The 72089-nt window shown below is 36.6% G+C and overlaps 5 protein-coding genes and 1 long non-coding RNA gene across 9 annotated transcripts in view; 2 read left to right on the forward strand and 4 right to left on the reverse strand.

Moving 5' to 3' along the window:
- Window positions 1–80: 80 nt before the first annotated feature.
- LOC131944897 (uncharacterized) lies at window positions 81–930 on the forward strand (the record flags this gene model as incomplete). Its single annotated transcript, XM_059305777.1, is given in 1 exon segment — window positions 81–930. A coding segment is annotated over 1 exon segment (585 nt), but the record flags the coding sequence as incomplete, so codon positions are not given.
- Window positions 931–1616: 686 nt separating this feature from the next.
- On the reverse strand, window positions 1617–11214 carry LOC131944896 (uncharacterized). 4 transcript variants are annotated; one of them, XM_059305774.1, is made up of 8 exons: window positions 11132–11214; window positions 10146–10260; window positions 8398–8434; window positions 6875–6960; window positions 5608–5854; window positions 4166–4285; window positions 2688–2756; window positions 1617–1922 (listed from the first exon to the last, which is right to left on the reverse strand). In XM_059305774.1, exons 3-8 carry the CDS (start codon window positions 8420–8422, stop codon window positions 1816–1818), a joined length of 654 nt encoding a protein of 217 aa, XP_059161757.1. In that variant the 5' UTR covers window positions 8423–8434; window positions 10146–10260; window positions 11132–11214; the 3' UTR covers window positions 1617–1815. The 4 variants fall into 4 exon arrangements, with proteins under 4 accessions (XP_059161757.1, XP_059161756.1, XP_059161755.1 ...); XM_059305773.1 differs by having other exon boundaries at window positions 11036–11214; XM_059305772.1 differs by lacking the exons at window positions 10146–10260; window positions 11132–11214 and having other exon boundaries at window positions 8398–8577.
- Window positions 11215–11440: 226 nt separating this feature from the next.
- On the forward strand, window positions 11441–17791 carry LOC131944895 (3-beta-hydroxysteroid-Delta(8),Delta(7)-isomerase). The gene is made up of 3 exons (XM_059305771.1): window positions 11441–11908; window positions 14917–14953; window positions 15709–17791. The coding sequence occupies exons 1-3, from the start codon at window positions 11608–11610 to the stop codon at window positions 16094–16096; spliced, it is 726 nt and encodes a 241-aa protein (XP_059161754.1). The 5' UTR covers window positions 11441–11607; the 3' UTR covers window positions 16097–17791.
- Window positions 17792–18287: 496 nt separating this feature from the next.
- Window positions 18288–23308, reverse strand: LOC131944898 (uncharacterized). The gene is made up of 2 exons (XR_009387088.1): window positions 23116–23308; window positions 18288–18538 (listed from the first exon to the last, which is right to left on the reverse strand). It is a non-coding gene; the product is annotated as an uncharacterized LOC131944898 (long non-coding RNA).
- Window positions 23309–39722: 16414 nt separating this feature from the next.
- LOC131944887 (peroxidase-like) lies at window positions 39723–58037 on the reverse strand. The gene is made up of 17 exons (XM_059305765.1): window positions 57577–58037; window positions 55371–55501; window positions 54747–54867; window positions 53808–53978; window positions 53694–53750; window positions 52839–52902; window positions 51678–51784; window positions 47553–47648; window positions 47137–47235; window positions 45435–45584; window positions 44759–44915; window positions 44056–44130; window positions 43418–43521; window positions 41923–42130; window positions 40886–41061; window positions 40326–40425; window positions 39723–39807 (listed from the first exon to the last, which is right to left on the reverse strand). The coding sequence occupies exons 1-17, from the start codon at window positions 57647–57649 to the stop codon at window positions 39741–39743; spliced, it is 1956 nt and encodes a 651-aa protein (XP_059161748.1). The 5' UTR covers window positions 57650–58037; the 3' UTR covers window positions 39723–39740.
- Window positions 58038–59929: 1892 nt separating this feature from the next.
- The window catches only part of LOC131944888 (peroxidase), a 24959-nt gene continuing 12799 nt past the window's right edge, over window positions 59930–72089 (reverse strand). Inside the window, exons 10-16 of the mRNA XM_059305766.1 lie at window positions 72076–72089; window positions 70922–70996; window positions 70312–70415; window positions 69467–69674; window positions 68092–68267; window positions 64932–65031; window positions 59930–60229 (exon numbers count right to left, since the gene is read on the reverse strand). The exon at window positions 72076–72089 is cut by the window's right edge and continues 140 nt beyond it. Coding sequence (XP_059161749.1) covers window positions 60163–60229; window positions 64932–65031; window positions 68092–68267; window positions 69467–69674; window positions 70312–70415; window positions 70922–70996; window positions 72076–72089 — 744 coding nt within the window. The 3' untranslated portion in view covers window positions 59930–60162. The remainder of the gene's footprint in view (window positions 60230–64931; window positions 65032–68091; window positions 68268–69466; window positions 69675–70311; window positions 70416–70921; window positions 70997–72075) is intronic.

Below are 72089 nucleotides of genomic sequence, written 5' to 3' on the forward strand. Positions count from 1 at the left end.
CTAAACTTTATCGGATTTAAAAAAAACAACTTTTGATATTGCCTTAACAAAAGCCCCAAACAACTGTTCCATCTATTCCTAGATACCGGTCAAGGAAGTCACGTGGTAGCCTGTCCATGCTGAGCATCAGCCTGGAGACCATCCAGGAGGAGAGCGGCGACGCGTCACAGCCCAACAGCCCGTCCCCCCACGGGTCGAGCGGTCAGCAGCCGGAGCCGGCGCACCCTTCTGCGCGCACCTCCTGCTTCACCTTCCACATCGACACCGACACTTCCGGGGACGTCAGCGTGGGTTCGACCTTTCACCTCGGCCCAGCGCGGGGCGTCAATGACGTCACAAGCATAACCGTGAACAAGACGTCGTCGTCTCTTGACTTAAACCCCGCCGTCCATCTGAACAATGCGCTGAATATAACCACATCGTCCGTTTCCCATGACGACAGTTGCCATAGCAACGCGACGACTCGTTGTGTTCCGGGTGAAAACCTGACTTCCGGGGTGGATGGCGACAGCACCATCGTTCTCGTCGATGACGTCAACAACAACAGCGTCACCACTGACGCGGACAAGATCACCGAGAACATCAACGCGTCACGGTTGATTGAACACATTGAAATTAATGACTGCCTGAGCTGCAAACCTCCGCTCTACCTCGAAGTCACGTAAAACTTTGGTTAATAAAAACAATACACGGAGAAACATTTTACCTATGTATAGGGGCCTAAAGATGACATTTACAATTAAGGAATAAATATTGTTAATATGTTAAATTTTACTATTAATCACATAATATTGAAGTTAAATTTGGCAAACAGAATGTATATTTCTGAAGTTATATTTAACTAGTACCTACACTGGATACAAGAAGACTATATTGTACAGCCTCTGATTCTTGACATAACTTGTTATAAATAAAATGTCCTTACAGCACAATCGTAGTTATGTTATTGTAAAGCTATAAAGTTGTCTTAATTTATTTGTGAAATGTTTTAAAAAGTTGCATCTGAGAACATTTGAAAGCTTTTTTTTGCATAAAGTATTTTTGTAATTAACATGGCCTTTTTGTATCAATGACAACTCGCTATTGATCTATTTATCTGTCTGTCTGTATGTATGTATAAATAAATATAGATGTATAGGCCCAGGCATATATATATATATATATATATATATATATATATATATATATATATATATATATATATATATATATATATATATATATATAAGGGAAAGATAGGGTTGGTGCCAAGGAAGGTCAGTTACAATTTGGGTACTGTTGCTGCAATAAACCATCTACAACTGCATCCTTTTATAATGAGTACCCAAACTGGACATGCTAAGTACAGTCAACAGACTGAACAACAAAATCACCTGATGACTTCATAGAAACATATAAACCCTACTTCATCTTCTTTCTTGATCATTAGGGCTAAAAAATTACAGTAGTATTTACTTTTTTCACACAAATCTAAATTAATTCTGCGATCATGACACAACAACAACATAGAAGGTGCCCAGCCAACTTTTACTTCCTTGAATGAAAGCCAACCATGTAAGTATATTTAGGTTTAAAAAACAACAAAAACATAAATAGAATATTAGATAGTGTATGAATAAAATAATGCATTTATTTACAATGTATAAATAAGATAACAAATGTGTTTTATTTACGGCCTGGAATATTTGTAACGTTTCATCCGTTTCAGAACAAAAAAAAATAACTTCCAGTTTCTGATCACTAAACTTAACAATCAACTTTCCCGTCTGCATAACAAATTGTGGTCGTCCCTGTAGTTGGATTTGGTAAATAAATTTAAATGACGCTCTGAGTTTTGTCCTGTGGCGGAAGCTCCACTGCCACCAGCTCTACAGAGTTTGTGTTAACAAGGGAGATCCTTCTGTGGTGTCCTCCCGGGTTCCCTGCGATAACGACAACGTTCAGAATAAATCAAGGTAAAAATGCAAGGTGCAACAGATTCAGAAGTGAGGAATACACACATATGTTATATTTAAATATCATCATCATCGATTTCCATTTGTGCCCAAAACACATGGGGCAGATAAAGTAGAGTTCATCTGTTTCAGAGATCTTGGCGTATGAATGGGATAGTGTGATAAGTAATATGACCAGCCGCCTTTGCTTTTTCCTAACGTGAGTTAGGTACCTCAACAGAGCTGGGTGGATTCAAGCGCGCTCTACTGACTTGAACATGGATTCGAACTTGAGACTTTCAGGTTAGCAGTCCAGTTCTCTACCACTATGCCATGCCGCTCCATATATATATAATATATATATATATATATATATATATATATATATATATATATATATATATATATATATATATATATATATATATATATATATATATATATATATATATATATATATATATATATATAAAACAGGCAAACTCTCCTTAACCTACCCCATGGACATTCAGGTTCAAAGTGGTACTTTAAATATATCTATCTATATATTTATATCTTTATATATCTCTCTATCTATATATTGTTGAAACTGTTATTAATTTTTCAAGAACTAGCTCTTTCAAATACAAAATTTAAACACTGTCCATATTTAACAATTTGAATATAGTAGTGCAACTAAAAATAAAAATTATTAACAAGATGTCTTGCTATGCTCTAAATATAAGAGAGAGTAAAAATGACAGTGATGCATACCAAATATAAGCTGTCTTAGTTCTTTTACAGATTCCTCACTCATGGTCACTTGCACATCCTCAATGATAACTGTTTCACCAAGGCAACAGTAAAATTTAATAGTTTGACAATAGATAAACAATGATAGAAATACTACATGGGTTAATTTAAACTGTCATAGATAAAACTAAATTGATAAAAAATCATTTTATTTTAAAATCGTACTTATAAATAACATGCTTTAAAATTTTCTAATAAAATGGACCATTTAACATAAAAAACTGAAATTTTACCAAAGTTAAAACACGTTCACCAGTGAAAGAGATGTATCAACACTACTAAGCGTTTTAAGTCTTCTTATTACTACATTGTTTTGTGTCCAAGAATGAATAGGCCTACACTTTTTATATTTTTTTTATTGGTTATTAAATCTAATAGATGGGTGAAACCTTTAAATTTTTTATAGTTAAAATTAACTATCCAAAGCAAGATTAAGAATCTTCAACACAAATGGTAAGGCGGTATTGTTTTATGACTTAGAGACCTGAAGAGTTACCAAGTCAAATACTGACAGAATACAGCCATTTACCAATAGATGTCAAAAAGATGGACAGACAAAGTAACCATGAAGTCATATGGCCTGCCAAGGAAATCCTGGAGGAGGGCGGTAGAAGATGATGTAACGGCTGACTTGGGCCCAAATATATAGAGCCGCTCAAAACCAAGTCTGATGGAGATGTGTGGCTACAGCCCTTTCCTCCCGCAGGTGCCACAAAAGAATGTGAAATAAGTGACCAGTGGCTAACCACAAAGCAACAGCCGATTGACAGGGATATTTAAATCCCTGAGAATGGAAGAGGTTGAGATTGCAAAGCAAAAGTTGGACTGGAACTTCAGTGGAAAAGAAATATATGCCAAATAGAGCAATCCTGGAAAAGGAAAAGCAAGGGCTGCTGGATTTATGTGGGCTCAACTAAAGATAACAACCGAAAATAGAGCCAGTGGAGAGGTGTAGCAGCACTTTGCTCCTCAGACTACATAGGAATACGTTAAGTAAGTCAAATAAGTGAATGGTTTAAGGTCCTTAATACATAAAACTATTAATCAAGCAATCAATTATCAAGTGATCTTGAAAGTGTCATTGGTGCACGATAGTTCTCTATTTTTCACTTTTCAATTATTTTTTTCTATCTTTCCCTGGTTTTAGTTGGTCTGAAACAGGCAGCCCAGTCCATTCCTTGATTTACTCAATAAAGTTTTTTAACTCAGTCTCCCTAGTCTTTTCTACCTTCGAATATGCACTGCATGATTGTATCTGATATGCTTTGAATCATGTCGAAGGTCCATACCTTATGATTTTCTTTACAATATCTATTACTACCTTTAAAAACATTTTTATTTAAAAGGTTGATTTAAATATTAAATTATTTGACAATATATTTTATTCTCTACTAAATTTTTTTTTTAAAAAAGGTCAAGAATTTGCTTTAATATGTTACCTGGCCTGCAGTAATAATAATGGACAAAGCAGACAAAACAAGATGCAAGGAAGAAAATGGACGCTGATGCAGCTCCGAAGTGTGTGGACCCAAATGACTGACACTCTTTCCCTACTGTGGCTGAAAAAAAACAACAAAAAAAAAAAACAAATACCTCAATACTCAAATATGGCTCAATACTCCATAGTCTGAAAATCCCATAAAAATACGAACATTACTATATAAGGCTCCATAGTCTAATTGACCATTGGGTGACTGTGCATAGGAAATCCAAGCACAAAGCCAGGGCCCTAAGTTGCGAAGAGTCAGATGTTGCCCGTGTATCCGGCACCCTCTCTCCACAGAGCTGATGTACTTAAGGGACAGGCAATACTCATACAATGTTGGAGTTATTGTATGTCCTCCATTGTTCACATATTAAAGAAGAAGAAGATTTGGACATATCATGAAGATACTTGGTTCCATCACACTGGCTCTTCTTGTTGAGAAAGTTGACCACACACCTGGATATTACACCAAAATCTCTGACTAGTTTTTCAGGGTGAAGGAACAGGCTGTCTCCTTGACCCTCATTTGGCAAATAAGGTATCATAAAAATTTAAATATTTTATTTAAACAAGTTAATTAAAAAGTCTAGTGACATTTAAGCGCAATTTCCTTATGTTATCTAAAAATAGCTCTGTCCTAGCATAAATCAAGAGCAGGGTTAGTAAGACCATTGGTTAAAATACATGTTTTATTTACAATAAAGTTACATGACTAAAAACCATTGCGCGCCTAGCTACTGAACGTGATGACGCAGCCATTGAACGTGATGGCGCAGCTATTGAATGTGATGACGCGTGTGGTGTGGTTGGAAAAAATGCCTACTAATTCGGTCAAAATTTTAATTAATTCAAAAAAATTGTTGTGACCAAACGAAAGGATATTTTTGAAAACTTTCTTCGGCAATATTGTTCTAAATTATGGCAGGAATCGATTGGTACATGTTTCAAGTCGCTAAGTTGTCTGCATTTTTTCGAGGTTTTTTGGCTTTTCCGGGAAATCCATGAAAGAAACCCGGAATTTTTATGGCCCATGCTCATCCTCGTAACTTGCTTAACATAATTGCTTTTGGAACTAGTCCTCGATATTGCTTCGTTGAGGAGGAGATACGACTTAAAGCTGCGGACACACATTCATACATTCATTCATCCATCCATCCATCCATTCATCCATCCAGAAATGACGGGTTAATAAACGCAATTCTCCAGAATGGAAATTGCGCTAAAAAATAAAATCAATTACAAACAGGAAATTGATATGGTAAATGTCAGCATATAAAAAAAAAAAAAAACTAAGCCTATAATACTTCAAAACTACAATTAAATTCTTTTTAAAAAAAAATGACCTGAAAGTGAGGCATAATCTATACTCAACTATTCCTAAATAAAAATACCCACCTGCAATAGTTGCCATGGTTAAACATGAAGTCTTGGTGGAAATTACAGAAGATGCTGCCAGAGAACAGTTGAGACAGCAGCTAGCATGCAATGGATTGTACAGGAATACTACTCGACTACTGAACTGGCATAATTTTTTAGATGGCAAGTAAACAATTGTATCTGTGCTTTCCAGTGTCTCCATAAATGTGCCATTCATGAGGGGGCAAATTTTAACCCAATTCCAAGTAAACTGAGCACAGGGTTCCTGAAATACAGTACCACTTAAATAACTGTAATATATAGGGGGAATATGTATGTATGTATGTATGTATATATATATATATATATATATATATATATATATATATATATATATATATATATATATATATATATATATATATATATATATATATATATATATATATATATATATATATATATATATATATATATATATCAGAAGAAAGGCTGACTTAATATTTTTTAGAGGATTTCATAAATGTGTTACCAATCATGTATTTTTAGATGCATGACCTGGTTTTCTAAAACTAAGGTGTTTGGATGTACATAAAGCAGGCACTATATTTATTGGATCATAACTTTTGGGGTGCTGGTTTGTTCACAGAACCACCCAGATCTCCCAAGACATATATATATATATACATATATATATACATATACATATATATACATATATACATATATATACATATATACATATATATATATATATATATATATATATATATATATATATATATATATATATATATATATATATATATATATATATATATATATATATACATATACATATATATACATATATATACATATATATACATATATATACATATATACATATATATATATATATATATACATATATATATATACATATATATATATACATATATATATATACATATATATATACATATATATATATACATATATACATATATACATATATACATATATATATACATATATATATACATATATATATATATATATATATATATATATATATATATATATATATATATATATATATATATATATATATATATATATATATATATATATATATAGTATAGATAGTATCACTTGCTTCTCCCAAATTTGATGTCCACCCACATCTGACCCTGATGCCCTCAGCCCTTTCTTTGCACACAAACACAGACACACAAGAACCCAAATGATTATGATACAATACAAATCAAAACAGTATCCTTGATAGAAATTTTAATTTAAAATTTTTTCATATTTTTTTACTTACTTCAAACACACACTTTACAGCTTGAAGACTACGTTTCAACACTACCCTCTCAACAAATATACCATTGCTCCTATTCATTAACTGACCTAAAAAAAAACATGTTATCCATCAATTCAGCATCTAAACCTTAGAGTGAGGGAAGGATAGGTTGTGGTAGACTTAGGGCTAAACATAGAATTAGGTGATAGGTTTGAAACAGGATTTGTAAGGTGAGAGATGAAAACCAAAATAACCAAAATACTTTTTTCTAATCCAAATGCTATAATTTAAAAAAAATGGCAGAAAATTTCCTGCCTTTGCCATGGTGATGGCGGTCATCTTGGATTTTGTTTTTAAATAATGAGTCACCTTTTTCCACATTACTACTAGCCTCAAGCTAATTTTAGGTACCTAAAAAGGATAGATCTAAATTATTAATTAACCACAAAAGTACTAAAGTTCTCATAAAAGTAGCTACTCTCTGCCCTAGAAATCACTTAGTGGTAATCTATCATTTTAGGTACGTAAAATCGGCCAAGACTAGATCTAGTAATGTGAAAAAAAGGTGACTCATTAAATCATTAAATTTTAATAATTATTTCACATTTTTAGGAGGATTTAATAATTTTGAAAGTTACAAAAATGGGTAATCTATCGTTTTGGGTAAGTAAAATCGCCTGTGACTTGTAATAGTAATGTGAAAAACAGGTGACTCCTTAAATTTTAATAATTATTTCACATTTTGAGGAGGATTTATGTTTTTTAAATTACTATTTTGTTTCCTTGTTTCATTTATGTACCTGTTTTTAAACAATTGAATTAAAACTTTTCAGTAATAAATGAAGACTAGCAATGTTTCCAACAGATGCAACCATGCTCATTTACTATAGCAGCCATCTTGTTTAAGTTTTATTTTTATAAGAGATTCAGGGGGAAGCCACGCTTATTTACAAATGGCTGCTGTTTATATAGCAAATCTACTCGCAGACAGTGCTGTTTAAAGTTAATTTCTAGCCTATATTCAGTATATTGATATATTTAGCCATTGATTTAGGTTTATTAATCATTTATCTATAATATTTGACACAAACATATCACAATACACTCATACACCTCTATTAAGCCTTGACAATGAGGTAACGTTTTCGTACATTAATAGCCGCGGGCGATTTTACGTACCCAAAACGATAGATTACCCAAAAATGTTTCAAAGTATTCAAACTTTCAATTCATTCATGTAGAATTTTGTAGATCTACCTGTTTTTTAACAATTGTATTAAAACTTTTCAGTAATAAATAAAGACTAGCGATGTTTTGATCAGATGCAACAAAAAAATGTAAAGGTAAAGCTAGTTTGACTAAACTAAAAAGTAAAGGGGTAAAGCAGCGGTAAAGCTAGTCCAGTCACCCACCCACCACCAGTCACTACTTTCTATTAACTATTAAATAATTAATAATAATATTATTATTACTTAGTTAAGTAATAAAATTATTTTAAAAATAAGTACTTAGTACTTACTACTTGAGTACTACTTAGTACTTACAGTTACTGCTTTTGGTAAAGTACATTTGAAAGCAGAACTGAACAAATATCCAAGATATCAGCATTATAGGACATATTGAAGGATTTTTAAATTTACATACAATAATTATCAATTTTATTAATAATCTTATTATTTTTCTAATAAACTTGCACTAAATCTTTTTTTCTAAAAAAGTAAACATTATAAACAGGAAACGGAAAGGACCAAGTCTTTTTTCATGAATTAAAAGTTTCTCTTTTTTAAAAGAGTACAATGCCATAGATTGGCATATACCCAGAGCCGGCGTTAGGGGGTGGCAAACGGGGCGGTCGCCATAGGCCCCGCGCTTGAAGGGGTCCCGCGCTTCAGCAATGTCATTGTTATCTGAATTAGTTCGTAAACTTTAAAAAATTGTTGCTGAATTCAATTGGGAAAAACTAAATGGTCGAATGCCGACGTTGTTGATTGTTATAACTGAGGCCGCGGTTGATGTTGGTGAGTCCCACCTGAACTGGGACAGGCCGTAATTCGATACAAAAATAGTGTCACACCTCCCCTTTGTGTAGGGTACGGTCGCCTGGCATTTGACCTGAGCTGACTGGAGATGGCGGTCGAGAATCAGCCCACAACGTAAAGAGATACCCTATTGTATGCGGACCCATGAAGACGTCCTTTTAGTGAGCAGACGGGATGTCTGTAGTAGACAGTTAGTGCCCTGATGAACTCTAGTCCTGACTTTCTTGTTGTAGATGTCGTATAATGTCGTATATGTACAGTGTTTCTTCCAGACTTTTTTCTCCGGGGGGGGGGGGGGGGGGAAAGGGGGGGGGGAGGGGGGGGGGAGGGGGTGGGGTGGGGGGGGGGGTCACTTGAAAATTTGGGGGGGGGGCGGTAGATTTTCTTCGGGGGGGGGGGGGGAGGGCACTTGAAATTTTGAGGGGGGGGTAGATTTTCTTCGGGGGGGGGGGGCGGACACTGTTAAAAGTATATATTTTCTATATAAATTATATAAATTTCATTGCCCCCCTCCCCCCGAAGAGATGCCTGGAAGAAACTCTATATGTAGGCCGGTATAACAAAATTAACATTCAGTTGCGTGCAGAGGGGTGGGAGGAGGACGACCAGGGGGGGGGGGGCGCCTTAGGATTTATATCAGGCGGCATTAAACAGAGTGATTTATTATTATTTTTTGGAAGAAAGTTAAAACTGTTGTTATGTTGTGTCACCTTAAGGATTCACCCGTTCAATAATTAAGACAATAATGTTTTTGGTTTTAAAATATTGTATGAATTCTAAACAAATTTTGAAGTCTAAACTGTTTTGATACATCAGGCCGAGTTCGCTGTATTGTAAACTTTATTTTCCTAATTATTCGGCACGTGATTAAATTTTCTTAAGTGATTTGGTATGAATTACATAACTGTCAAAAGTGATTTAATATCTTGGCAAAGGAAAAAAAACTACGAACATTGGGTTAATACATGGAAGAGATGAAAATCTGTTATTATAGTGGAAAGTTTGACATTAGCTTATAAACTCCAAAACATTTGTGTTATTTTGTGCACATCACATTATATAGGCCTTTATACACACACACACACACACACACATACATACATATATATATATATATATATATATATATATATATATATATATATATATATATATATATATATATATATATATATATATAATGGAAAGGCCCCGCGCGGATGGTTGGCCCTAGGCCCCGCGTATTCCTAACGCCGGCTCTGCATATACCTTACCTATAATTTATTATTATTCTATTCATTTTGTATGGGTTAGGGCAGTTAGCGGTCTTCGTTATCCTAGACATGAGGTACATTTTTTCTTTCAGCCATTTTGCTCTGTCACCTGAAACTTCGGTGGGGGGGGGGGGGCACACTGTTAAAGTATATTTTCTATATAAAATGTTTTTTTCTATTTCGTTCTGAGAAGGGGTGGGGCGGTGGGCGTTCTTCGAGGGCAGTGGCCCTCTCTCCCAAAAGAGATGCCAGAAAGAAACTCGACGAATGGACGGGTCTGACTTTTAACAACTGTGGTTGTGAGTTTTAGAAAGAGTGACAATACCCTTTTACATTTTAAATAGGTAATGTTAGAAGCTGAATTTTGACGCTTTGAGTTTTTAAAGTCAGACTATTTTTGTAAACTGTATTGATTGATACCCTCAATGCTTATCGAGCTCAGTATTTTTTTTGAAATCGCTGTTTAAAAATAAGCAACAACAGAAATTGCTATTTTTAAGTGGGGGGGGGGGGGGATATGCTGAACTCAGTTCTTTTATCGCGAGGTCTGGCATTTTTGTGACTGTATGCCCATTTAAAGATGACACATATGGGGTTTGTCCAGTGTTTCTTCCAGACTTTTTTTCTCCGGGGGGGGGGGCACTTGAAAATTTCGGGGTGGGGGGGGGGGGATAAGACTTTCTTGGGGGGGGGGCGGACAATGTTAAAAGTATATATTATATTTTCTATATAAATTATATAAATTTCATTTCGTTCGGGGGGGGGGGCGGTAAAAAATTTTCAGGGGGGGGGTGTACCCCCCCCCCCCCCCCCCCCCCCCCCCCCCCCGAAGAGATGCCTGGAAGAAACTGAGTCTGTCTAATTAATGTTCTATACTGAATTTTATAGACCTATGTTCACGATCCCCTTTTAAATTTTATCTACACTAGGCCCATAAGTAGCATTTGTTGTTGTGGGGGATGGATGGGTTAAAAAACGTCATTTACGGACGATGATCCCCTCGATCTGCTAATCTAGATCTAGAACTCTAGATCTAGATTCTAGATCTAGATCTAGAGTCTAGATGGGATTTTTAGATCTATAAGTGAATGGTATTCTCTAAACTAGCCCAATAAAACTTTTCTAAAGAAAGAGCGTCGCTTGTTTGAAATTCACTTGCCTGCTTGTCATAAATTTGAAATTTAGATAACGCGTCTTAATTAAAGAATTATTTTTTTTAAATAATAAAACATTATGTCTTGTTTAATTATATATTTTAGAAATAATAATTCTAATGTTGCAATTCTCAATTTTAGTATACGACACACAAAAATCTGCAATCATTTATTTGACTGTAGTGTTATCTGGCCATAACAGTAGGCTGTAGGCCAGTAGGCTATCGCATGTTCTTCGTCAGCATATTACAACTGCACTAAGACGAGTGGATAATTTTAAAGTGCAGAAAGGCTACACTGGTTTCAACATGTCTTCTGAAAGTTTAAAAGTTGAACATCCTTATTTGCCCAAGGAGTTAAAATTGGATCACTATGTTAAAAACAGCAAAGACACCATCGAAATTTTAGCTACTTTATCAGGTGTAGCAGCAGTAATTCTCGTTGTTTCATGGTACATCACCGGTTTTCGGACGGAACCTTTTTGCCTCAAGCGCCGGTTAACGCTCTGTTGGTTTATGCTTTGTGGATTTATTCACACTGGACTTGAAGGGTACTTCGCAATATACCATAAAACACTTGCTGGACACTCTACTATTCTAGGAGAAGCATGTAACTATAATTTTCTATCATTCAACATCTAGATCTAGACTAGAAATAGAATCCTCTAGACTAGACTGTCTAGACTCTAGATCAGGGGTTCCCAACCCCGTGCCCGCGGGCGCCATGGCGCCGCCAAACGATTCGTATGTGCCCGCCTCTCACTATTCGACAGAGACAGAATTTTTTTTCATAAACATTATAGAAAGTTTGAAGGGAGGGGGGTGAAAATCGAAAGGTTGAGGGGGGTTTGGTGCAAATCGAAAGTTTGAGGGGGGGGGTGCAAATTGAAAGTTTTGTCCCCGGGTGACGGGAAGGGTCGCTACGCCTCACTTATCTTGCTATTTCAGTAACAACACCTGCCTGCTTCCATCCCCTCTACAAGGTCTAAAGTCTAAGGGGACAGGTAACTATTGCAGGCTCCCAAGAGTGTAGTTAATCAGTTCCACCTGCTATTCTAACCTCTTCCACCTTGCTCTACATACTCTAGATCATCGCTAAATCAGGGGTTCCCAACGCCACGGCGCCCGCCGAACGATTCATATGTGCCCGCCTCTCACTATTCGACAGAGACAGAATTTTTTTCATAAACATTATTGAAAGGTTGAAGGGGATGGAAATCGAAAGTTCGAGGGGGGGGGGGGGGGTGCAAATTTTTTTGTCCCCGGGTGACGGGAAGGGTCGCTCCGGAAGGAGTTTGTCGATTTAAAATAGGTGGTGCCTGCCAACCTACCGATATTTTAGAATGTGCTCTAGAGTAAAAAAAGGTTGGAAACCCCTGCTCTAGATCTAGAGATCTAATCCAGAATCTAGAATTATTCTGGAATCTAAGTCTAGCTAGATCAGACTAGATCTAGATCTCGATTATAATTATAAGGCTAGATTCTAGATCTTAATTTCTAGATCTAGTCCTACTTAACTTAGGCCTTTAGGGCCTACTTACTTAATACTTGCTACTTTAGTTAGCCTCTAACTTTAATAAATCTAGACAAGATTCTAGATCTACAATCTACAAGAGCATCATTACTTTAGACTTAAGTTTAGAGATGACACCTTGTTAAAATATTTTTTAGCATAGGCCTAATTAAATTTACGAAGTGACTACTCGGAAGATTTTTCTCCCCACTGTCTCCACTTAGTCGGCAAAAGATAGCTCTGCGCATGCGAACTGACCTATGGCTAGGATAAGGACTAGAATTTGGGTTAGGTATAGGTTAGGGTTGGCGTTAGGGTTCTGCGGTTGTAAACACACGTATGCGCAGTACCATCGAAAACATCACCGCGATGGAAAGTCGTAGTTTCTCTCCATTGCACAGGCATATCTTTTTCCGGCTAGCATCGGCCTTAAATTTATTCTCTTCTGGTTTCACCTTATTTGGCTGCTTGTGACTGTAGGAGGATGGCCCTGAGTCCACCAAGTTCACCAAGCTCTGATTGATCTAGATCTATATTCGATGGGTAGGCCCCTACCTGACTTAAATCAGAGAAAGTAAAGACGACTGTGCATAGTGCTGACCACACCATAACTTCATGTGCCGACATCAAGAAACAAATGAACTCAACTTCATCCTCCAAATGGATTGAGTAGGCAAACTCAGAAGTGGGGTGGGAGTTGGTATGCTGTTATTGGTCCTTAAACTATAGGCTTAAAAACATAGCTATTATTTATTAGGCCTACATTTAGTGAGTTACAGACCCATTTTAATTAGGAACAAAGAAAATTTTTTTTTGTTCAGTTTAAATATTTCAAAATAATAAAGAATCAGCCTAAAGATGGTAGTGCTTGTTGCAGTCAACGTAGAGTTAGTATAATGCAACACGTTTATACTAATATTATAGCCTAGCATTAGGCCTCCTCAGAAGTCTATATATTACGGTTGACAAAAATTGACTGAAATGCGCATTGTTTGTTTCGCTACCTTGTGACAAGTGCAAACATAAACAAGCAAAAAATAGAATTATGTACCATACCTCCATATATCGACAAACCACTGAACTTATTTTTTATAAAAGAATTGGAGATTGTTCAGTTATATAATTTTTATATCTAACCAATGTTGAATCAACATGCAATTTGAGCCAGCCATTAGGTGTTGGTGGAGACTTCCCTAAACTCTTCCATTTCTTTTTAGTCTCGCAATAAAACTGTAGGCCTAATTAAGATTAAGTGAAGACTATCCTACAGATGGAGCAAAAATTAAAAAAAACCCCAGATATAGCTGGGCCAAAGATTGTTTCCGCATATGGCCTAAGACTATCTCACTGATATTTAGGTCTAAATATCTAGAAACCATCACATCCCTTCCCCCACAGAATAGTTACCTGGTTATGAAAGGACGATATTCTTAATTAGGCCTACAGTTTTTGTGGTAAAGAAAACCTTGAACAGTATAAAAACTTCAAATTTGAAAAACAATTAATAAACAGTATAAACTTAATGTGTTTTAGCTTTTTAACAAGCTCATCCCTTGACCATCACCCCAGTACAATACTATTGCAGAATGAAAAATTAATAAGATTATCATCCCATCCACCCACTGTTATATATATGTGCCTGGTCAATTAAGTTTGGCCTAATTTTTGTTGTGGCAAAACAGGCCCTAATATCTAATTGATAATACTTTACTTATCAGTGTCTGTCTATTGGCTCTTCAGGGTTATGTTGTTATTTAGTATTGTTAATTGTAAGCTTATCTCAATATTAAGTAAAGATTCCTTTTGAACCATGGGGCTAATTAAGTAGGGTTCATCTGTTTCTTTGACCCCAGCTGATATTTATATTCAGATGCTATATAAATGTATTTTTAATACCAATACCATTTCAGTAAAAAGAGAAATACTGATCCAAAATGACTTACTAGGCTCAATCAATTCAACGCGAGAAATATTTAAATAGGCAGTGGGCTTTGTGCTTGGTGTAAAATTTGATCTAGCTTTTTTTTTTACTGTTAGTTTTTACGTGTTTATGAATCAATTTGTTAAACATTATGTGAAGAGCAACTTGTTTTATTTCTCCTCAGGGAAAGAATACAGTCGTTCTGACAGTAGATATCTGAGGTAGGTCTCAGTACTAACCGCGGGATCTCGTATTTTCAATTTTATCTAGAACATAAAATAAGTTGAAATCTAAAACCATTTATTAAACAATAGCAGTAGTGTTTATGCCTGAGATGGAATACTTATGGCATTCTGTTGTTAATTGCTCAAGTTGTTATCCTGAATAAAGGAAAATGGTAGCTCCCATGAGGTTTATGTCAAGGGCAATACAAATTCATTCAAATTGAAGAGACACTTGTTAGAGGGCTTTTGGACAAAGTGTAGGGGGTTGGATCAAGGGGGTTAGATGAAAAACCTGTTAATTTAATCCACTGGGCGCTTGGCTATTTTCTCAGGGACGGGGGAGGGTGGGACAAAACCCACACTATTAAAACTGTATATTTACTATATAAATTCCATTTCGTGGGGGGGGGGGGGGGGGTAGACTTTCTGGAAGAAACTCTGATTGCCAGTGTTATAGGAACCATATCTCTGTGTTTTAGTGAGTCTTTTCAGTGTTGTGTTTAGCTACAGAAATACCTTCATTTTTTTTTTTTAAATTTGAATTTTAGATGTTGGCTGACCTTGTCATACAATCATTTACTACCTACTAGGATAAGACTAATGTGATAAAACAGTTATTATATGAACTTGTTATTTAATCTATTTAGTAGTGGACTGTTTGTTGCAATATATTTTTGATGTTTGTTTGATTCTATCAATAAATAAAGCTTTTATTTTTTTAAACTCCAAATTCAATGTTTTTTTATTTTCAGCTCAGACACATTTGTTGTATGCATGGAAACGATCACTGCTGTAGTTGACGGTCCCTTGGCCTTTATTGCATTTGTAGCTTTTATGACAGGAAGCAACTACCGCTACGCTTGGCAGCTACTCCTCTCCTTGTTTCAACTGTATGGGGACGTCCTGTATTTCGCGACAGAGTTCAAAGAAGGATTCATTCATAGTCCAACTGACGTACCTTTGTATTTCTACTTTTACTTCATTTTCCTCAACTCCCTGTGGATCATCATCCCACTGCTGTTGGTTGTAGATGCCTGCCACCACATAGCCAACTGCCAACAAGTTTCAGATTTTATCATGATTAGTACAATAGAAAAGGTAAAGCTGGCCACCTCCAACAACCATCAAAAAATGCATTAAATCTATTTGTAGTTAGTTTTCTAATCAATAAGAGAAGATAGATTCAACTGTTATGGTCAGGTTTATTATGATTGTTAGGGTATCTCAGTAAAAAAAAAAAACTCAAAGTGTTTGTCTGTCTCATTTTTAGTAAAATGGCAGATTTTTGAATGTTGATTTTAACTTATCCCATCAAAAAAGTCACACTATTTTGTAATTTTATCTAATTAATTTTTAGAAACCACATTGTATTTTAATGAATAAGTGAGTTACTATCAAATATGCTCTTCATCTACATAGAAGTTTACATTGTGTAAGAGAGAGAACACATAGTTCACATTGTCTGATAAGGATATTTTTAGAGGCTCATAAATGTAGTCAGAGCCTAAGCCGTTAACCATTGGATTAAACATGTTACAGAGTTAGCCTTTTTTTTGCTATTTCACACAAGAATTTGTATTCATAATTCAGATGACCTCACAATTGTATTCCTTTTTTTTAAGCTTTGTTAACTGCTTGATTTTACAATTTTTAGAAAAGTAACCTAAATATATGAGTTGTTGCCCCTTGGCTTGTCTTTTTATACATATTTAGCTACTGGGTATTTCACTGTTATCAAAATACAATTACTGCAATTTAATACATATGTTACATTTACAATTAAGCTCCTCCTGTTTAACTTAATGAATGATGTTTCATTACCATTACCCTCTTAAATTAGGCTGTTGCAACATTTTTCTTTCTTTGTCTTTGACTTCCTTTAATTAAAAAAATAACAGTCTTTTAAAATTTTGTATATATATGTAACCATCCACCTTATTTTTAATAGCTTGAAGATCATTACAGTTCATAAAGTATTTATTTTTAGATAGTAAAAAATGAGATTGTTAAAAAAATCAGAGTCTTTATGGCCACCTTACTGTGAGGTCTGTTTAAAATATATATAGTGTATGACTTAATTTTTTTTATTGAAATGTCATGACTTTTAAAAATTACACTAAAGCTTTTGAACGATTCCAACACAAATTTTTTACAAAAGTAATACTAATACTTTGGGCTAAAATTGCAACAGAGCATAGCCCATAGTGGATTATGGTTGTAGCTTACACATGATTCATATTGGATAGCTAAGAATTGACATGTATAATAGCTGAAATGTTATTCATTTCCACTACATTTCTTTAACTGTTTCATTTATTTTTACCTATGGCTGTTATATTTCAATGCACTCAAAATAAGTTCTGGTTGTTATAGGGCAGAGAGAGGCAGCTGTTAATTTGCATAATGGTAGCTAAAGACAAATATAACCATCTTGTATAGCTTTTGATGATCAAGTTTTAACTTATAGTGAGTTGGACACATTGTATGCTTTTTAAAATTTTTAACCTGTTCTTAAATTACTTAAGTGTTTTGTTTTTAGATTTAAACTTTCTTGGTTTTACAAGTTAATTTTACTTCTGTTTGTTCATATATAGTTTCCCTTCTAATTAACAATAATCTTATTATGTTTGTATATAAATACATGTGTGTGTTTTATCTAATGAAAGCGTGAGCTTTGGTCAATTAAATGTATTTGACAGCTTTTACTTCAAATAGCTTTGTCCTTCTCGATTGCACCAATGACTTTGCAGCTAAATTTGTTTGCTTGGAAATGTTATTTTTTTATCTTGAACTGATCAAATGATGATTAAAAGTTAGACTTGTGTTCCAATGTTGTGCTTCTTGTTTTGTACTTTTATTTCTAGTTAGACTGAGATGCTGAGTGTGTGTGGGTGGGAGAGTTTTCATTCATTAGTTATACTCAGGTCACCTAATTGTCATGACATTGCTACATGGCTTATTAGTGCTAGGTCAGACATTTACCTGGTATATAGCTGTCACTGCCATGTTGAAACTTTTATATAGGTATCCTCAATGCATGTGTAGTCTATCAACACATGAGTTTACAATATAAGCTCAACTACAACATTCCATTGTTTATCCTGATCTGTGATCTATATTTAGAGGATACCATTATAAAGTATTGTTCAGATTTTACTTATTTTACTTTACCTGCTCCTTTTAATAATTATTTTTACCTATTTAAAATGGTTGAAGAACTGCTAAGTATCGTGTCTTCTGGCATGGAAGAAAGTTTTTCTGCTCTGTTACATATTAGCATCATTACATGTATCACAAAAGATTTACAGTTTTATAAGAGCAACACAAGCTATAATCGTGTACAATTTTACTGTGTAATCACATGTTCACTCAGAGCTCCCACATGCAGAAGTGCTCAGCTTGACACGGGAACCCAGAAATGCAGGTGGGGTGGATGGTCATGCAGAACTTGCCGTCAGGGCAGCCTCCACACAGGTTGTGGGGTCGTTACTGTGTGCCGTGGTGGGGGGCGTTTGTGGTGGGAAATACGAAAGTAGTTCGCTGAACTGGTAGGCCATTGGTAGCTAAGGCCAGGAGAGAGAGCTGCAACAGTAGAGAATTTTATTTTAGAATGCACATGTCAAATATTTAAAAAAAATACAATCTTTTGTGTATGAGAAAAGTTAACAAAATTTAAAGAATAGTCATGGGACGGCGTGGTCAAAAGGTAGTGCCTACGTCTGCTAACCCTAAAGTCTCGAGTTCGGAATTCGGGATCTAGTCTGTAGGATGTCCCTGAGTGGACCCAGTTCTGATGGGTACCTGACTCACGTTAGGGAAACAGAGGCGGTTGGATATAGCGCGGAACAAATTATCCTCCCTCGCACCCAGTATACCGAGGTCAGCATTGTAACAGATGAAATCTACTTCATCTGCCCCAAGTGACTTCTTGGCCGCAAACGGAATAAAGATTATTAATTTCAAGCATTGCGATTTTATTTTAAGCAGTATTTATTCGTGCAGTCACATGCGTCTCTAGGCGGGGGCGGAGGGTGCGGACCGCACCGGGTGTCACCATTGGGGGGGGGGGTGACACCAAGACAAAAAATTGCAAGATATATAGAATAAATATGTTTTGCCTGTTCAATGAATGGAGTTTAACAAATATTGTAAGTACCTAATGACGATAGCGGGGGGGGGGGGGGGGGGGGGGGGGGGGGGAAGGTGGTTTGGGGGTGGGCACACCATAACGTAAAAATGCAAACAATCCTACGCACAGCTGTATTAAAAACGGACTATAAACGCTTTAAAGCTTTTTACCGAAGGGGGGAGGGATGACACAAATTATAAAATTTACAGAAGAAGAAAAGGAGGGGTGTTACACCGTAAGGTGCAGCACCGCGTGACACCCGACTTAGCGACGCCACAGCGTGTACTGTAATATTAATAGAAATTATTAATATGGACCTGGCGGTCATTATTGCAGGTGTACCTGTTTCTGTTTTATTTGCATAAAGTGTTTCTTCCAGACTTTTTTCTTCGGGGGGGGGGGGGCACTTGAAATTTTCGGGGGGGGGGGGGCGCTAGACTTTATTCGGGGTGGGGGGGGCGGCGGACACTTAAAAGAATATATTTTCTATATAAATTATATGAATTTCATTTCTTTCTGGGGGGGGGGGGGTGGGCGGTAAAAAAAATTTCGGGGGTTGGGGGCTTTGCCCCCCCCGAAGAGATGCCTAGAAGAAACTCTGTTTGCATATGAATATGAGAGAATAACGCTGTCAGTTTCTATACCCTGAAATGTTCCAGTCTTCTACCACCCTCCCCCACACCCCATCCCCAGGTCTATCTCTAAAACTAACAATTTGACAGGGCTACACGATACCACTATATCAGTACCAGACAGTCCCTCTTCCAGAAATTTTAGGAGGGGGGGGGGAGGCGCGGACACTGGTAAAAGTATCTGTTTTCTATATAAATTTCGTTCGGGGGTGCGGGCGGTAGATTTTCTTCTAGGGGGTGGAGGGGGCGGGTGGGGGGTTCATCCCGCCCGAAGAGATGCCTGGAAGAAACACTGGTACTAGATGGCACTTGGCATCAACAGTACAACCAAACGGTGCCAGTCAATGTTACGTTAAACAAAAGGACAAAGCACATTTGAACTTAAGACGTTTTTTAATCGAGATTTCAAAACGAGTAAAATCAAACATCAACACGATTTATTGCATCTTTCAAGGTAAACGTCTAAAACAGATTTGTTCTTTGTTTGGCGACCCAGGAATCTTTGCGTCGTTCGTATTGTTGGTGAAATTATCTAACTACAAGATAGATGAGCTCTACAATACATCAAACTCAATATATTTACACAATTTTATTGCTACACGCTACTGTATATACTTTGGCGACATTGAAAGCATTTCTTTCAGACATCCGCGGAGAGGGCGCTTGAAACTTTCGGGGCGGGGAGCGACGTTGGTTTAAGTCTATATTTTCTTTATAAATTATAATTATGTTATTTCTATTTCGTTTGGGAATGAGGGGGGGGGGGGGACGTGTAGCTTTGGGGTGGGGGCAATGACCGTCCGCTCCACCCCCCCCCCCACCCTCCAGAAGAGATGTCTGAAAGAAACTCGTGTATAATGAACTCCTACAGTTTGCTAAAAAACTACAGTATATTTATGTCAAAATCCTCATTTAGTGCGAGACATAATAGGCCTACAACACCTCCATAGTGTACGTGACGTTTATTTAAAATGTGACATTCTCCTTGCTCACGTGACACACTATACCACGCCCACGTTGTACTCTCCTTATTAAACCACGCCCACCTAGTACTCTCTCATAATCTCGTGTATTATCGTCTTTGAAATCTCGCAGTAATGAACGGGATCACAGGGGTATCCTTCCGTACAGGTCATGACGATCTTGACACATTGCTGACCAGCTGGACAACCCCCACAGGGGTCAGTCGGGTCTATGGGCTGGAATCTCATCGTGTCGATGGGATGGCAGCTGATGGAACACGGCAGCAGAACCTAGGGTCAAAAGGTCACCATTTTAAAAGTCAGATTTAAATAGAGTAGAAAATAGCATTGCGCACAAAATGAACGCAAACAAAGTTTCAAATTGAAATTTAAAATGAAGTCAGTGTTTACCATTTTGATTAATTGCAAAGTTCAAGGCCATCCTCGCACATTGATTGTCATAGTAAATGTTTACCATTTAAATGGTAAACCAGCCTTGTGAATTTAAGGTTTCCATTTTAAAGGTAAGATTTTAAGTGAGGGTCTCACTTCTCAATTTTAACTTCAATGTAATTATTCTAAATTTTGAGGTTAGAGGTTAACAATGAAATTAATTTTTTTTCTATTTATTAAAGCAATTGATAGTACGTGTAGGTACAAGAAAGTTAAAAGTGCAATTTGCATATTTCGCGATGTACCTCAAAATGGCTGAAGTGTTGGTTGAAACATCTGGGAAACCCAACCCTAGAACTCAGCTAAAATGAAAAAAAATCTTGCTGCGCAGATAGCTCATAATGAGTTAGGGGTCATCCATAAATGACGTCACGCTATTTCAAGTTTTTTGATGATTTTTACCCGCTCCCGTTAGTCACACATCATCACAAAAAACCTGACACCCCCCCCCCCCCAAAATGACGTCACATTTCAGCTTACACCCACCCTCAAAATTGCAGTTGATTTTTTTTCTAAAAAATCTGTGTCAACATTGATTTATGTTGATCAATTTCTAATAAAAATAATAATACAGTTTTAAAAACTGAAAATAACGTCTAAATTAAGTCTCTAACAATACTTTTTTTAAAATGCGAAAATGTGACGTCACACTATCTGAGCCCTCCGTCTTCTCCACCACATCCCATATCGTCAAAAATTACCGAATCCCTACGAGTGTGACGTCATTTATGAACGATCGATTAAGGTAAGGGGTGAATCGCTAAAAACAGAAAAGCATGATGTAAAAATCAACCACACTTCCATTTCGAAAGTATTCGCATCTACACGTTGCAGGGAATGTGTAAAGGCTAAAATATCATTTACGTTATGTTTCTGATTAATGTATTAGTTCAGCTTTTCGAAGCTGACAAAAATAATTAATGAAAAAAAAACACACACAAGATCAACAAATATAAACTAATCCCATTAGTCTAAGCAACTGAACCTAATGCGATTAATATCGACGGCTTTGATATTCTGTTCATTGCTTTTATAAAAACGAAAAGTGTAATTACAATAATGTTTTCATACACGGAAGTAAAAAAAAAAACCAACACCTTATACATGCCAGCTTACCTATGTAACTCACTGAAATGCTTGATTTATTTTCTGCAAAATGATCTTAATCGGATTAAAATTGTTTAAGTTTCTATCCTCAATGTAACGTACTGGTTTAGTTGTTAAAAATCGAGTTCATCTGTTTTACTGGCCTCGTCAAGTAAGCTACCCATCACAGCGGGTAAAGACTCATGCCAGGTACTCATCAGAGCTGGGTGAACTCAAGTAAGGTACCCTTCAGAGGTGGATTAACAAGGTCAGGTACTCATCAGCAGTGGCTGGACTCATGCCAGGTACCCATCAGAGCTGGGTGAACTCAAGTCAGGTACCAGAGGTGGGTGGGCGCACAGATTTCTATCGGACACGAACTCAGGAACTGAATTTCGAAAAATTCGGGCTAACAGTCTTGCGATCCCCCGCTCCTCAACATTGTTCACGGATTAAAGTTCAAAGATTAAAGTTTAATCCACCCAATAATTTTTAAGATTATATATAGTTTTTAAAATAAAACTATTCATAATATATTACCTTACCTCAAAAAACTTGAAAAGTGTAGTGTCTCAAAATCATTTACGAAAAACAAGCATTGTTCTTTGAAAAAAAATATGAATATAAGCGAAAAATAAAATGCTGCGTACAAAACATCAAAATAAGCGGGGAAAAAATATAAACAAAACCATAAACAACTAGCCTGTAACGAAACGAATTAAAGAATGCGAAAACATAAATAAAACTGATAACTTTATGTTGCCTTATATAAATAAAAAAAAAGTAAGCTAAAAGTGTGTAAACTACGTTTTTGAAGTAATGAAGAAAATAGAAAAAACAAAAATACTAGACAGAGAGCTACTCAAAATAGGCGTACGGCTGACAAAGTTAACTCACCAAAACAAACACTTGTAGCTTCATGTTAAAACGATGTGAACAGTGCGCAATCTTTCCAATAAAATGAGCGATTTTTTGAAACCGCAGCGCTCTATAATAAATCTTATCAAGGTCGTAATCTTTTTAAACGTAACCCACGATAATGGCTTTCGTTCTTATCTGTAGACCCAAAAGAAATAAAAACAAGGGCAGATGGCGTTATCTACACAAATGCTTATCTTTAAGTCACTTGTATCTTAATTTATGTTCAGGTTGTGATGGGAAAACACACATCTTAGTTGATTCTAATAGTCAGTGGCGTACGCAGGATTTAGTAAGATCGATTGTTCTCTCTCTCTCTCTCTCTCTCACTCGATATATATATATATATATATATATATATATATATATATATATATATATATATATATACTTCCTTCCTTATACGGAAACCGGCTCAGAAGGTTCACTTCCATTAACCAGGCAGGCCTCAGTGTGGCAAACCCTACCATAAGACCAAGTTTCCCACACATCGGTCGCTACTTCCGTGGGCTCTCACCGGGCTTTCCTTCCCCACCCACCAGACGCAGGACGTCGTCCTACCGCCTGGTACCCAGCTTGATCGTGGGGGGCATTCCGCCAGATCAAAACCCTCTAGCTGCTGTTATCTGCCACTGGCCATTCCGCACCCACTAGGGGGACATGAGTTTGGTCGGACCAGTGGCATTATTCCGAAGCCCCGTTAAGGCCGCCGCTTAAAGTCAAAAGAAAGATCTGGCGTCAGGCTCTTTTGGTTCCCGGCCGTCTTGCACCTCTCCTCCCCCACGCTATTATGTGGGGGACTTGGGAGTCCGACGTACCAGGCTCTTCGGAAGAGCCGAACGCATACAGCAGTTCTACTCGGCCAGATCAAAAACCTCTAGCTGCTGTTGGCTACCACTAGCCATCCCGCACCCACTAGGGGGGTCATGAGCTTGGTCCGACTAGTGGCACACATCCGAAGCCACGTGAAGGCCGCAGCTTAAAGTCAAGACATCTGGTTAGGGTCGAGAGCAAAACCCTTCTTGGTTCCCGGCAGTCTTGCACCTATCCTCCCCCACGCTATTTAGAGCAAGCAACGGAGATTCGCCCGTCTAGTGCGGACAAATCTCCTGGTTCGCTATCATGTAGGGGCCTTGGGAGTCCGACGTACCAGGCTCTTCGGACATATATATATATATATATATATGCTAAATGGCCCGTTAGGTTAATAGTGTTGTCTTTTTTTTAAAGCCGCCCCCCACCCCCCGGAGAACGTCTACCGCCCCCCCCCCCCCACATAATGAAATAGAATATATAATTTCAACAGTGTTCGACCCCCTCCCCGGAAAATTTATTCCCCCCCCCCCTCGTCCTCCGGGGAGAAAAAAGTCTGAAAGAAACACTGGTCGCATTTGTAGATCATACAGACTAAAGGTAGACCTTACTTCTATAATTTAGACCTTTTTCCTACTTTTGGCCGCTTATACACCGATACACGATCCTTTCTGTAAATTAATGGGAATAGCAAAAAAATCGAAGGCTTTTAATTAAGTTAATCGGCTTAAACACGGGCAAATAATATACTGTCACACATGCGTACATACTCACACGCTATCTATCTATATATATAATTCTCTTCTGGGATCAGTTAGAAAACAAGCTGCAAGCGCGCCTTTGCAGTCCCCTCTCTTCCTCTCTATCACTATCACTACCACCCCCCACCCCACCCCCACATGATCTGGTGAGCGGTGTTCACTCTGTTTACATTTTACAATCATAGAGACGGGTTTGGTGACGGGAATTAGGGGCAGATAATTTAGTTTGAAACGATTTTAAACTTAGAGGAGGTAACTAAGAGGAGGCTGCTTTCACGTGGGGGGGGGGGGGGGAGGTTAGTGTTTTTAAGCAAATATTTTCAATGGCAGCATTGGTACTGTCGAATTCACAAATTATAAATTACTGAAAAGTAGAAAAAAAAAAACAACTAAATAGCGGCGTATGATACGCAGCGGGTCAGCTCGTATACATATAAATAGATACAAATCTATTGAATTTTGAGACGTTTTGAATCTGAAAAGAAAAGTCATATTTTATTTTTCCTATTAAGATCTTTTGGTGTTCCTTAGTTATAAAAGGCTACAAACTATTACTATAAACTGAAAATATCCGACATCTCGCCGTGCTAGAACTATGAAACATTCGTTTTGCTTACAGTTTAGTTAGTGCCTAGCTTCACGTTGATTGGTTTGGTGTGAATGATGCAGCGAGCTTGAAGAATTCCTCAAAATTTCTTCTTGACATAATTCTCCGGGGGGGGGGGGAAGGGGGCGGGGGTTGGGGAAGACTTGAAATATTCTATATAAATTCAGTTATGTTCGGGTGAAAGGGATTTGGGTGGGGGGGGGGGGGCGCGTTAGTCCTGTTTCCAGAGCGAGATAGACAAGGTACCCCCCCCCCCCCCCCCTTCCTTCGAAGAAATTCCTGAACTTTTTTTATAACTTAAATTTTCAGGTATGACAACCCCCACCCCCCCTCTCTCACACTTAACTCATTTGCATTATTCCACCTCATATAAGGTGCGCACAATCACTCCCCCCCCCCCAACTTATTCGCTTCAGCCTAAGTCATGCATGTGCAAAAAAGGACACCTGTTTTCTTTTTACAACCCTGAAGTGTTTTTATTTTGCGTCGTGGGCCTCACGATCGCATCACGTGTTGCGGTCACGAAGATTGATGCAGTTGATGACGTGGTATGTCTTTTTTCAAGTGGGAACCAACCAATAAGAACTGCGACTCACTCGTCTCATTATATTAGGGAGAGCTTGTTACACTAGTGCAGGGGTCTCCAAACTTTTCAGCCCGAGGGCCGCATTAACTATCAAATATCAGTTCGCGGGCTAGTTTCTTCCAGGTATCACTTTGGGGTGGCGGAGCCCCCCCCCCCCTCCTCAGCGAAGAACATATACCCCCCCCCCCCCCCCAAAGAAATATAAATTATATAGACATATATTTAAATTTCAGCGACTCATCCATTGCAATTGAATAATGTCGAAACTTGCATGCATTTTTCACTGTTTGAGCAACAATGTTTTCATTAATGTCTGCAACACGGCGGGCAATTGTATTTGCGCCCAAAGCTACATTTTCAAATCGTTTTGAATTTTCTGGGCAAAGTTCCTCAGCCACCTCCAACAAACATTTTTTTCCGTGGACAAAAAGATCTCCGCGGGCCGGATGAGAGGACATTGCGGGGCGCAACCGGCCCGCAGTTTGGAGACCCCTGCACTAGTGAGTAAGTGTAACGTTTTTTTTGTCAATAAAATATTAGACTTCTGGATTCAAACGGGAGATAAAATTAATTTAATAAAAATTATAATTTTTAAAAAATCATGCTTTTATATAATTATGCTCTTTTTCATTTTTTTCTTCATTCTTAATTGTAATGTTAAAATGGATTTCCCCCAACACAATTAAGTGTTACTTATCAAATTGTTATGCAGTCAAATGATCCATGGTAAATAAAATAAACTAAAATTGAAACCATTACGAAAAAAAAGACGGTATATTGTGTTACCTTGTGGGAGGTTATACTGAGTTACCTTGTGTGGTGATATATTGTGTTACCTTGTGTGACGGTATATTGTTTTACCTTGTGTGATGATATATTGAGTTACCTTGTGTGACGGTATATTGTTTTACCTTGTGTGATGATATATTGAGTTACCTTGTGTGATGATATATTGAGTTATCCTGTTTGATTATATATTGTGTTATCTTGTTTGCCGGTATATTGTGTTACCCCTGACAGTCATTATAGAGTCTACATTCAACTACATCCCCCACCTACCCAAACCCTTCACTTTTTAGACTAGTGTCATTTGCACTTCACCAGGCGTATGTACATTCTGTATCCTGTTATCTAATATTGATAAACAACCTGCGTTAAGTTTCTTATGAACTGATTGATCAATCCACCCGTTCTCTGAACTTCAGTGACGTCATAATCATACTTTAAAAGCTATTCGATTGGCCGTGACAACGATACCACTAAATCAGGGACCAGATGGGACCAAGCATTAGAAGTACTTTAAGGAGCGACAGTCAATGTGAGATAACACAAAAAAAAGGATACACACTTTTGAACTTTGAAAAGAATTTTAAAAATGTAGATTGTAGAAAGTGAAAATCGAATATTACAAAGGCAAGATTTATTACATCTTTCAAGATTCGTTTCAAAGTAAACAAATAAAATAGAACACCGTTTGTTCGTTGTTGGTGACCTTTACATATTTACGGCGTTCAATATGTATTTATTTTGTAAAATTATTTAAACATTAAAATAATTTAAAAAATTATTATAAACATATGTATTATGGAAATTTGGCTTATGCGCTCTACATGCTTATGCGCGATATATTTACAGCTGTATTACTGTACACATTGTCTTCAGACTCAGAAAAGGCCACAACATTTTTAAATAGCACATGTATAAAAAAAACTAAAAGTTGGTCCTGACGAATACAGAGCACGTCTTAGAGGTTTGTTCCTGGTACAATTAGGCGCGATCTCAATTCTAGCCTCAATATGCCTCACTCAAAGAAAAAAATATGTATAGGACGCCAGCAGAACTGGAGACCACAGTTCAGTTCATCTATAAAGTTCGACATTCATTCAATTAAAAACGGAGAAGAAGAAGCTCACATTTATATTGTATGTGAAGACGTAGTCGTTTCGCCTGTAACACACTTGTACATTTTGCAACGCAATGCAGTACATGTTTCTATTCTCATCCAGTGTGAGAAATTATTACACTTCCAAAGCCTAGGCAACAAGATGGTCATTTAGAAAATGATTCACTTCTTTTACTCACGCTGCACTTTTTGTCACGTCACACTATACCACGCCCACCTAGTACTTTCCACAGTATGCCACGCCCACGATGTACTCTCCACATTAAACCACGCCCACCTAGTACTCTCTCATAATCTCGTGTATTATCGTCTTTGAGATCTCGCAGTAATGAACGGGATCACACGGGTATCCTTCCGTACAGGTCATGACGATCTTGACACATTGCTGACCAGCTGGACAACCCCCACAGGGGTCAGTCGGGTCTATGGGCTGGAATCTCATCGTGTCGATGGGATGGCAGCTGATGGAGCACAGCAGCAGAACCTAGGGTCAATAGGTCAACATTTTAAAAAGCAGATTTAAATAGAGTAGAATCGCATAGAAAAAAGAATGAACGAAAACAGTGTGCGTATTCTAGAGAGAAAAATCAATGCTTTATAAAGTAAATATTAATTAAAATTTAAACAGTTAATTAAACATTTAATTAAGTCACATTTCATGTCAAAATGCATTGTCATCAATTCTTGACCTACGTGAAAAATTTTAAAGAAATTGTTTCGGTAGAAGGGCTATTGACGGACGATAGACTGAGGAATCAAATATATAAATTATTATATTTTTTTGAGAAGTAAAGAATAGCGTGAAGTAAAAATTCCGGTCATCGGTAGTCACTCGAAATTTTATAGGAACCTATGAAGACGATTTTTTAAAACTAAGTATGAAATTTCGTCCACCAACCTGAAACAATACAGAGACATACAGAAATATTTGAAGAACAAATGTTTTTCCGACTCAGAGAGATTTACACTAGTCTCAATTCTGATTTTTGCACGGTTAGAATACTTTCTCTAAATTTCGTACAATTGAAAGGAAGATTGGTAAATAATTTATATATATATATATATATATATATATATATATATATATATATATATATATATATATATAGTTTTTATACTCTTTAATGTATTTGTTAAGCCTTGAGAAAAAAAAACACAATATAGCATTAAATATCAATTGATTTTCATCAAAATGCTTCATCGACACTGCTATTTACAGTTTTGCTAAAAAATAAACATGTCAGATTACATATCCAGCTCATTTAAATGCTTGATTTATTTTTTTTCCAAAAAAAAATCTTAATCGGATCTAAACTGTTTATTTCTTATCCCCATTGCTTTAAGTAAGTAAATGTACAATAGCCATTCAGACCAGACGAAAGTTTAGTTGTTAAATCTGAAATTGGTATATGATTGAGAAGATATTGTGGTAAGAACTAAGCGCAGACATTTTGGCATTTGTTGATTTAAGCCATTTAAGCCAATGCCCCTCCCCTCAGGAAGAGATGCATGGTTAAATGGAATAACCAAAAACAGTATGCAGCATATATTTTTTTTTGCTTTGGGGTCATCCATAAATGACATCACGCTTTTTCGACAATTTTACCTCCCCCCTCCCCTCCGTCACACATCGTCACAAAAATGTTTTTCAGGCTAGACATACAAACATATGCTAAGTAAAAAAAAAAGACTGTGGTTAGCGGTTCTGCTGATGGCATCAGCATTGTGGGACAACGTGGCCTAGAGGCAGCGCGCTAGGCTGCCAACCTCGAGTTCAGATCCGAGTTCGACAGTGGAACGTCTAACTCACGTTAGGGAAAATAAAACCGTCTGGACATGGTGGTGATCACACTATCCCTTCATATGCCGAGGTTTCTGAAACAGATGAACCCTATGTATCTGACTCATGAGGCTTAGGGACTAACCGGGAAAAAAATGAAAATGATTAATGTTGAATAACATCTGTGGAGTGAGATATATGAAGTGAATGGGGAGGGGGGTGGGTTATGGAGTGTCTGTTTCTTCAATAAAAATAGTTTTTATTTTAACTCTTAAATTATTTTAATTTAGCTAAATTTTAAATTGTTCCTACCAGTGGAAAAAAATAATTCAATAACCGTCTATGAATTAGATTCTTGAAGTAGCGAAAGGGAAAAGACACAGGCATTCAATAACACCAGATAAAATGTTTACATAAATTTAACTATTATTTAAACTGTTCATACCAATTAAAAAATGTAAGTCAATAACGTCTGTGAAATAGATTCTTGAACGTCAGGAAAAAGACAAAGGCCTTCATTAATACTAGATAGATGGTTACTCATAACAGACTTACAGATTACAAAGTTAACTCACCAAAACAAACACGTGCAGCTTCATATTGAAGCGATGTGAACAGTGCGCAAACTTTCCAATAAAATATGCGATTTCTTGAAACTTCAATGCTTTATAGTCCCTAGGTTCTCACATTTTTGGGTGGCGACCCCGTTTTTATAAAAGCTAAGTTACCCGTGTCCTTTATACAATTGAATTATATGCATACAATTGAAAAAGTAAGCAAAAAATACATTTAAAATTAAAAAGAAAATGTTTAGAAAAATAATGGTTTGCAATGGTTGAAATAGTATGTCATTAACCTGCTTTAAAATTGGCGCTTGAGATGTAGTTTACTCCAACCTTTGTCATTCTTAATGTCCTTTTTATTTATTAGTTTAGCTTTTAAACAAAGAAGGGATGACATTCAACGTTCGCAGAGATAAATAAACACCCATGGTATTATAACTCGAATGGCAATCGTCGTTTTTTTTTCAAAGTATGAATCATACATATCGCACATTATTAGACAAGTTATGTGCCGATTAATCGTTCCACTAAGCACTCATCCAATGATCGAAACTGTATTCTGCATCAGCTAAAATTTAGCGTCGATGTAGTTTCTTCGTCTTTCAGAGCTGGAAAGAACCGCGGGGTTCGTTCCCAAGGGATTCGAGATACCCAGTAAACTTATAAAATTTTCATGATTCACATTTAGACTGAAATTTATATTGAAAAATGCCGAAAAACGAATCCGTCAGACTGAGAACATCATATACCAGAACATCGTTTTCTAGAACATTGTGTATCACAACACTTTTTGACTAGAATATAATAACAAAATATTGATAGCCGCGTTAAATTGCAACGGTCTTTCAAGGTTTTAAATTTTTTAAGAACTAACATTATCAATCTATATCAAAGTAAAATACTGATCTTCTCGCCACCCCCGTTATGTTTGTTTTGTTTTTAACTAAGATATTTTGCTGTCATAGATAGTATTTCAATATATAAACACAAACCTGTGGAGGGTGGGGGTGTTGTCCATAAGGTTTATGTCGTGGCGAGGGGGGGTAGGGGGTGGGGAGGATATGTACAGGCTTTTTTAGACGAAATACCTCTAAGTGACGTTTGAACTTTGAAGGTTTTTATGTACTTTTGACTAAGATCGACTTTGCTGAATATAATTAGCAGCTTTTCTATTCTATGTCTAGTCAAGTTAGTACATCCGAATGTTTTTTTTTTCTTTTAATTCCTTTATAAGTTGGCGACGCCAAAATAAAATGAGTCAGGGCACATAGGTTGAGAATACGCGCTAAAGATCCTATCCATACCACACATACGTATAAACGCAACAACCGTAAACTATAATCCGTTTAAACGCAACACACTATAGCGAATTTAATTACTAACTGTAGATTAAAAAAACAACAAAACAAATGCATTGATAGTTATTTAAAAAAGTCACTAGTAAGCTTTATACTATTTTAATTCAAGCTTTTAGTCAGTGATAGGATACTACATATCTTTGTTTATTGTAATATTTGGACGATTCGTTCGATCGATTTCATTGGTAGAGGGATGTTACCACTATGTTTAGTTCACATATCAACACATTAAATCATAAGCTACCTAAGGACGGCATTGTGAAGTTGAAAGGAGAGATTAAAATTTGAATATTTGATTTCCCATCACCAATGCCACGTTTATAATCTGATGGATTGTACTGAGATAACGTAACGCTGTAGGTGGGGGGGGGGGGGGGGATGGTGTATAAGATTTCATGACAGACTGTGGCGAGAGAGAGAGAGAGAGAGAGAGAGAGAGAGAGAGAGAGAGAGAGAGAGGGGGAAATGGGATTTAGAAAGTGTGACCTCATATATTTTATTTAAAAAATTCTGTTCAAAAGAATACATGATTTTAAGCCAATATTTTGCAATATTTTTTTTTTCGTTATTTAGAACAAGTATACATTTATTTGTTCAGAGAGAGATTCTGGGTTTATAATAAAAAATCGGAAATAGCATAGTAATGGGGCTAGACATAGCGCTGTCACATCATCTATTCATTTTCAGCGTTCATGAAAAAATGAACCCTACTTCAACTGCCTTATGGATTGTTAGATCTGAAAGGGGATCCTCATTTTACTTTTTTTTTTGAGGCATTGTCATCGTGTCTTGATCCACATGCCAAGTTTCAAAGGAATCGGTCAGTTAGAAGTGATTCAAATTTCGCTCGGCCGTTTCGATCCATGACCGACGTCAGAGGAAGTAAGTAAAATACAAGCATGTAAAAAAAAAAAGATCACTTATTCAACAGCTGAAGGGTAGATACGTATTTAGTAGCAATCAATCGATTGGTTAGGTGAGCTGGTGTTCACACATGTTTACAACTCAGCAGCTATGATGAACACTAGGGAGCTTAGTGTTGCTCACAGTTAATCAATCGCGCGCTACTGAGCGAGTTATAAACAACGAGCCGACCCGCGGCGTATCATACGCCGCTATTTAGTTGTTTTATTTTCCACTTTTCAGTAATTCATAATTTGTGAATTCGACAGTACCAATGCTGCCACTGAAAATATTTGCTTTAAAACACTACCCCCCCTTTCCCTCAACCCCTACCGTATAACCCCCCCCCCGTGAAAGCAGCCTCCTCTTAGTTACCTCCTCTAAGTTTAAAATCGTTTCAAACTAAATTATCTGCCCATAATAGCCGTCACTAAACCCGGCTCTACGAATGTAAACATTTAGAGTGAACACCGCTCACTAGACCAGGTGGGGGGTGGGGGTGGTAGTGATAGAGAGGAAGAGAGGGGACTGCAAGGCGCGCTTGCAGCTTGTTTTCTAACGTCTCCCGGAAGAGAATTATATATATATAGATATTTGCAGATTTGCAGGGTGTAGATTTCATTATAAGAACCATCGGAATTGAAATATTGTATATTTAATATTGTACTACTCGTTTCCAAAACTTAAATATTGACGTCCGATGTTAATATTTCTGATAATTTGCTGACACTATGGTTATACTTAAAAGTCCAGCATGTTATGTTTTATTCAAAATATTGAGAAAAATATATTATATACCCAATTAGTTTGCCTTAGGAATCTGCACATTCAGAACTAGAAATTGCACCCCCCAGCATCTAAATAAATATGTAAATAATTCTCACATCGTCTCGCCCATTTAACCAACGCCCAGTTGTCCATCGCCCAGCTGAGCGACGTAAAATGAACACGGTTTCTGTTGAGTGACGAACTACAACGAAACGATCGTGTGTCAACTCTACGCAGATGCTACCGTGATTGTACTTAAGACAGATCGATTTAAGAGACGTAAAATTACCGTTACTGCGCGTTAAATCATTTTTTTTTGCAAAAGATTATCCCTTTCAAACATAAAAATGCCCCTCCCCCCCCTTACCGATTTACATTTGAAATTCTTTTCTTTTTACATGTACACAGAGGCGTTAGTTTTAAAATAATATTTAATGGAAATTTGTTGATAAGAGTGACAGAAGCAATATTTATATTACCTGTCATTAAAATAACAACCGGTATAATAACTTGCTGTTTTAGCGCAGACAAGTTTATGTTTTTATTTATCGGCTTTTTAAAGTACTTTAAGGGTCTGCACTTTTCACAAGTCTTCTATTTTTTTCTCGAATAGAGAAGGTACCTAATAGAGCAGAGTGGACTCAAAAACAAACTAGTGTTAACTACAATTATTTTCACAAATTTAAAACATCGTGGTATGAAATATAACCAAATTATGTGTGAACTTTTGAAATTGTGGTGGTAATACACTGCTTAGAATTGTCTTGTTCTGTACTTGCCCTCCCCTACCCCCACCTTTACTAGAGCCTAGCTCACAGTTTAAGGCCGAATGTTATTTTACTATCGCATTTTAGAGCTTGATCCAACCCGTCCTGGCAAGCATACAAACCTATCACGTGACAAGTTTCACAGATTATCCAACCTTATCCTCAGATTGTTATTCAAATTTCCGCAGTGCACATTTGATTTTACTCAGGTACCAGATGGCGTCATCTAAGCATATGCTAATCTTATAATCTCTCGCAATGATACACATTCCATCTTTCAATATTGCTTTGAGCAGTGGTGGGATAAAGCTCAGTAGAAAAAGGTTAAATCTGTAGTTTTGGGAAATTAAACAAAAAATGTATTTCACACTTATCATATTATGCTAAGGTAAACAGTGTTTTGTTCAATACACCTGACAAAATACCTATGAAACAACCACTGGGTCCACGTGCCAAAGAGGACCACACACACACACCACATTCTGCAAAGACTCCAACAACGACAACAATGTAAAAACACAAATAAATTATCCCACAACGACACCGAAAACAACCATATAGGCTACAACAAATGACAAAACTTGGACCACAGCAGACAACAAATCAAACAATGACAATATGTCAAAGAAAACATTTAATCTATATATATATAATTCTCTTCTTGGAGACGATAGAAAACACCAAGCTGTAAGCGCGCTCCCTACCACCCCCACCCCTACATGGTCTGGTGAACTGTGGTTCACGCTAAATATTTACAATCGTAGAGCCGGGTTTAGTGACGGCTATTAGGGGCAGATAATGTAGTTTGAAACGATTTTAAACTTAGGGGAGGTAACTAAGAGGAGTTTGCTTTCAAGGGGGGTGGGGGTGGGTTAGGTTGGGGGAAAGGAGGGTATATCGTCCTTAACGTCCATCTGATAGTGTTTTAAAGCAAATATTTTCAGTGGCAGCATTGGTACTGTCGAATTCACAAATTATAAATTACTGAAAAGTAGAAAATAAAATAGCTAAATAGCGACGTGGCGTATGATACGCCGCGGGTCGGCTCGTATATCATATAGCACGACACCAACAACAACACAACACAGTAGACAACAAAGAACACACCCCACAAAGACTCCAAAAAAAAAGTGTAACATTACCTATAAAAAAAGTAAAATTGCCTTAACCAGCTTGAATGCCCGTGGGGATATTGAAGTAGAGTTCATCTGTTTCTGTAAAATTGGCATATGAAGGAATAGTGTAGTCAGCATTATGCCCAGCCGCCCTTACTTTCCCTAATATACGCTAGGTACTCATCAGAGCTGGGTGGACTCCTGGACGTTCTACTAACTAGTAAAGACAATAATATATCGTGAACTGTCTGCTTCCTACAGTTGTTGCGATGAGTATGCCACTTTACGTTATGTTCACTCACATGTGACACGCCAGGCGCTTGAGTGGAACCCCAGGGAAGGCAAAACAGAGGGCGCCGTTTTACAGACTGAGTCTTCTTGAACTGTCTGCCCATTACAATTGTTGCATGCACTAGTAAAAACTAATGTACGTTATTGCTGACTTTGATTTAGTCCACTTTACTCAATATGGCCTCAAGCATTTTCTTCCACTATATTCTGTAAAAGTAAAGGTCCCTTTCCAACCTAAAGGTCTATGGGACTAGTAGCGTTCATATGTTTTTGTGACCTCTGCATATTAAGGGATAAAGTAGTCATCACTAAGCCGAGCTGCTTTTACTTGCACTTTCTGTAGCGGTTGATTTCGCAGTCTCCCAAGACGGTCTTCAGTTCATCAAGAAGACTCCGCCTCCAGGTCTGTATAGGGAACTCTCTGGGGGTTTCACTCAAGCGCGTGGCGTGTCACGTTTGAGTGAACTTTACGTTTTGTGTCGTACTCAGCGATTTTCATCTTTAAAGAAAGTCATAGGACTTACTTGAAGAACAAAAAATAACTATGCAATTGTAAAAAACTAACCAACAAAATATTTCAAATTTAACACCATTACTAAATTTAGAATTAGACTTTTATTTTAAAAAGATTTCTACTTTCCTGTCATTAGAAACTTGGTTGTTGGGTATGGAGATTTTAGAAAAACTTTTTCTTTTATTGCTGATGCATGCATGTACATTAGCTGTTGGACACGTTGACTCTTTATTGCTGATGTCTGTAATTTAGATGTTGGACATGCATATGTAAACAGGACTGCACGGGAACGCTGTGATACAGGTGGGGTAGACGTTCATGCAGAATTGCCCAGGTGGGCAACCGCCACACAAATGGGAGTCGAAACCTTTGGGCGTGGTCGGCGGAGTGGTAGAGGAGAAATCGAAAGTCGTTCTCTGAACTACATAGCCATTGGCAGCCTGGGGGAGGAGAGCCAACTGGAATAGAAAGTAAAAGTAGACGGTTTAGTAAAGGTTATTGTAACACGTTGGCGTCTGCAGGGGGTGTTAGGTGGGCTTTAACCCCCCCCCCTCGCATTCATCAAGACGAAAAATAAAATAAAAGTTGTCTCAATTTAAATTACAGCTATTGACGATTGTGTGCCTAGTACCGCTGTATTTCTAACATCTCAATATGTTAAAATGTTCCCTTTCAAAGTTGATGGTCCATAGTACATGAGAAGTAGAGTTCACCTGTTTCCTTAACCTCGCCATATTAAAGGAATGTGTGGTCAGCACTATGCCGAGCCGTCTTTTCTTTCCCTAACGTGAGTCAGCTTCCTACCAGAGCTGGGTGGACTCAGGGACATTCCACGCGGAAGAACCCATATTCGAACTTGACACTTTTTAGGTTAGTAGTCGTATGCTCTACCTGTAAACCGCATCGTCCCATGTTTCAATATATCAAAGAAATAAAAAAATAAACAGCCGTTTTTATCTCACGTACTCTTTGAAATAATAAATAATAAAATAGTAATAATAATAAAAACAAATCGACATTAGCGTATTGCGCCTTTTTCTTTAACAAATCTTGAGACATATTACATTTTGTTTGTGTAAGGGGGCACTCCAGCCCCTATTACCCTCTATTCGTGACAACTTAAAGAAAGCTATCTAGTTTCAAGTAAATGGTGGACAAATTTAAGTTTGTGACCCTTTCTATAGACTTGGTACCCCTATAAATCAAACAAATATTTCTGGAATAGATCTAGTTTCTTTTCGGCGAGTCGACTGTAGGGCTAGTAGGTTAAGGACAATTCTCTCTCCAGGCAGTCTTCGTAGTGAACAGATTTTGGGGAGAATTATAAAGTAAATGGAAAGACGTCTAGTCTAATATAAAATTCGAACATTAAGTTGTACTCACCAGAATAAAGACGAGTAGCTTCATCGTTCAACGAGAATGTTCGTCAGAAGTGTTTCTTCAAATGAGATTTGGACTCTCCACGTTTTATTATTATACAACCCCATATAAAACACAGACAGCCCGGTTAAATGCGAAACGAAATTAATGCTAGTATGGTGAACGTTATTTCAAACGTTGTTTTGTTTGTATATTGTCTTTCCTGTCAGTCAGTCAGCCAGCCAGCCAGCCAGCCAGCCAGCCAGTCTGTCTGCCTGTCTGTCTGTCTGTCTGTCTGTCTGTCTGTCTGTCTGTCTGTCTGTCTGTCTGTCTGTCTGTCTATCTGTCTGTCTGTCTGTCTGTCTGTCCGTCCGTCCGTCTGTCTGTCTTTCTTTCTGTCTTTCTGTCTGTCTGTCCGTCTGTCCGTCCGTCCGTCCGTCCGTCTGTCTGTCTGTCTGTCTGTCTGTTCGTCCATCCGTCCGTCCGTCAGTCAGTTCGTCCATCCGTCCGTCCGTCAGTCCGTCCGTCTGTCTGTCTGTCTGTCTTTCTGTATGTTTGTCGGTCGGTCAGTCGCTCGGTCTGTCGTTCTGTCCGTCTGTCCTTACGTCAGTCTGTCTGTATATCTGTCTGTCTATACTTCTGTTATATTTTGTTTGTCTATTTTAGATAAGAGACTAATGCTTTGAGTATTGCTTTTAGATTTTTAAAATTCATTCATTACTGCTTATTCATAAAACATTTTTTTTGCACTTGATATTAAAGATATAAACATGCTCTTGCACAGTTTAATAACTGCGTTAAACCATTATGTGAACTTCAGATTTGTATTTGTTAATACGTGAAGCAGACGCATTCTCTGAGACTTTTATTTTTTTGGTAATATTGATTGTATTTCGCTAAGCCTTTACTTAGTAAAGCTACACCTTTATAGCCCAACAAAATTGAATTATAGCCCATTTTGTGAGCCTTAAAAATTGTTTTGCAAATAAACCTATTGATCGTCGCGGTATACGCAGAACCCCCCCCCCCCCCCTTCCACTCCATTCCCAATCTTAGTCCCCATGTCTAATAAACTTAATAGCGTGTGCTTTAGACAAAATGTTGCTTTATAATCGCTTGTGTATTATTAATCTCTTGCTGGCTAAGAACCACATCACGTGTCACATCACGTATCACATGACCCGGGTTAGGACACAGTCTATTACATGAGTTATGTCCCATTACAATCTATTACATGATTTATGTCCCATTACAATCTATTACATGAGTTATGTCCCATTACAATCTATTACATGAGTTATGTCCCATTACAAGAAATTAAGCGGTCGGTTTGTTGATGTAGTTAACAAAAACAAATCATAGATAACGAGACACGACACAATCTATCACATGAGGGTAACAAGGAAAACAGAAATTTGCGCACAGAGAAAAATTGTGTACACTGAAAATTGCGCAGACTGAAAAAATGCGCAGTCAGATAATTGCACACAGAGAAAAATGCGCTAATATACGTTTTCGGAGTTTAAAGAGTTTTTTTTAGTGGGCATTTGGACAGTATGTTGTCCAGCCGTTAGTGAGTTTATTGAAAGCTTGTTGTATGTCTGTTGTATGTCTGTTGTAAATCTGTTGTATGTCTGTTGTATGTGTTTTGTATGTCTGTTGTATGTCTGTTGTATGTCTGTTGTATGTCTGTTGTATGTCTGTTGAATGTCTGTTGTATATCTTTTCTATGTCTAATGTATGTCTGTTGTATGTCTGTGGTTTGTCTGTTGTATGTCTTTTGTATGTGTGTTGTATGTCTGTTGTTTGTCTGTTGTATGTCTGTTGTATGTCTGTTGTATGTCTGTTGTATGTCTGTTGTATGTCTGTTGTATGTCTGTTGTATGTCTGTTGTATGTGTTTTGTATGTCTGTTGTTTGTCTGTTGTTTGTCTGTTGTAAGTCTGTAGTATGTCTGTTAATAACTAATTGTGGACCGACTACAGATATCTGTAAATCAAATATCTAATATCCTTCAGTACTTTTCTCTGCTTATAATGTAAAAACGCTAAAATGTAAATTACTCCATGTTCCTATAAGAACCTCAGACTATTTACCAATAGAAGAGATTAAGCTAAATTAATCCGCAGCTGTTTGTGATCCGTAAAACTTTTCCAGATTTTCACCGAAGTAGACCAATATATTTTTAAAATCCTGTACTGTTCATGATTATCTATTAACACAGGTACACAATTGTACATGTTTTTTATTAACATACACGGAGACTACTTTATTTTTACTTGGTAACAATAATTTATTATGTATAGTTTGAATAAATATAGATTTTCAATTAACTTCTTTTCCAGCTAAATTTTTAAAAATTTCAGTGTGAGCTGCGATATAACAGTGCAAGTTCTAAACATTATCAACATTTTATATGTAAGTGCTTGAATCGATAATAGTGGTTTAATATTAGTCAGGAAAATTTATTTGTTTTGAAACTTAAGATTGATCAAAGTTTTTAAAAGTTCTGCTAATTTAGGCGAATAATGTCAGGTCCAGGTTTTGCTCTTTGATCTGGTTACATGGAATCTCAGGATTTGTTCTGAAAATAGATGTAGATACAAGGTTTACACAGATGGTAATTTGGTAACCCAACATTGCTTCTCCAACTGGTAACCCAAGTGGCAACCCATTTTTTTTAGTGGTAACCCAAGTGGTAACCCATCATTGTTTTACTGGTAACCCAACATTTTTTTACTGGTAACCCAAGTGGTAAACCAACATTTCTCCATCAAATGGTAACCTACGTAAAACCGAACATTTCTTCATCAACTAGTAACCCAAGTGATAACCCAGGTGATACCTCAGGTGGTAACTCAAGTGGTAACCCAGGTTGTAACCTTAGGTGATACCTCAGATGATAGTCCAGGTGATAACTCAGGTGGTAATCCAGATGATAACTCAGGTGATAATCCAGGTGATACCTCAGGTGATAACTCCGGTTGGTAACTCAGGTGATAACTCAGGTGATACCTCAGGTTACCACAAGGTATCCACTAACTGCTCTACATCCCCCGCCCCCCCCCCCCCCCCCCCATGGACCAAATAAAAAAGACTTACTCTGAAGGTAAGCTGAAGACATCTGCTGTTAAATTTGTCAACTTTGAGTTGCTACAGATAACATTAGCCAGCCTCATCTTCCTCAGTGACTTTAACTGAGCTAATAAAACAACAACAAAAATTTGAGTTAAATAGCAACGTAAATATTGTTTAGTTTACTGAATTTTTTTTCGAAAATAAAAAAAAAAAGTTAACTTTCACAAGTTATACTTAAATAAACATTTTCAATTCATTTACACAATTTTTTTTTTCAAGTAAATAAATTCACTAACTCCCCTTAGACGTAGATTAGGAGTTATCGTTTGTAGTTTACTTTGGTAAATATTAAGCTCACTACAATGTAGTACTGCTTGCTTTCCCCTGATTATACTAACCCTAGTCCTAACCAATTACCACCCTTGAAAGTCGCCAAAAATGCTAGCCAAATTAAATCCTTCAGATCGGTTACAAACCCGTGCATCTCTTTTGAATTATTATTAGCCCTATCATATGTTGTAATACGTTTCTTCTCATCGTTAGATCCCTGATTTTAATTAAATGTGGAGTAATTAATTTCTTACCATCATTAAACCCTAGGTTTTGATTGTACGTGTCGAAGAAAAAGCGGTCGCCAAATTTAGTGTTGAAGAACTGGATCCCAATGAGACATTTCAAGGTGGGACCAACACTAGCATCGTCCCCAGTTTCTATTGGCTCATACAGAAGTCCCGTAAATAGGTCAATGTCGTGCACAGACCTAAAATTAGAATTATTGTTCAAATAGAAATCATATAGTTTGAATAAAAAATCAGTGAAAAAGAAGAACAATAGAAGAAATTAAATAGTAAATCTAATAGAAGTAAGCTGTAACTTCTTAATTATAATCAGTGGCGTAGCGAGGTCGGGTGTCACTTAATGGTGTCACCCCCCCCCAGAGGCGTAGCGACCCTTCCCGGGGACAAACTTTCAAACTTTTGATTTGCACCCCTCAAGTTTTCGATTTGCACCCCCCCCTCAAATTTTCGATTTGCACCCCCCTCAAGTTTTTCTCTATATATTTTACTATTTTTTGCCTTGGTGTCACCCCCCTAAATGGTGTCACCCGGTGCGGTCCGCACCTCCCGCTCCCCCTCGCTACGCCCCTGATTATAATTATGGCGCTTGTTATGCGAATGTGTTTGTTCTAATTGTATACTCAAGTATTAATTAGTCCGAGCAGCATTTCTTCGGCGCCATCCGCTTAAAGCACGCACCCACCGGACACAATTAGAAAAGAAAATGTGTAAAAAATATTTACTTTGACCATTGTTCGCCTCTTCTCTCTCAAATCTCCCACAAGTTTAAAGTTCACCCCCCCCTCGGGTGCCGAGAAATATTTTTTAAAGAAACCCTCTGTTTAAGCTGTCATCTGGAAAAGACTTCTTTACCTACTAATCATGCCTTTGGCGCTCATATACGATTTTTTTCAGTTCCCTATATTGCTAATTCTTTCCAAGACATATAGTTTATTATTTTATCGTCCATTGTGTCGATATTTACATGGTCTATAGAAAATACGTATCGTATTCTCAGTTAACTAGCTGGGTTAGATCAAGACCCCAGGTATATCTCCACTCACCTGTAGACCTTGGCCAGGTCCATGCTGTTTGGTCCCAGCACCTGCACATCAGAGAAGTTGCTCGGAGGGCGCAGACCGCAAAACGCCCTGTACTGCGAGTAGGGCGCCAGTCCGTGATCTCGCCCTCGTTGGATGTTCAACGAGACGAGATCTGTGCCCTCGCCGGGGCCTCGCTTTGGTTGAAACATGAATTTCGTCACATCCTCCACTGGGCGGTTGAAGGGGGTGGGGGTGTGTGAAATAAAGCAAGATATGATGGGATATAAAATGTGAAATATAGCAAGGTATGATGTGATATAAATGCAATTTTTATGCAATGTATGATAGGATAAAATTGTGAATATAGCAAATTATGATGTATAATGAGATATAATGAGATATAATTGTGAAATATTTTGATGTGTGGTGAGATACAAAAGCGAATTAATGGGAAAATTCGGTTGAATGTAGTTATAAATTAGCAGAGAAATAAACAATGCGTGGTGGATAGAAAGTGTGACATATAAACGACGTATGGTATAGCTTATTCGTGAATTTGAGGCTAAATAAAATGTGAAATTAGCGATGTTGGTGAGGTATGAAATTAAAAAAAAAAAGTGAGGGAATTTATAATGTGAATGTAAATCATGATAACTGATGTGAAGTATGAATGATGAATAGTAAAATGTGATGTGTAAAAAATGGTATTCTGTAAATGTCAAATATATACATTAACGTGTGGAAATAATAAGTTTTGATGTTTGAGGTGTGATGTGTTTTACATTTTAAGTCCCCTGTGAAATTTGGATTGTAACTTACGATATGTAAAACACTATGTGTGAAATAAGACTATCAAAGCATGGCGTGTGGGTAGACCAATATGTGAAATATGATGTGTAAAGCACGATATGTGAAATATGATATATACAAAATGATGTTTGCATTATATTACGATATGTGAGCCACGTTGGGTGAAATATGATGTATACAATATGATGTTTGAATTACGATATGTGAACCACGGTGAGTGAAATATGATGTATACAATATGATGTTTGAATTACGATATGTGAACCACGGTGAGTGAAATACGATGTAAATATGTGATGAGTAAACCATAATGTGCAGTATGTGCTGTGTGTGTATCCCATGCAACCAGCCTCCTACCAAAATTGGGGTCACTCTGCTTCACCTACCAACGTTGCGGTCACTCTGCTTCACCTACCAAAGTTGCGGTCACTCTGCTTCACCTACCAAAGTTGCGGTCACTCTGCTTCACCTACCAAAGTTGCGGTCACTCTGCTTCACCTACCAAAGTTGCGGTCACTCTGCTTCACCTACCAAAGTTGCGGTCACTCTGCTTCACCTACCAAAGTTTGCGGTCACTCTGCTTCACCTACCAAAGTTGCGGCCACTCTGCTTCACCTACCAAAGTTGCGGTCACTCTGCTTCACCTACCAAAGTTGCGGTCACTCTGCTTCACCTACCAAAGTTGCGGTCACTCTGCTTCACCTACCAAAGTTGCGGTCACTCTGTTTCAGCGGTTGTCTGACACTCTCGTCCACGACCCCACAGAGGTCAGCCAGCAACTCGTCGTAGTGTACCAGGCACTCAGTGGGTCTATGCACGTGAGAGGGTGAGTGAGAAAATATTGAGAACATTAACATTTAAAAACTAATATTTAATTATTTAATTGTTCACATTTTAGACTTGGCGATTATGGTTTTAAACATTTTAAACATTCACATTTTAGATCAATTCGATTTAAAACTTAACATTTAAAAACTTTCACATTTTAGACATACGTTTTAAAAATTAACATCTTTAAAAACATTAATGATGTATAACATTCGAATTTTTAAACAATTTCATTTTTAAATGCTCTCATTTAATACATTAAAATAAATTTTAAATAGATTAAAAATATTTGAAAGTGAAAACAGTAAAAATTTATAATATTCAAATTTTAAAACATTCTTTTTTTTTTTTTTTAAACAGGTCGATTTTAAAACATCTATTGATGAAAAATACGTATTTTAAACCGTTCACATTTGAAGAAATTATAGTTTTTACGTGTCATCACGCGGATACAATAATATAATAAGACTAAAGTAGACAATTATTTGACAGAGGTACGGATGAATGAACACTTACGAATGCAATAGATCTTTCAGTCTTTTGATCTTCTCACCTATACATAGACTTTGTGGAATAGTTGAATGCCCAAACCTTAAAAAAAACCACGAGATACATACGATTTAGTAATACATATGAAAGAAGATAATGAATTCATGATGATTGAGGTTTTGGGTTTTTGTAAAACGTGCTTTATTTGACTAAGGACGGAAAGCATTTTGAATGTTTGTAAATTAAATAGAGTTAAGAATTTTAAGTCACACACACACCCAACCCCTCCCCCCACACAAACACACTCACACATTCTCTCTCACACACACGTACACACATACACACTCATACACACATTCACACACACACACACAAATGAGAATACATAGGGGATGGGGGAGGCAAAATGTTACAACCTACGACAAAATTGGTTATCCGTATTTTACTTCACTTAAATTGACTTGACTAAAAATTAAGAGAGAAATATTTGGCTACTCAGAACTTAATTTAAATACCTTAATCCATAAAGCCAATAAAAGGTAGATAACAACTACACTATACCCATATAAAACATTTGGCCAACATCAACACAATAAAACAATATTTACAATCCGTTTTGACCTAAGACTCCCATCATCAAATCAAATAAAATTATAATCCATGTCATCCATGTCATCCAGGTAATCCATGTTATCCATGTAATCCATGTTATTAACATAATCCATGTTACCTGAAGGCTGCAGTAGAAAACTCATTAGCGACAGCAGGGTTAATGCTGGGGTTGTAGAAGGTCCGGCCTTCCCTGGACAGTAGACCCATACGTGACACCGCCTCCTTGCCGAGGATGATGGGCAAATATTCGTTGTAGTTTATCAACTGATGCATGGCTGGTAGATGTATATATATATATATATATATATATATATATATATATATATATATATATATATATATATATATATATATATATATATATATATATATATATATATATAGGCCTATATATATATATATATATATATATATATATATATATATATATAGGCCTATATATATATATATTTATATAATATATATATATATATATACATATATGCCTAAGATATATATATATATATATATATATATATATATATATATACATATATATATACATACATATATATATATGTTATTTATAAAAATAATTACATACATGACAGCTTGTTAGGATTTATTTATTAAACTATATTTAAAAACAGTAACACCAGTAGAAACGCCTTCTTTTCACATTGGTCGTTTTTAAAAACAACATATTATTTAAAAAAAAAAGTAGTAGTTAAGACAAGATAACCGCTATTGGCGACCTTTAACCCAACTAGAGTGATGTGACAAACAATTCCCTTCAACAACAGAAAGACGCTCACCTATGATGATTTTTCTGGTCAGCTGGAAGATACTCTCGTCCTTGTCTTTGGGTCTGAGTGTCCGGAGTATTTTGGCGATCCTGTTGTGCTCACGTATAAAGAGAGTGTGTAGCACCCCTAGGCCGGGCTGTTCGTTGACACGTGTGTCCCCTGGTGAGCAGAGGGGGAGTGGTACATCACTCACAGAGTAGTGCTAAAGTAATATATACTTAAACAGTTGAGTATGTGAACGGTCCCTCATTCAAAGTGTTGGGCTAAACTAATATCTACTTAAAACAGTTGAGAATGTGAACGGTCTATCACTCACAGTGTAGGGCTGAACTAATGTCTACTTAAAATAGGAGTATGTAAACGTTCCCTCATTCAAAGTGTAGGGCTAAAGTAATATCTACTTAAACAGTTGAGTATGTGAACGGTCCCTCATTCAAAGTGTAGGGCTAAACTAATATCTACTTAAACAGTGAAGTAAGTGAACGGTCCCTCACTCAAAGTATAAGGCTGGAGTAATATCTACTTAAACAGTTGAGTATGTGAACGGTCCCTCACTCAAAGTATAAGGCTGGAGTAATATCTACTTAAACAGTTGAGTATGTGAACGGTCCTTCACTGAAAGTGTAGGGCTGAAGTAATATTTACTTAAACAGTTGAGTATGTGAACGGTCTATCACTCGCAGTGTAGGGCTAAACTAATATCTACTTAAACAGTTGAGTATGTGAACGGTCCTTCACTGAAAGTGTAGGGCTGAAGTAATATCTACTTAAACTGTTGAGTATGTGAACGGTCTATCACTCGCAGTGTAGGGCTAAACTAATATCTACTTAAACAGTTGAGTATGTGAATGGTCCTTCACTGAAAGTGTAAGGCTGAAGTAATATCTACTTAAACACTTGAGCATGTAAACGGTCTAGCACTCACAGTGTAGGGCTAAACTAATATCTACTTAAACAGTTGAGTATGTGAATGGTCCTTCACTGAAAGTGTAAGGCTGAAGTAATATCTACTTAAACACTTGAGCATGTAAACGGTCTAGCACTCACAGACATGAATAATGACAAGGCAGGAGCGAATGACAGTGCAATCAAGAAGGAGAAAGTGGCGCTGGGTGGGGCACACACTGCAAAAGGCTCCCTCTAAAGTGACACGCCAGGCCTTTGAGTGGAACCCCCAGGGAAAGTTTAAGAGAGGGCGCCCAAGACAGACCTGCAGGCGGAGTCTTCACGAAGAACTACAGACAGCAAAGATGTCTTGGAAGGTTGCAAAATTAACAGCCGTGGACAGGACAAAATGGAAGGTTATGGTTGAAGCCCTATGCTCCACAAAGAGTAAAGACGATTAATTAAATCAAGTCAATATAAGACGGTGGCAAAACCTTTTCTGGGATGTCTGTAGATTCAAAAAATCCCCCCCCTCCTTTGGTGTATTTTATATGTATATGTGTATGTATTTCAACAACACTATCTTTATTACCCATCACTTTTCATTTCCATACACCATTAACATTTACTACACGCAAACGTCAAGTTTGATTGTTTAAGTTTAAAAAAAAACATTCTTGTGACTATTTTAAAATGAAAAGTTGTGCTTGTGAACACATTGTTTTAACAGGTTGCTGTTTAAAGTACGTCCACTTAATGATCAAGGCATCTTACAAACTGACCATAGTTCATTCCGCGTTTTACGACTTAAGAAAATGACCCTCACCTGCTAGCTGACAGAAGTCACTGGAGTTTGGTTTTTTGATGCAGTTTTGTACTGGTGATTGGGGTAGGAAGTTTCCACCTGTTGTCTTCATAAGATAACCTTAGCAATACAATCAAGTACATTTATGACATTCGCCTTAGTTAGGTGTTATAAAAAATAAATAAACGAAATAAAGCCTTTTAAATTAATAAACACAAAAATTGTTAATTTATTATTAATTATATTCTAATTAGAAGTTTTACATTTTTTCATATTTGGCAAAACTTCTACTTGAAGATTCCACATTTAATAAATAATTTCAGAAATTGCACAAAGCAGGAAGTATAACTACAACTGTCTAATCCACAGCACAAATCTATTGAGTAGGAACAGATAACTAAAACTGTTCTTTATACTACACAAATTTATTGAGTTACCTCCCTCTCTGAGCGCCATCGACTGATTATAAATAGATCCGTACACCATAGAAGCATCCATGAAGGAGGTAATGACGTTTATCTGTTGCCTGGGTCCTTAAATAAAAATAGGGCATTATATTAGTTCATAAATTATCTGTTGCCTAGGTCCTTTGTTAGAAATAGGTCACTCTATCTAAATATATAATTCTCTTCTGGGAGCCGTTAGAAAATAAAATACTTAAAAAAAACTTTTTAAAAAACCACGTTTTTCTTGTGGACTAAAAAGTAGAAAATAAATTTTTCTTTTGTGCTTCCTCGAGCTGTGCAGATTCTTGAAATGACTGACAAAAAACGTGGGTACGTTCACCATCAAATTTCCCGACCCATCTGCCCGACCACACTAAACTAAGCAGTCAAGAGAAACCTAGTTTGCACACCTTATTTTAGTTCAGTTCTTATGCCATTTTGTTTTCTCTATTTAATTACTATATATGCAATTGATGTCCATGTCTTTGATGCTATGTAAAACCATCAAAAAATTTATTTTTACTATTTTAATTGTTTAAAACGTAGTAAGTTTTTTTATATGAGGAAACATTTATTAAAATCTAAGATTGTGCATGCAGAATACAAATTTAAAAAATTAATAAAAATTGTTCTTAAAATATTTTTATAGAACAAATCACACTTATAGCAAAGTTGTGAACCTTTTTTTTTACAAAGTTTAATTAAAATTAAATCTCTTTGAAAGATGGAAAACATCAACGATAAGTTGTAAATATTATAAACATTTTATCAGACAACCAAGCATGCTCACAAGTTAGCTACAATATTTGGTTTAATGCAGTTTAAATAATGCTAAAAGTTTATGTACACAGTATAATAGAGGTTTAAATAAAATAAAAAAATTAAAGCGACTTAGAGGCTTGACTTAGAGAATTCATCACAAGTATCTTGATAGCTTTGAGATAAGATATTTTGTCATCTTTTTTTAAAAATATAAAATTGACTATAAGATGTTCACAGACTCATAATCAGAAAGATTAAAGAATACACAATTTTTAAACAAAATCTGTTTCAAAAAGAAACAATTAACTAAATATAGTTTGTAAACTTGACTGATAAAAAAACGTATTAAAAATTTAAAAAATCACTTTTAAGGATTAAGTAAAATCATGAGTTTTCCATTCCTACTTGTCTAAGGGAAAATTCAACCTTTAGATTCAACTGGAAGCTTGACAAACATGTGATGAATCCTCTGTTGCTACTATTAGCTTTGTTCATCTTGTTGTATGACTATGAGAAGAAACTCCTTATCAGGTGCGCACATGATCTCATTCCTACGGGAACGAATGCGCTAGAACTTTATGTCATTAGAAGGGTGTATATCTCTTACAGTGCTGCGTGCCCTTGCAGTCAAACTATGAATAAGACTGGCATATTACACAGTGGTGGAATTGTCCAGAGTTGTTTTAATGGGAATACCTCCACTGTTGACAAGTAGGCCTATGGTCCCAGTAACACCCCTGTGTGACTGTATTCTTTTAATTGTCTCTTTAACTTCGGCAGCCATTCTGTTCTGTCTGTTATCACCGTTGCTATGATAGAACTTAAAGTATGTCGGATTGCGGAAGCTATTACGCTTGTACATTCAACTTAACAGACCATAAAGAAAAACTTCGTTTACCAGCAAACAGACGATTTAAAACGTGGTAATTATTTATTTTTAAATTTTTTTTTATGTAGAAAATAATTGGATGGAAATCTATGGAATGAGAATGCTGTTGATAGGGCGAGGGAAAATTTAAATTATATGTAAAAGTATATTCTTAATGTGTTTCACTTAATATTAAATAAAATTTTACAATTAATGACTTAAAAGAATACTCTATTATGTTTTGTTTTGGATTTCCAACATTTAAGTGATAAGATCTAAAACAATACCATTAGCATTTTATTTCTACAAACACATTTGTCAAACTTATTTCACATTAGAAAAACTTATTTTCTTTGTTATGTAAGGGAGGTAATATTTTATGTTTTAGTTAATTTGCCTTATCTATCTATATAAAAAGCAATGTATGTCTGTTTGTCCTTTATGCATTACTACACCTCTCATCATATCGCCGTGAAACTTTGGGAAGTTGTTGAGAATGTTCCTGGGAAGGTTTCTGCGAAAAAAAATATTTCAAATTCGCAAGGGTGGCGCCCCGGCAGGGCGCGATTTGTTTTTCTCTATATACGGTATATAAAAGTAAAAGTCGATTTTTATTTGACACCATTCATCTGATCGCTATCAAACTTTGGTGAGTTCATAAGAACACTTTAAGGAAGGGTTCTTTAAAAAAAATCATGTATAATTTCACAAGGGCGGCGCCACGGGAGTGTGCGTTTTTTCTCTATATACCGTATATAAAAATAATAAAAGTGAATTGCCGTGACACCGTTGACACGATCGCCATGAAACTTTGGGAAGATGTTGAGAATATTCCTGGGGAGGTTTCTGCGCTAAAAACATTTTCAAATTCGCAGGGGTGGCGCCCCGGTAGGGCGCGATTTGTTTTTTCTCTATATACGATATATAAAAATAAAAGTCGATTTTGGTTTGACAGCGTTCACCCGATAGCCATAAGACTTTAGGGAGTTGATTAGAACACTCTAGGGAAGTGTTCTGTTAAAAAATAATTCTTAATTTCGCAAGGGCGGCGCCACGGGAGGGTGCGATTTTCCTCTATATTTGGTATATAAAAATAATAAAAGTGAAATGCAATGACACCGTTCATCCGATAGGCATGAAATTTTTGGGAGTTAAAACAACTCTAAGGAAGGGTTCATTAAAAAATCATTTTTAATTTCGCTATGGGGCGTTACAAACGATTACTAAATTGAATCAGGCGTGTCCTCTGGCGCACTGGTAGGGTGCGATTAAATAAAAATGTCTGCTTTGGCCCCCAAAGGCTCACATGGGCTGTAATACGTTTTATTTTAATTATTAGAAAAATTAGCCAAGGTTAGATTATTAACCGGGATGTTTCTTTTTGTCCGTAAAAAAATCCAAACAGTTGCGTCACTTTGCGATGCAATTAGCATCTATTTTTAGATAATCCAAACAGAAATTGAGATCGAGCATCTAAGAATAGACCATTAGTAACGCTAATATATTGCATCAGTCACACTGATGTTCAAAACGCGTCAAATAAATTTTTTACGTGTTAAATAACAAATCCTGTTCATTTGTGTCACTTTAGTGGATGACGCAATCTGCATCATTGTTAACAGGATGCTATTTTAAGGAGCCAGGGGTCGTACGCCCATGCAGTAGTGTAATCGGGGGAGGGGGGGGGGGTGGGGGCTCCTGAGAGCGGGCCTCTACGTCTCTGGCACATGGGCGGTCACCGAAGTTTGTTCTACCATATTATTTCGGTGAGTGATTAATGTACACTCAAGGTTTTCATGCGTAGTGTAGGTAAACCCGTGTCCCGATATTTATGATCCAAGCGCAGGCATTGTTTACATTTAAATAACTCAATTTTAGAAAAGAAGGTCACGCGTCTTAAAACATATGATTGGTAACGCGTTGGTGAAATCCTTCTAATATATTTCGTCAAACTTTCTTCTATCCCCGCGGCAACGCGCGGGAAGGGGGGGGGGGGGGGGGGGGCGGGTACGCTAGTAAGTTTTAAAAGTTGCGAATCTAGATTCTAGAGTATGACTTTGAGTAAATGGGGAAGCATAGTTCATACTCTTGTAGCTTTTCCAATAGCAAAATAGTACCAACATATTTGAGTAAATGGTACCACTATGTTGTTAGGTACATTTCATTTATTATTTCTTTATGACTATCGTAGTCTATCAACCCAACACAAAAAGGACTGTGTGATTGAATTATGGAGCGTTCGGCTGCTAACTCGAAAATCTCGTGTTCCAATCCCCGCCTCGAGTCCGTAGATCGTCGCTGAGTCCACCCAGCTTTGACGAGTACTCGGCTCACGTTAGAAAGAGTAAAACGGCTGACCAAACTATCCCTATCATATTTCCGAGGTCACCGAAACAGGTGTGCTCTACTTCACCTACCGTATGGACCGTAAATTTTGAAATGCTTCTTTACCTTTTCACCCAACACAAATAGCAAACGACACTTACTTAATTTAGCTCCGTACTCTTTGGTGGCTTGAATGGACCGGACGAACTCCAAACATTTGCCAGAGAAATGTTGCTCATCCTCTGGGATCTCAATGGGAAAACAATTCCTGTGGAAAAGATAATAGGCCTGTATGTCAGAGGTAAGAGGGACGAGACATAAACACAAGCAGTTTCATTAAACTCACATACTTAACGGCCTACATGTCAGAGGTAAGAATAAAGGGGCCAGACGTATACACAAACCCTTTCATTAAACTCACATACTTAAAGGCCTACATGTCAGAGGTAAGAATAAAGGGGCCAGACGTATACACAAACCCTTTCATTAAACTCACATACTTAAAGGCCTACATGTCAGAGGTAAGAATAAAGGGGCCAGACGTATACACAAACCCTTTCATTAAACTCACATACTTAAAGGCCTACATGTCAGAGGTAAGAATAAAGGGGCCAGACGTATACACAAACCCTTGCATTAAACTCACATACTTAAAGGTCTACATGTCAGAGGTAAGAATAAAGGGGCCAGACGTATACACAAACCCTTTCATTAAACTCACATACTTAAAGGCCTACATGTCAGAAGTAAGAATAAAGGGGCCAGACGTATACACAAACCCTTTCATTAAACTCACATACTTAAAGGCCTACATGTCAGAGGTAAGAATAAAGGGGCCAGACGTATACACAAACCTTTTCATTAAACTCACATACTTAACGGCCTACATGTCAGAGGTAAGAATAAAGGGGCCAGACGTATACACAAACCTTTTCATTAAACTCACATACTTATATATCTACATGTCAGAAGTAAGAATAAATTGGCCAGACGTATACACAAACCCTTTCATTAAACTCACATACTTATATATCTACATGTCAGAGGTAAGAATACATTGCTCATACATATACACAACCACTTTCAGGAAACTTACATACGCCTACTTATATATCTACATGTCAAAGGTAAGAATAGAAGGACCAAACTTTCTTTAAACTCACAACGGGAAAAATAGAGGGGCCAATGTATACAGAAGTCCCCTCATGAAACCCGCATATTTACAAGTAAAACCCTAAAACCTACGTATTTGTAATTAAACACGTAAAACCCTACAAAACTAACTGTTTGTAATAAAAGAAGTACAAACACTACAAACCTACCTGTTTGTAATAAATGGTGGATAGCCACCGTTTGGTCCACAACATTTTATAGCGCTGTCGATTTCTGTCAAATAGTAAACGAAAAATAAATGAATTCAACGCTAATAGCACCTTTATATATATATATATATATATATATATATATATATATATATATATATATATATATATATATATATATACATACGGTTTTTAGGTCATGTGACCTAGTGACCCAATTTCATGACCTACCGTTTGCAATAGGTATGGGCGACATGTGTTATGTACTGCAAGATCTACCTGTTGCTATGGAAATGGCCAACAGGTCATATTTAACCTTCTGACCCCAATTCATGACCTACCTGTTGCTGTAGGTCTTGTATTATGTACTGGCCCATGCATGACCTACTATAGGAATGCCAGACTGGTCATGTATGTTGTACCGCCCCCATTGTATGACCCACCTGTTGCTATATATGTGACAGCAAGGTCATGTATGACCTTCTGACCCCAACTCATGACCTACCTTTTGCTATGGGCATGTCCCACAGGTCATGAATGACCTTCTGACACCATTCATGACCTACCTGTTGTTGTAGGTATTCAGACAGGTCATGTATGACCTTCTGACCCGACTTGTGACCTACCTGTTGCTAGTTATGTATGACCTTCTGCCATCCCCCCTCCCCGATTCATGACCTATCTGTTACTGTAGATATGACAGACTGGTCAAATGTGACCTTCTGACCCCGATTCATGACCTACCTGTTGCTATAGGTATGGCCGAAAGGTCATGTATGACCTTCTGACCCCCACTTATGACCTACCTGTTGCTAGTTATGTATGACCTTCTGCCCCCCCAGATTCATGACCTACCAGTGGCTATAGGTATGGCCGACAGGTCATGTATGATGTACTGCCCCCATTGCATGACCTACCTGTTGCTAGTTATGTATGACCTGCCCCCCTCCCCCCCGATTCATGACCTACCTGTTGCTATAGGTATGGCAGAAAGATCATGTATGATGTACTGCCCCCATTGCATGACCATCAGTGTGTAGTTGGTCAGCTTTATGATGGATGGGTGAGCCACATTGCTGACGTTTCGTGCACTGGGTAAGGGAAGGCCATCCTTACCAAACTGACGCGGGCTATCTTCTCCTGAGATATTGAAATGTAGTATAATCAATACAACATATTCTTAGCATAGGCTTCTTCAGTGTTTTAAGTTTATGAAAGTGACGTTCACATACGTAATAGGGCTTGTAAGTCTCGGTCTCTCTCGGTTAAAATTCGAAATCTTATTAGCCAGGGAGAGATATAGATTTTCTAACTTAATTAAATAGTTTGAACATGATTTCCAGTGATGACAAAATTTGTTTCTAGACCTTTCTTTAAGACTTTAACTTACGCAGAGTGCTTAAAATGCAACAATGATACAATTTATTTTACTAATAATAGAATCAGATTAAGTACATGATACAGATTCGAATAAATAGCTACAAACTGTGCGTTGGTTTAAAATAACCAGAAATTAACGTATGCTATATTTTTCTTTAAACTAGCCTACGATTTGTAATTTATTATAATATGTGTTCACGATTTTAAATAACTAACAATAGCGTAACTTTTCCAGTATTTGTTTTACCGATTTAATAAAAAATATTCGCATTTGCTTTGAAAAATACTAGCTGTCAAGTAAGAAAACGAGAAGTTGGTGATCTACTTACATTTACACATCCTATACAAAGGCCAACAAACACAATGTTATTTTAAAAATATTCACATTTGTTTAAAAAAAAAATACTAGCTGACAAGAACGAGAATGAAAAGTTAGTGATTTACTTATAAGCCCTATTCAAAGGACAACAAACACTATGTTTATTGATTTTAAAAGTATTGCATTGCGCGACTAAAAAAAAATCGTACCGTCAGAGTAGGCAGGGGGAAGCCACGTAGGGACAGCTGTGAATGAAGCACCCAGGTTCCTGAAGTTGTTGCAGCTGCCATCAATACTCCGGTACCTGTAACTGGTGCAGTTGAAACACCACTGTGGGGGGGGGGGGGTAGGAAAGAGGGGGTACAGTTAATGAGACAGATGCAGTGGGTATAATTTGCCTTATTAATTTAGATTAATTAAGAATGACTATTAGGTAATACACAATGTTAATATTTTCGGGTAAACAGCCTATGGCCAAGTGGGTTTCGTGCATTTGTCCCATTCGGGCAAGTTTCCATTGGGGAAATCGGCCTTCGGGCAAGTGTTTTTCGGCAATTTGTCGTAGACCCATCTGTAAGACCAGGTTTAGGACCAGGGTCGGAGCCAAGGTATAGGATATAGTACATCAACAAGAAAGAACATCCTCGGATACATCCTGCTGATGTTTACTTATAATTACCAAGACAACCTCGGATATGCCCCGCCAATGTTTATTTATAATTACTAAAGCATCCTTGGATATACCCTGCCTATGTTTATTTATAATTACCAAAGCATCCTTCGAATTTACGATGTCTATGTTTACTTCAAAGTACCATGAGATAATGACTTACTTCCGCTTTCTTCCTGAGTAGAGCGTACGGCCGACCCCTGAAGCTGCCCGTGGCCATGCCAGCGTGGGTAGAGGCCAACACGAACCAGGACTGTCTTTGTCTGCGGTTCTCCACCATCGACATGGTCATAGCTAGGGCGTTGAGATAAACATTTTTGCAGTGAAGAGTGATCTCCCATCGTTTAGGTATGCGACTCAAGTTTAATTATCTCCCTTTTTATTAGATACGTTATGGTAGTATTTTTTGGATATTTGTCTTGTTTTTATTTACACATTTTATAACACTGTTTGAATAACGTTTCAGTTATAGTACAGTGTTATGGTGATATACGTTCGTTTTATGGCATATACTTTTAAATCATCCCCCCTCTTTTTAAAATCAATTATTTTATTTACTTTTTATATCTATAATTTTATTCTGTTTCTTCTTCTATTTTTAATCAATTTAACTTTACAAACGTATATTTAAAATCGATTTATAATTTAAACAAAAAAATCAAAACAAACAAATCAAGAATAGTTATTTTATCGAAAAATGAAAAATAAAATAAATCCCGTTTTTATTTAGTACAATGTATGCTTCTATTTTGGTTTGATTATTTAACTAAACCAGTGTTTCTTAACCTTTTAATAAGGTATCGAACTCCACCAGTTTCATAAGCGCATTCACCCAACTTTTCTTAATAGTTCTATCGTCCGCACTGACAAAATCCATTTGTAAATTATGTGAGTCGGGTGTGCGTCTTGACCTACGTCGAATCCCTGAGACTCGCCAAAACCCTGGGGTTTGATGAAACTCAGTTTAAAAACCACTGAACTAGACTAAAATCTTAAGGCTACAAGTATCCTTAAAAACTATGTTTTTCTTAATTCTCATATTATGACGACCTTACTTTTATTTGGTTATTAAAAGGAGTTAAAATAGTCAGAGGCGTAGCGACCCTTCCCGGCGCCCGGGGACAAACTTTCGATTTGCACCCACCCCCTCGAACTTTTCATTTGCACCCACCCCCTCAAACTTTCGATTTGCACCCCCCGCTCGAACTTTTCATTTGCACCCCCTCAAACTTTCAATTTGGCGCCCCCCTAAGGTCGGCGCCCGGGTACATATGTCCCCCCCCCCCCCCCCCCCCCCCTCGCTACGCCTCTGAAAATAGTCGACCAGCGACTCATTCTTCCATTTAAACCTTCATGATCCGATGGAACAACTTTAGATGGAATACAGCATTTATTTGCAACCTAGTAGCTTCCCTTTAATCGCGAATGCTTTAGCTTTAAAACCTATAGAGAGCTATTATTTTTCTGTTCATGTGTGTACATGCCAATGTAGCAGATACGACATGATCAATGTAGTTTAGTTCAAACGTTTGGATGTAACATCCATATACCAGATGATGTCCCCATTTTACGCCCATCTGGGGAGTCTAGAGTTATCAGTTTCGTGAGAGAAAAAAAAGTTGCCTAAAATTTTCTCAACAAAAACTACGTACATGAAGTGAATATCACGCTGCCGAAATCCCATTGTATATACTAATACACAATAATCACGTTAGATAGAAAATAAGGGGAATTTATCTCCCTTGAACTTTATCGTATATTCTTTTATAACAAAAGAGAGGCGTGGGGGGGGGGGGGGGTTGTACTTCCAAGGTTATAGTGACATTTTTATTAGGTTTTTTTTATATCTGCATTTTTTAAACAGAATAGAATTGTATCGAAGAAACAATTGCGAACATAATAAACACAAACACTGTGAGTAAAATTGAGCGGGAAATTTGTAACTTCTGTAGGAAACATTGATTATATTTTTTGAGAAATCGGAAATTGCATAAAATACTACTTCCGGTCACCGGAAATAGTTCACAATTTGACAGAAAATATCGAATAAGATCATACAGCTAAGTATTAAATTTCGCCTAGTTAACCAAAACAGTAGCCTACTCAAGTTATTTGGTATTTAAGTAAGCCAGAAATAAAGTACAACTTCCGGCTATCGGAAGTCACTTAATATTATAAGTGATCCATAATCACATACTGGTGCATTACCTTACATTTTAAGAAAATCATTTGTTTTCTTCTTTTGAGGGCTAAATTATGTTAGTGCTTGTTATTAAAACGTGTTTTTTTATTTTTTAAATACCGTATTCACAAGAATTTCTGTTTGAGGGTAAATTAAAAAAAAAAAAGTAATGACTAAACCTACTTACCGTCATTAGAATGTACTGCACTGAAAACATGTGCGAAAACAAGCAGCCAAATAAACAGTCGTAATTCAGCCATAGCTATAAATATATTTACTTTCTTTTGGTAAACCAACAATATAACAATATAATTGTATTTTGCCCAAACTAATAAGGATTTTTTCGTTTTTTTAGTCCACGTTAAAAAACTTTTTGTCAAGTGAAAATAGCACAAAAGTCATTTCCGATTTGTAGTGAATGGACATTTTTGTGAACAGAGGTGCGTTATCCAATACATTGTTTCATACGATCGGTTTTATAAGCTACCTACACCAAACCTTGCAATGGACGTCAAATACTGCTGTGTTCATCATACTGACATTTATCTCACACGGTGCATAGCTTCAGAAGAAATTCACCATTTCTCACCTTATCTATACAACACTCGCGAATTCTCGTGTAGATCTCGGGAGTTCGTACGAACTAAAAACCGGTAAAAAAAATAACCTACTGAAAAGTGTTAAAAACAAACTTCAATATCAACGCAAGTAAAAAAATAAATGTATAACTTTATAACTTTATCGAATAAAAAAAATAATTATTACATTTAGATGAACGTGTGTTTCGATATTACTGTCGCACCGACCTCACTACGGTTTCAAAACCTATGGGGTAGTAATGGCGTATGTGGGGTGGAGGGTGGGGGTGATTTAATTAATTTTATCTCCCGACATCAACCTCATCTCCTGTCATTTATGGCTTAGCTTTCTCAGTTACGATTTTTTTAGTAGAATGAAAAAAAAAAGATTTTTCCTTTGACGTCTGTGAGGGTGAAAAGGACAGCTTGTGAGTGTTAGAGAGTAAACCTGGTCAGAGATTGTTGAAAAATGTGTTGGGAACACGCTTAGCTGGGTGTGTGTGTCGCAAGAGCAGCACGCGTGTGGGGGGGGTGGGGGAGAAAGGACAAATGCGTGAGAGTCTAGTTGTAGATATTTTCAGTCATTTCGACTCAACGGTTAAACATGATCCTTGCAATATAATACTGTTTATATACACACACATACACACACATAGACACCCACACACACCCACGTCCACGCCCCACACAAACACGCAGGCACACACATATGTATTTAGGCCCTATATATAAATATACAAATATGTATATACACATTTACATATTGATGCATATATATATGTATATATATATATATATATATATATATATATATATATATATATATATATATATATATATATATATATATATATATATATATATATATATATATATATATATATATATATATATAGATATAGATATATATTCCATTTTTACACATACAAACACACATATACATATACATATTTATAAATTGATGCATGTATATATATATATATATATATATATATATATATATATATATATATATATATATATAATATTAGTAGAGAATTTTGTATTCCAACCCGTAGGATATAGATACTGGCTGATGTTATTCAAAGAGAAATCTGGCTATCAACTGCATAAAGTCTCCTCATATATCAATCAAACATAAGCAACCATCATCCACTATCATGAAAATGGACATATCGATTGCCCTAAACCCTAAGGAAAAAAAAAACGCCTATTACGAATTGATTAAAATGACGAAGATGATTTTTATACTCAGATTTATCAGATAATTAACAATCGACTGACAGTATGGGGCATCAACCTTTGTATGCGAGCGATCAAAACATTTTTTGATCTTTATGCAACCGGTTAAAAATTATATTCTCTGGTTGCATTGAGGTTGGTTTTTTGCTTAAAATAATTCAATAATTTTGCTTAAAAATATTCAACACGCAGCTCTGTATATAATCTCCGCCCAGTGTTTCTTCCAGACTTTTTTTCCGGGGGGGGGGGGGGTCACTTGAAATTTTCAGGGGGGGGGGGGGGGGTAGACTTTCTTCGGGGGGGGGGGGGGGACACTGTTAAAAGTATATATTTTCTATAAATTTCATTTCGTTCGGGGGGGGGGGGGCGGTAAAAAATTTTCGGGGGGGGGGGGGGCGAGATGCCTTGAAGAAACTCTGTCTCCGCCAAATATGGTGTTTGATCAGTTCTCTATCTTGTGCATTGTTTTTTGTCAGCTTTCGCTATTTCCGAAATAAACCAATATTGATAAAAAAAATGGTGGGTCGGCGTGGTCGAGTCGGTAAAGCTCATGGTTGCCAAACCGAAAACAACTCCAATATCAAACAACCGAAAAAGAAAAGCATGCTGAAATCGGAGTCAATGACCTCAATGGCGCATACTCAGTTGACACGTATTGTGTTGGAGGAGATATGAATTTAAGTGTGTGATATGTATAACGAAATATTTTTACAAAAATTCAAAACACCATAAAGTTTTATTACAATCTTCGAGATCTATTTGGGAATTTGATTTCCAATAACATTCAAAAACAATTTCTTTTTGTAAAATAGAAAATAAAAACTGAAAAGAAACCTATTAAAATAAATAAATAAAATCTATATTTGAGATTAAATTATTTTCCATTAATTAAAATAAATATACAAATCACCAACAATAAATAAAAACAAAAGATCATTCTATTGACGCTACTATTATACAAACAAAGAGAGGTCTAGACTTTCTTGCTTTAGATTCTGGCACGGATACTCGGGATTGTTTCTGAAAAAAAGAAAAAAAGTTTTTTTTTTTAGTATCTATATATATAATTCTCTTCTTCGAGCCGTTAGAAAACAAGCTGCAAACGCTCTCCCTACCTCCCCACCCCTACATAGTTTTAGTGAGCTGTGTTCATTCTAAATGTTTACAAGCAGAGCCAACGATTTTAAACGTAGGGGGGGGGGGGAGGGTGAGGGAAGGAAGGGGGGGGGGGGGGTTATGGTCCTTAACGAGCTACTTATAGTGTTTTAAAGAAATATTTTCAGTGTCAGCGTTGGTACTGTCGAATTCACAAATTATGAATTATTGAAAATTAGAAACAGCTAAATAGCGGCGTATGTTATGCCGCGGGCCGGCTCGTTGTAAATACTTTGTCTATTACTATAAGGAGAGTCCATGCATGACATCCAGGGCCGGCGCTATCTATAAGGTGAACTAGGCGGTCGTCTGGGGCTCCATCCCGAGGTGGGTGGGGGGGGGGGCGCAAAAAGGTTTAATCGCTATTATCAAAAAATACATTATAATTAATAACTTTGATCATCTTTTATAAACTATAGATGGTAATATACAAAGGCGTCGTGCTATATTTCGGTGCACAGGACGAACTATCAATTTTGCACCACACCCTAAACTAGGTCTATATAGGCCTATATTTATTCGCGATGGTAAAAATGCAACCCCACCTCCCTAATTTGGAAAGGTCGGGACGATTTTTACCAGTCACTTTGCCTTTTTATTTTGGTGTCACATAATTGATGTAGAAAACGATTAAATGAGTTCGTAATTTAAACTTCAAACATTCCAAATAGTTATCTAATTTTAATAAGATTTTTAAGTCTCGTTTTCTCTGATTTTGAATTAGAAATCTGTCCTGGTGTATAGAGTTTTGTAATGACGGGGTGTTCAAAGTATTGTACTTGTTAGGTAAGTTTTGATGAATCGAAGGCTGTTGCTGATATAGTTTCTTAGGTATAAAGTATCGACTTGTGTCGTATTTTTTATTTGGCTGTTGTATAGTTGAAGGTCTAGTGGAATCTGATTGGTAGTATAGAAATAAGAATGTAGCTGATGAGGTATCGTAGTTGTGGAGTTCGGGACTATCGAGTCTTGTGGTATTAAGGTATCGAATTGTGTTGAATGTTAAAGTGTAGTAGTAGGTCCAGTGAAATCGTTGTTGATTGGGAGTATCGTTTGTAGAGCTTGGTGAAGTTAAGCGAGTTGGTGTCGTAGTTCTGGAGCATTGAGTCTAGTTATGTTTAGGTATCGAAGTTTGATACGTTTTGTGAACGAAGTAAAGTCTATCAAGTAGTCGAGTTTATCGTAAGTTAGATGATTTCAATTCAGGACGGAACACACTACAAAGAATGGTAGGCGTTCTCTAGCTAAAAAATCTTTAGTTTTCTATAGGAATCTATATTACCATTCTTAAAGTATTAATATATAACGAGCCGACCAGCTGCGTATCATACGCCGCTATTTAGTTTTTTTTTTCTACTTTTCAGTAATTTATAATTTGTGAATTCGACAGTACCAATGCTGCCATCTATATATATAATTCTCTTCTTCGAGCCGTTAGAAAACAAGCTGCAAACGCTCTCCCTACCTCCCCACCCCTACATGGTTTTAGTGAGCTGTGTTCACTCTAAATGTTTACAAGCAGAGCCAACGATTTTAAACGTAGGGGGGGGGAGGGGGGGAAGGAAGGGGGGGGGGGGGGGGTTTATGGTCCTTAACGAGCTACTTATAGTGTTTTAAAGAAATATTTTCAGTGTCAGCGTTGGTACTGTCGAATTAACAAATTATGAATTATTGAAAATTAGAAACAACTAAATAGCGGCGTATGTTATGCCGCGGGCCGGCTCGTTGAAAATATTTGCTTTAAAACACTATCAGTAGCCCGTTAAGGACGATAACTCCCCCCCCCCCCGTGAAAGCAGCCTCCTCTTAGTTACCTCCTCTAAGTTTAAAATCGTTTCAAACTAAATTATCTGCCCCTAATAGCCGTCACCAAACCCGTCTCTATGATTGTAAAATGTAAACAGAGTGAACACCGCTCACCAGATCATGTGGGGGTGGGGTGGGGGTGGTAGTGATAATGATAGAGAGAAAGAGAGGGGACTGCAAAGGCAGTTTTCTAACTGATCCCAGAAGAGAATTATATATATAGATAGATATTGTATAGGCTGGAATTTATAACCGTAAACTTTTTATTTCAACTAATATTTTTAAATATTTTATCTATAATTTTAGCAATGTTTCAAAAAGTTACCCGTATTTGATTTTTGTAAATAAAAAAAAATAAACTATAAGAAGTTGGAAGAAATCTAGTAGCATTTACATGTGTGTCATCAATATTGATTTAAAGTATGTTATAATAAAGCTACCGTGTTTAGACTTTAAAACAAAACCTACAGTTAAGTGGTCAATGAGTAAAATATATTTTTTTTATAAGATTACATAGTTAGTATAAATGATTTGTTAAACTTAATATGTAATGAAATTTACAACGTTTTACTGCGTTTTCCAAGCACGTCTTCCTTATATTTTATTAATTTAGCCTTTCTTGTGCAGGTTAATTCCCTTGAACACATTTTGGTATTTGGATACCGAAATGGGAGATAATTCGTTTCCTTAACTTTACATTCATTTCAAATTCCTGCACCTTAGGTTGACCGTTTACTTATAAATACAACTTTAAGTTATTATTTGCTATTGTAAAAATTAAATAGAGCGAAAGTTCTAAACAAAATAGGTTGATAGATTTTTTTTTTAGCATTATCAAGTTGGAAAACAAATACATCAGTAGCCGTTGAATGTTGCAATACTTAATGCGACTAAAATCGTCGTAGTCGCAAATTAATCAACTAATTAATTTAGTGTCTTTTTCATATTTTCACACTCTCCTAAAGGATTCATATATAACAGTTTAAGGTTGTAATCTATACATTTATAACCTTTTATTTTTCAAAAACAAAAAGATCGTTACATAATCACACAATATAGACATTTTACAATTATAACTAAAGACAGTCAAGCTTAAAACAGGTAAGTTCCGTTCTGGAACTCACATTGGGAGGTGTGTAGAGAGCACAGTGGTTTTTTTCCAGTCTTTTTTCACCCGGGAGTGGGTAGGGGGGGGGGGGAGAAGCACTTGAAATTACCTGAGGAGGAGTCTGCTATATCGTAAAGTACAAAGAAGACTCGTGGACTTAGCAATAATTTCAATATAATTTGATTACGCTTCCATAATGGAACTGAAGGACATAATACACATTTTTGCGACGAAGGAAGCAAGTAAAATTTGATTTTGATGTCTACATATAACGTGTATGCTATAGATACTAAATTAATATGTCACTTTTAATTAATTGTTTTCTTATACATATGTTTTAGTAATTAATTTGTGTGAAAGGGGGCGTTTTAATAAGTTTAACCTAGGGCGCTAAATAACCTGGCGCCGGCACTGTTAACATCATGCATGTAAAATTAGCCGATCTTTTTTTGCTTTCCCTTCATTTTCAGTATTCACAATTAAAATAAACCGGGAGTGATCTCCCGTAAACTTTCTCGAATATTCTTATATAACTCGGAATTAGTACTTCCTTTCAACGGAAATTACTCAAAATTTGACAGAAGGTAGAGAATTAGATCTCTTACTTACATGTGAAATTTCATTTATCTATCTCAAATAGTACTCAAGTTATAGGCTTTTGAAAAATTCAAAGTAGAAAAAGTACCACTTCCGTTTGTCGGAAATTGCTCAAAAGTTGATCAGGATCTACGATTTTGATAAAATACTTATATATGAAATTTTATCAACCTAGCTGTAACGGTACTCAAGTTATCGTGTTTACACACACACAGACACACACACACACACACACAGACACACAGACATACGGACAAGATTACAAAATTATGTTTTTCCGTATCAGTGAGGTGTAAAACGTCGAGATTTGTAAAAATCTCGATTTTTTTTGCACGATTACAATACTTTCTCTATACTTCGTATATACGAGAAAGTAAAAAGAACCACCCCGATAATTAAACGACGCCACATAATTTAAAACACCCCTAATGAATAAATGAATATGTATAGTATATTTAACAAATTCATTAAAAAAAAACCAAAACAACAACAAAAACAAGAAAAAAATCAATACGCTGTGTCATATCCCCAGAGGCGTGGCGAGGGGGGGGGGGGGGGGTTGGGGGTGCGGAACGCACCGGGTGACACCTTTTAGGGGGGTGACACCAAGGCAAAAAATAGCAAAATATACAGAGTAAAATGATAATTCCACTTAATTAAATGATTGATTTGAGTGTTAAATAGTCTATTAAGAGGTGCAAATCGAAAGTTTGAGGGGTGGGGGGAAGGGGGTGCATATCGAAAGTTTAAGGGGGGGTGCAAATCGAAAGTTTGAGGGGGGGGGGGTGGGGTGCTATGCCTCTGGGGTGTGACACCATTATGTGCCGCACCGGGTGACACCCGACCTCGCTACGCCACTGCATATCCCTACTCTCTCACAACACACGTAGATAACCTTCAACACAGTCAAAACCTAAGAGAGCCTTCACTTATAAACACACCCTACCCTAACGACTGTGTACTGTGTTGTTTATCGATCAGATCAATTATAATCAATAATTCATAAATGCATAATGTTTTTGGTATAAAGGGATAAAATAAAATATGTAAACTTACTTAGATGGGAGGGTAAAGACATCCATTTGTACAGACCGTAGGTTTGTGTTGTGGCAGATGATTTTAGAAAAACTTGTGTTCCTTAAACTCGTGAGTTGAGCTGTGGGCAGTTAAAGAAAGGTCAGTGTTTCTTCCAGACATTTTTCTCCGAGGAGATGCCTGGAAGAAACTCTGAAAAAAGGTACTCTTTAAAGTAGGCTTGAAAAGTCTATGCAATCATATTAAATTTAAACATAAAAATCTTTTTAAAAATATGTTAAGCGATAAAATTATAATTACATTTTAAAAACTTAAAGCTCTTTGGGAACCATCGATTACACTCATTTCCATGTTTTTAGCGCAATTTCCATACTGACAATTGCGATTATGAACTCGTCATTTCTGGTGATGGATGGATGTGTGTCCGCAGCTTTAAGTCGTATCCCCTCCTCAACGATGCAATATCGAGGACTAGTTCCAAAAGCAAATATGTTAAGCAAGTTCCGAGGATGATTGTGGGCAAAAAAATTCCCGGGTTTCCTTCCTGGATTTCCCGGAAAAGCCAAAAAAAAAACCTCGAAAAAATACAATTTTTGGCCCATGTCTCGGCAACCAGACAACTTAGCGACTTGAAACATTTACCAATCGATTCCTGCCATAATTTAGAACAATATTGCCGAAGAAAGTTTTCAAAAATATCCTTTCGTTCGGTCACAAAAAATTAATTAAGGAAATTGCGCTTAAATTGTCACTAGACTTTTTATTAACTTGTTTAATTAAATATAAGCCGTCGAAAATTATATTAGATTTTTTTTCATCAATTCAAATATTTTTAAATACCGCCCTTAATCCCCCTTGAAGTAAACCGGAATTTCCAGGGATAGTAAAACAATGAAAAACACAATAATTTTTCTCCATGATAAAATACACAATAGCGATCTATGGTGTATAGCCTACTATTGTATTTATATTAAGTAATATAAAATCTCCTATTACCGCAACACCCTCACTTTACTAAATGAAATTAAAAATAAATGTGTTTTCTAAATTACTATTATATTACTATTAATGATTTGTTTGACTATTTCTAGCCTTAATAAAACCAGTGTTCAATTTGAACCAACTACATAAAAGTAAAATTTTAAAGTTTGCTTAAAGAGTCACAAATTAAATTTAGTAAATACAATTTTCTCATATTAATTAATTTGGTAGAATTACTTTGAGTTCCTTGAAAAAAAATACTTTCGTTAAGGGATTTTAGGATTTTAAAAATTCAACACAATATTAATCTGAATATAATGAGGTTAAAAACATTCTTCAAACTAATCAAGCATAAATATTTTACATACAAATAATACAATGTAAACCGTAGTAACAATCTATGACCAGTAGTGCTAAATATGCTGAGCACATTGTATACAATATATGGTCGTCCTGTTGATTTTACACGTAATGTTTCTGGCCATATCAAGTGAAATTAAACTTTTCTAGCTACAAACACTTTTAAACTGCATATTACATTTTTTTATTTTAAACAAAAAAAAAAACAACAAAAACATAATACACATGTATTTACATAGGCTTGTCAATTCTGTTTTTTGTTAAGTAAAACATAGCTTGGTTTACTATACTGCATGTAATCGTTTGAGTGTACTCTAAGCTAAGACGTGTCGCCATGAAACTGATCTCGACGTATGAATGGCAGGTTGACGTTGTGAACATTGGGGCCATCAGTCTAAGGTAGATAACTTATTGATGTTCTTACAAAGTTAAAGTCGCCCAAAGCAGGCAACTCGATGTGAGTTAAATGGGAGAAAATAACATAATAGCGGGTACATTGCTAATGTTTTACCATTAGAACAAGGTCTCAAAGATGGTAACTATCATGTTTTAAACGAACAAGGCAGATAACTCTAAGTGAGTTAAATTGGAGAAAATATAAAAACTTACTAAAAGGTACATCACTGATGTTTTACCATTAGTACCCGGCCTTAAAGATGGTAACTATCACGTTTTAAACATCAGAACAAGGCGGATAACTCTCTGTGAGTTAAATGGGAGAAAATAATAAAGTACTAGCTGGTACATCGCTGATGTTTTACCATTAGTAAAAGGTCTTAACTATCATGTCAGATCAAGGCAGATAACTCTCTGATATTTTAATCGTAAGAACATGCTCTAAAGGCAGATAATTCACTGGTGTTTTAACCATCAGAACATCTTCTAAAGGCAGATAACTCATTGATGTTTTAATCGATGGGAAAAGACATAAAGGTATATGACTGATGTCACGATAAGAACATGATCTAAAGGCAGATAACTTTCTGATGAGTTAATCGTTAGCAATTTATCTAAGGCAGATAACTGTTTTTAAATAAGTAGAACTTGTTCTAAAGGCAGATAACTCTGAAGTTTTCACCATTAGAAAACGGTCGAAAGACATATTTAATCGTTAGGACATGGTTTAAAGGCAGATAAGTCACTGATGATTAAGCCTTCAGAACATGGTCAAAAGGAGATGTTTTAACCGATAGACCACTGAGTTAAAGAACATAGCTCAGTGATATTCTTAGCGTTGGAACATGGTGTAGACTGTAGAGGCAAGAACTTAAAACTAATTTATAGCAATTAAAACTGTTTACACACTTTCACAAAGATAGATAATCCATACTATTACTAACTAGGTACAATTTTCATACCATTAAATAAAACTAGCCAGATAAATTTTCACACTATTTAATAGCTATTGCCAGATACATTTTTCATACCATTTAATAACTCACTAGATAGCTTTTCACGAAAATTAACGAATTTATAGTTATAAAATGAAAAATGAAATTGAAACTACAAGCTAATTGATTACATTTAGATCAGTGTCCGCAGAATATTGAATCCCCATTTAATTATACATCTGGAGTTTCAAGTTTAAAAATAAAATTGTAATTAGACGTTTTGTATTAGATCTATGTATAAGTAAACCATGTTAAATGAATGAAAGTAGGCTACAAGTAAGAAAGAAATATTACTATTGTAAATCTGTATCAGTCCTCACAAGCCGATGATGAAAACTGTAATACTAAAGCGAACACGGCTAAGCAAACTGACGCTGATAAATTACATGTCTGAGGCAATTAAAAAAAATAAAACAAAAAATCAGTTTATCGAACCAAAACATTCTTACCGTCACTAAAACCAATTCCCTGATCATAGGTGTCGTAAAAAAATCGATCTCCGAACTTGGTGTTAAAGAACTGGGCGCCAATCAGACACTTGAGGGTCGGGCCAACGGCTGCGTCATCTCCCCTGGACACCGGCTCGTACAGTAGGCCAGTGAAGAGGTCAATGTCCTCCACAGATCTTCAACGATTGTTTGATACATTATTAATTAATTACTGCAAGGGAAGAGTATTATGTAAAGAAGGGGGATAAGCGAAATTTTTACTTTATGACTTGGTTTTGCTTTGTTATTTCCCTTTTCTTGGTGTAAGTAACTTAAAATTTGTATCTATTTTAATTATATTGTAAACAAGAATAAAAAAGGAAAATAAAGTGATTTCTGTGGGGGTTTTGTTTTCTAATAATAAACCAAGCCATATTTTCCTATTCGTAAATATAATTTACCAACACATATAAAACTTGAATGATGGTACATAGACATTTAGTGTGCAGATGTTGGAAGTAAATTAATGAGCAGATAATGATTTTCAGGCTAATTTGTTATAATTTTCCGTTTTAGTTGCCCCTACATAGCTATTGCACTAAATAACGGCTCTATTTTAAATGTTGGTCATTCCATTTTTTAATTGAATTTTTTCGATAGTTTTAGTTCTCGATACAATTAAATTTAATGCGTGCTAAATTTAAAAGTTTTAACATATATGAATATTTAAGTAACGGATTCACCCACTGCAATTTAAAGACGTTAAGTATGAAAGCTATTACTTAAATTGTATGGGCGGTAAAAGATATTCTCTGTACCGTATTGCAAACATTTCTTGCCTGCATTTTTGGGCAGTAACGGCTAGCCCTTGTATCGCATTTCAAATATTTCTTGCCTGTATTTTGGGCAATGACGTCCAGAGGCGTAACGACCTATTCTGGCGCCAGGTATGAAATATCCATTTCTGCCCCCCCCCCCCCCTTCCCTTAATTGAGATAAAGTTGCCGATAAAGCGCCCCCACCCCCCCTCCCCTCCGGCTTTTTACCGGTCACTACTGTCCTGTAACAGTTTTTATTTTAGTGTCACATAATTAATGTGGAAAACAGTTAAATCAGTGTATAAAGCTTTGTAAAACTCTATTTTCTTAACCTTTGACTGTGTATAATTCAGTAATGCAGTGCAGAATGAGCTTTCTATTTATTTATTTTTACTCCGTTTGGCGCCCCATACACCCTTCCCTAGTTATGCCTCAGAAAACGTCTAGCCTCGGTATCGTATTAACATTTCTTGCCTGCATAATGTGCAGTGGATTCTAACCTTCTTATCGTATTAAGATGTCTTGCCTGTATAATGTGCAGTGAAATCTAACCTTCTTATCGTATTAAGATGTCTTGCCTGTAAACTTTACCCAGATCGCTGGCGTGCGGCCCTAGGGCCTCCGTATCGTTGAACGACATCACGGGCCGGAGCCCACAGAGGCGGCGCAGCTTGTAGTAGGGCGGCACCCCGTGGTCACGACCCCGCTGGATGTTCAAGGCCACGAGGTCAAGGCCTTTCCCGGGTCCCTTGGCGGGCTCGAATAAAAACCTGGTCACGTCCATGGCTGGCAAAAATATTTTTTAATGAGTTTTTTAATGAGTATTTTTTTAAAATGCGTCGTTTTTTAATGAGTTTTTTTAATGAGTTTTTTAAAATGTTTTTTTTAATGAGATTTTTTAAAGCGAAGGACAATACTAATAGGGCTGGTAAGTAGGTCAACAACCAGTTCTATGGCTCGTGCAGGTTTTATTGAGCCGTAGAACTGGTTGGTGACCTACTTACCAGACCTATTGCTGTAAAGCTAAACATACATTATTTTCATAAAATCCCCCAGCTATCTAATTATCCTTCTTTAAACTTCAAGTTAAATTTAATTTTATTATGTTTTCAAAAGTCATGACATTTCATTTTAGACAATGAAGTGCCAAGAGCTTTGAAAAAATACCTCATCATTCCTGTTACTGGCTTCGACTTAACGTTTCAACTGTTTATGAAATATTTAGTTAAAATTTGATCATTTTCTAGACCTACAAGACTTAGTAAAATATCGGATTTATATTGATTTTTATTGATTTAAATGGTGATTTTCATAAACAACGAAACTCCGATCACATTTCTTTAATTGTTGCCTACATTTTATGAATAACCGAAATTCCAATTAGATTTCTTCAATTGTTACCTACATTTTATCAAAGACTTACCAAAATTCCGATCACATTTCTTCAGTTGTTGCCTACATTTTTTGTTGTCTGCCCCAACCATGCTCGCTACAATACTGTCATAGTTTTCCAGACACTCTCCTGGTCTGTGGATACGGTTGGATACAATGGATAAAGTTCTTGGATAAAGTGACACCCAACGGAATAAGTTTGTGAATACAATGAAAAACATTTTCTTTAGATAATAAGGGAAATATTGTTATTAAATTTAGCTTTTCGCCTTGACTATATGATTAGTTTAGCTTTATAATCTTATCAAGAATCTATTGCTTTTTAATTACATCATTATATATATATATATATATATATATATATATATATATATATATATATATATATATATATATATATATATATATATATATATATCTATAGATCTATATATATATATATATATATATATATATATATATATATATATATATATATAGATCTATAGATCTATATATATATATATATATATATATATATATATATATATATATATATATATATAATGCTTAGAGAGAGATAGAGAGAGAGGGAGAGAGAGGGGGGGGGGGGAGAGAGAGCAGAAATAGAGAGAGCTAGAGGGAGAGAAAAAGAGGTTTACCTGTGAAATAGCTCCCTCATCTTTAAAGTACGATCTCCTATACATAAACTCTTCGGAATCGTTGAGTGTCCGAACCTGAGGAGATATTTCTTTAAATCGGCACTTGCCGTGTATGCTGGTTTTACTGTTAATCTAACATTTCGGCTAGAGTGCGATCTTTATAACGAAGGGAGCCGAGTTCCAATCCAGGTTGGACGAGTCATGTCTGGTCATTTGGTATCTAATGAGATTTTCACATCTTTGATTTGAACAGATCAAAAACCTACTCAGCCAAACGCCCATTCTGCCCGTACCTTTATTCATCATCATCTTTTCTCGTTCGTGCCCAAGACGCCCGGATGCAGGTGAAGTAGAGTTCAATAGTTTCAGAGACCTCGGCATATGAAGGGATAATATGGTCATCACTATGCCGAGTCGCCTTGGTTTCCATAACGTGAGTTAGGTACCCATCAGAGCTGGGTGGGCTTAGGGACGTTCTACTGACTTGGACCCGGATTTAACCTCGAGACTTTCGGGTTAGCAGTCTACCTCTCTATCTCTATGCCACTCCGTTCCATTCTAACCCTATAGTCACATACCAAGATCAAACTGAACCAACCACCTCTTCACCCCCTACCCCTATTGTTCTATGACCTATACCCACTTCACCCCCTACCCCTATTGTTCTATGACCTATACCCACTTCACCCCCTACCCCTATTGTTCTATGACCTATACCCACTTCACCCCCTACCCCTATTGTTCTATGACCTATACCCACTTCACCCCCTACCCCTATTGTTCTATGACCTATACCCACTTCACCCCCTACCCCTATTGTTCTATGACCTATACCCACTTCACCCCCTACCCCTATTGTTCTATGACCTATACCCACTTCACCCCCTACCCCTATTGTTCTATGACCTATACCCACTTCACCCCCTACCCCTATTGTTATATGACCTATACCCACTTCACCCCCTACCCCTATTGTTCTATGACCTATACCCACTTCACCCCCTACCCCTATTGTTCTATGACCTATACCCACTTCACCCCCTACCCCTATTGTTCTATGACCTATACCCACTTCACCCCCTACCCCTATTGTTCTATGACCTATACCCACTTCACCCCCTACCCCTATTGTTATATGACCTATACCTACTCACCGAAACGCTGCAGT

Source organism: Physella acuta, unplaced genomic scaffold (assembly GCF_028476545.2).
Source record: "Physella acuta isolate Inbredline_101_S28 unplaced genomic scaffold, ASM2847654v3 ptg000512l, whole genome shotgun sequence".
In the NCBI taxonomy this organism is placed as follows: Eukaryota; Metazoa; Mollusca; class Gastropoda; family Physidae; genus Physella; species Physella acuta.

What these genes read in the sequence shown, in the direction of transcription:
- LOC131944896 (XM_059305772.1), bottom strand. Translation starts at nt 8,461, where the DNA reads ATGCTGATATCTTGGATATTTGTTCAGTTCTGCTTTCAAATGTACTTT. An exon ending in CTTTACCAAAAGCAGTAACT is followed by an intron (nt 6,961 to 8,397) that starts GTAAGTACTAAG and finishes GTTTTTTTTTAG; the next exon opens with GTCAGTTAATGAATAGGAGC. An exon ending in AACCATGGCAACTATTGCAG is followed by an intron (nt 4,286 to 5,607) that starts GTGGGTATTTTT and finishes GTTTTTTTTCAG; the next exon opens with CCACAGTAGGGAAAGAGTGT.
- LOC131944895 (XM_059305771.1), top strand. Translation starts at nt 11,608, where the DNA reads ATGTCTTCTGAAAGTTTAAAAGTTGAACATCCTTATTTGCCCAAGGAG. An exon ending in TACTATTCTAGGAGAAGCAT is followed by an intron (nt 11,909 to 14,916) that starts GTAACTATAATT and finishes ATTTCTCCTCAG; the next exon opens with GGAAAGAATACAGTCGTTCT. An exon ending in TCTGACAGTAGATATCTGAG is followed by an intron (nt 14,954 to 15,708) that starts GTAGGTCTCAGT and finishes TTTTATTTTCAG; the next exon opens with CTCAGACACATTTGTTGTAT.
- LOC131944887 (XM_059305765.1), bottom strand. Translation starts at nt 57,649, where the DNA reads ATGGCTGAATTACGACTGTTTATTTGGCTGCTTGTTTTCGCACATGTT. An exon ending in CTGAAAGATCTATTGCATTC is followed by an intron (nt 43,522 to 44,055) that starts GTAAGTGTTCAT and finishes TCACGTGCATAG; the next exon opens with ACCCACTGAGTGCCTGGTAC. An exon ending in GACCTGGCCAAGGTCTACAG is followed by an intron (nt 41,062 to 41,922) that starts GTGAGTGGAGAT and finishes TTCTAATTTTAG; the next exon opens with GTCTGTGCACGACATTGACC.